Source organism: Dipteris shenzhenensis, chromosome 12, assembly GCF_047967505.1.
Source record: "Dipteris shenzhenensis isolate YYH24624 ecotype China chromosome 12, Dip_SZ_1.0, whole genome shotgun sequence".
Classification (NCBI taxonomy): Eukaryota; Viridiplantae; Streptophyta; class Polypodiopsida; order Gleicheniales; family Dipteridaceae; genus Dipteris; species Dipteris shenzhenensis.
Window position 1 is genome coordinate 53,111,627 of NC_141607.1, and position 72,089 is coordinate 53,183,715.

Genomic DNA, 72,089 nt, shown 5'->3' on the forward strand with positions numbered 1-72,089 from the left:
TAGGTTTGTGATTTATTTAGGTTAATAGTTTAACAATTTTTGTAGTATTTGAATGTGATTTATGTTGTTTATTTGTAATTTACAAAGTCAATTTTGCCTCTGAATTTGCTATATGCAAGTCTTTTTTTTAATTTTTTTGTGATACTAGTTTTTCTTTCTATCATTTTACTATGTACATGTGTTGATGTTATTGATACTCATAAATTTTTTAAAGCATGTTTGATATAGTTTGCTTTAAAATTTTATTTATTTTACATGCAATAGTCTAACAATATTTGTGATGATATTAAAATGTATTATGCATTGTTTCTATGGAATTTACTCCGTTAAGTCTTACTATATTTTTATGTAAGGTCATTTTATTTGTTATTTATGTGATTTGTGTATATGATATTAGTTTTGCATGTTGTCATTTTTTCATGTTATATGTGCTGATGTTATCAACATTTTTATTTTTATGTTAGCATGGTTGATTTGGGTAACCGTCATTTATTACTTGATGCTAAGTATATGTGTTTTTGGATTTATATATTTCAAATCATTATATTTTGCATGCAATAGGGATTCTTTTTTTGTTATGTTGTTTGCTGATATCAATATTATATTATGTTAGGTGTAAAGTGTATAAAACCATGGAGGCTCCCAGAAAAAAGAGAGGTGGATATCCATTTTTAAGTTGATGCAGAGAATGCACCATTTCTAAAGAGGAATGAATCCTCCTTAGTAAGTATTTTGTAGCTCTTTTAAATCAAGTAAAAACGCATATGGGTTTGTGGTTAGATGGGAAAGTATATGTAGTAGATCCACAAACTTGTCAAACTCCTCAATTCCATGCACTGACTAGATTAATGAACTTTCTGTGTAAGGGTGAGTATGGTTTGTTAGGATATTGTCAGAGGTTGATTGCTCATGGAGTAAGTATCCTTCACACCCGCACTACCAATGCTTGCTTAATGAAAGATACAAAAGGATTGTAATGTTAGAGTCACGACATCAACATTTGGTATCATCTATGCAAGCTACAAGTGTTCAGATGGCTATGAAGAAAAATGGTAGGATGGCATAGAAAGTAAAATTCAGGAATTATAGCTAAAGGTTCAAACATTAGATGCTTAGTTGGGAGTGCACACTGTAAATGCAATTCACTTACAGATGCGAAACACATATCTAAAAGATGAGATCAGGAAATTGGAAAAACCATTAGCATCCATGAAGGATACTCCTGTGGACCCAAGCCTTCATAAGAGAAAAACCCATGTCTATCCATGATAAACACTCTGGTGCTATGGACAAAGTGTTTATCAAAAGAATATTGGAGTCTACTATACATCCCAACATCAAAAGAATGTTGGAGTCTACTAAACAACATCCCAAATTCAAAAGTTAAAATCAGAGATAACCTCTGAGTCAATGAACAAAGTTTTAGAGCAATTCAATGAAACTAATGCACAGGGAGTCTATGATACTACAAGGATAAGTACAAGGGCATATCGGCTCATATTTAAGAGCTTAAAGAAAGCATGTATTTCTATAGGAACAAAAGTTAAAGCCCGCTTCCAAAACCAATGGAAAGTCATGATCTCAATTTGAGTGTACTTGATTTAGTCAACGAGCCTCAACATGAATGTAGTACACCAACTATGAAAGGGAAGGTTGGAGAGTCCAAAGAACTAGAACTCATAGTCAACAACTTTGTGATGGATATTTGAAGAGTTTTATAGGCCATGGTGAAATTTATGATAGGCCACAGTGTGGAAGAATGCAATGGTAAGGTAAAGATCATACTAAAGCTTGATGAAGTGAGGTGGTAAAATGTCAAAAACTTCAAGGTGAGTTTGACATTGATGAATAGAATAATAGACCTTTAAGTTGAGCTTGATGATATGAGACAATATAGCGTGCAATCAGAATAGGAGATTTGGTGGATGGGTGCATCTAAGGTACCATGAAAATTTGAAATTTGATTTGATAATGGAGAATTCTTACAATATTTTAAAATAAAATGTGAATTGGTTTTGCAAGTGCTAAAGGAGTCACATTCAATTTTGAAGTGGTTCTTTGACCAAATTGATATCCCAAGTGTGATTAGAGGTCATAACAATGGTGAGTTGCTTAACGTTGAGGGCTATGGCTCCTATCGTGTAAAATGAAATCTAGTTGCTGACCTCAAGACTATTAAATGTATGTTTAACGTGGTACATGGAGCAAATACAAGCCATACTTGTCCATTATGCATGCAAAAGAGAGTAGGTAAAAAGACACAAAAGCAATGGGCTTTTGAAATTGTTATTGATCAAACTAAGGCACTAGATTGCAATGTTCTAGGGACTGATCCATCATGAAGACCAATTCTTGCAATTCCTGTTGAGAAAGTACACATTTGTGCCCTTCATCCTATTGTCAGAATAATTGAAAAGCTGGTGCACCAGTCTACACTCTGGGCAAGTTAAGATAACAAAAGATGAGAAAAGATCTAGAAAAACAAGCAGTGTTCCTTATAAGCTTTAAAATTTCTTTCTGCAAAGAAAAAGAATGACATGCTCAAATGTACTAATGAGTTTGATGGATCGAGAAAGTTACATAATGCTCGGTCGACAGGTTAATGGAGATTAAAAAACCCCCCACGTTGAGGCAAGTGGTCTTTTGGCGACATGTCCAGTCCGAGAGGTCAGTTGGCTGCTTGACTACCCGTGAGTACCCTCTGATGCTATCGTGTGCACCCCTTACCACAATCTGTTTGTCGGTCATGTTGCGTGGCTAGTTGCCATGCCACCCAATCCACGTTAGATCGTCGTCTCGTCCTCTTATGGACTTCTGTGACATGCAACGTGGTGAGTCGCCAATGGTTGTTATGATGCATGCCAGGCCGTGTGCTTGTGCACTGCACATATGTCGATGTGGCTCCCTTTTGTGCATCTGCTACTTGGTTAGCTGACATGGCTGCATTCGCACGTGGTTACCGCTACCATCGTGTCGTCTGCGGGTACAACATTTTGTAATGGGATTGGATCCAAGGGCCACACACTACTCTTTAGTCCCTCATCAACGAGGTTCACCCCGTTACACAGCCCCCCCTAAAAAATCCAACCTCACCAAGGGGAAGGAGGTAATGGATCCAAAGCGTCGTCAATGAGCTATTGCATCTTTGTGACGAGTTGTGTTGAGGGGTCGTCACCTTCTTTGGCTTGCTCTTGGATGGCTTGTAGGTTTTGCTTCATGGGGCACTCCCGAGCAAAGTGCAACCCATTGCATATAAAAAATCCGCCACTCTTTGGCCTTGCGATGGTAAACTTATCGACAGCCTCGTATGCTTTTGCCACCGATTTCACCTTCTAATTCATTAACTTGTCCTGGGCCCATGGTCTTAGATGCGTAATGAAATAGTATAGTCGATCTGCCTCTGTCATTTCCTTAATCTAGAGCATAAGAGATGAGTGGGCCTTTATGAATTCACAGATGGTTCATGTGTGCTTCAGGCTGTTGAGCGCATCTATCGCTTTCCAATCAATGTGGGTTGGCAAGAATTGTCTGTGTAGCTACTGTTGAAGGTCCTCCCATTTGGAAACACGGAACGTGTTCCCGGCATTGTCAGCCAAATAAGTGGATGCATGAAGCACTTGTTCTTTTGGATCACTGATTTTCGCTAACACCAAGTATTGACGCATGTCATATATGTATTTTTCCAGTGTCTAACGTCTATGGCGCCGTTGTACGCCTCGAGTTCTTTTGGCTTCACGCGTACCTTGCTGGTGGATCCCTCCTCACGACCTTCTGTCAAACGTGTGAGCTAGATCCTAGCCTCGACCAATTGCTGTTGCAAATTCTCGTTCCCTTCACGCAACATCAACATTGCTTCTTCAAGTGCCAAAAGTCTAGCTTCATGAGCCCGCATCCTCAGCTTGGTGTGGCTTTGTTTCTTGAGCTTGGACCGAAACACCTTCATTATCATGAGCTTCACCTTCATGTGGATGTGCATCAAACTCCATCGACTCAACCATTGACGACCTATGTTGCTTTTCCTGCTCGAGTACCACCTGTTACGAGGGGCCGAGTTCACCTCACTTTTATTTTAAAAATCAATGGCCCCCCTCTTAGTCCCTATGGATCTCTTTCTCCTTCTCTAGATCGGTTCCGGTGTGTGGGTCAAGGCTGCCCTGGCTTCAAAGACTAAAGGATGGGCTTTGAATCTCTGCCATTAATTTGCTACTTCGCGCAAAAAAGGACTTTAAATTGTGACCATCTATCCTCATGATAGACAAACCACGCCGCAACCCGACCTTTTGCCTTTGGTTAGGCCATGGTAACTCTGCGATTTCTCAAGTGCTGCAACCTGGCCTTTTGCCTTTGGTTAGACCATGGTACCCCGCGACTTCTCAGGTGACATGTGGCACTCCATGATTGGATGTTGGCCCGCTACGCACTAAAAGCAGTCGATGAATATCTCCCCATCGTGTAGACTGCCAATCGCATTCGAACTTGTGACCACTTTTGTAGAGGGTCACTTGCACTACCAAGTTCCCTTTAGTCACAAACCTTGACTAAAGAAGCGGACTACTCATATACTTACCTTGGGTAGAGAATCCAAAATGCCACGTCTGCTAAACGGATCCTCTATGGCATATTCTACATCAATGACATCCTTTCATAATATTCTTTATTCAAGCGCAAAGGGACCTTCGAACCCTCGCTGTCCGATCCAAACCCTATGAACCAAACCATTGAGCCATTCCCTCGAACCTACTTAGTGAGAGGCACCACGCCGACTTATACTTATCTTTGGAGCTTGACCCACAAAATATTCAATCTCTTGCTAAAATTGAACACAGGCTCCCGTTGTGTAAATCCATTCGCCCAACCAAGTAGCCATTCGTCACAACCCTTGACAGAATAGTGACTCCATATGGTTTACCCCGAGCCACTGACTAGAAGTATTGATGAGGCCCCCTCCACCAGACTCTCCCAACCGTGTATTACTTCGTTCTAACACAATCGAGGGGACTTCGCCTCATCACGCCTGAATCGGACTCTCCCCAAAAGAACTAAATGATTATCTTTACCTACAACGAGCTCTCTACGCTTCGTGCATCGTCATTTTGTGTTGTTTATTGATCAATGCCTAACTTAGATCCTTTCCCTTACAAGTTATATTCAAACAAGCCCTCCTTTATAAAGATAGCGCCCAAATGACTTGTAGAACCACCGAGTACCCGACAAGTCATCGGCTCACGAGCGTTCTACAAACACTACTCTCACACATTCCCCACAAGACATGAACGCCGTTTGCATCTTTGACAAGAATAGCTCACTTCTCTATCTTTGGATCTTTGGCAAGAGCATTTCTAGTAGGAGCATTAAAGATAAGAGGAAGTCCAGCTCATGTAGATGCACTAGCATCATGATTATTCCCCACAAGACATGAAGTTAGTGGATCTTTGGCAAGAGCATTTCTAGTAGTAGGAGCGTTCAAGATAAGAGGAAGGCTAGCTCATGTAGATGCACTAGCATCATGATTATTCCCCACAAGACATTAAGTCAGTTTGCATCTTTGACAAGAATAGTTCACCTCTACATCTTTGATATAATTGTACTGACTCCACGATAGTCATCGCAAAGATGGAGAGTTTTTAGGACACATATATGTGTCCCCCTAGGTATTTTGAGTAGGGCACATGCATATAGCCAGCTTCTCATTGTGCCCACATAACCCATCTTTCTTTGCATCATTATATATGCCTTGCAAAACTAGGGCATACCCTACCTCTTGCATTTTCAAGAAAATGTCTTCTAGATCTTTGCTTGTCGGATACTTCGTATTCCCCACCACAAAGGTTCCCTGAACGTCAGTCCACCTCTGCCTAGGCTCCGCCTCAACGTCAGTCCGCCTCTGCCTAGGCTCCTTCGGCTCTCATTGCCTCATTCTTCTTCTTATCCTTGTAACATATATGTCTCACAATGCGTCCATAGACCGGTTGAAACCATCATGACAACTCATAGCATGCATGTGAGAGCATCTCTCCTCCCAGCCATACATGATTCTATCCCTACAAACTCACATACCTTGTGCATGAAATCTAAAACAACCCCTAGACCCTAGATACCACACTGGCATTTGGCCAGGTATTACCCCTGGCTACCACTTGCCCCTAGGCAATGACCATAAGATATCTTAAGGGCACATGTATGTACGCATGAAGTCTCGAGAATATCTAGTCCCCTCGTATCTCTCATCAAGAACCTTGACAAAGGAAGACTTTGGCCATTTTATTCAGCTGCAAATCCACAGCCATGTTATGGATTTATGTACATTGAAACATCTCATGGCCTCTCCAAGGACTTTAATTTATCCGAGGCCAATTTGGTAAAGAAATCCCCGAGTAGCCTCTAATAGAGTTGTTCCAGAAAACAGAGACGGAGGTTGCTTGTCGGAGCCAACACTCCCGTAGCGACGTTTCTTTTACTTGGTGTGCACATACGTGAATATAGATAGATGCAGAAAGTTAATGAACCATGCACATAAGAGTCGAGACAGTAAATATGTATTGCTCCAACGATGGACAAAACCTTGTCACAAAGGAGTGCCCGGTGTGCCACCATCTAAGGTACTGCGTAGATGTGGACCCCTGGCACCACAAAACTGTTCTCCTACCTCCTCCTGGCACCTTCAAAACTCTGTTAGCCCGTGTCCTCTGCAAGAGCTTCAGTGGGCTGAGTAGATGCCCTATAAACAAACCTCCTTGCTGCTTCTGTGCTGCAACCGATGCTGAGGTACTGTTGATGTCCTGATCCGTACCTCCCTGCTGCTTCCGTCTGCAGCCAATGGGGAGGCGCAAGGGGTCACTGTTTTCAGGCCTCCTTGCTGCTGGAACTGCAGCCAAACTGTGAGACACTGTAGACCTTCCTTCTGACTTTCCTGTTGCTTTGATGCACCACATAAACAAGGTACATAATAACCTCGAATTCCTGGCCTCTTTGCTGCTCTGACGGCAGCCTATCCCAAGGCTCTAAAAAGTGGATCTCTGGACCTCCCTGCTGCTGGAACTGCAGCCCAAATCTGAGGCACAAAAGACCTAACTCTGCAGTGTACTGCTCTTCACCCTGAAGGTGATCTACAGGCTGTACTGCTTGATTTGTGGCCTCCCCTGCTGCTCCAAATTGCAATTCATTCTGAGGACACACACTGAATGAGAACTGCCCCTCCAAGGGCCCTTTTCATAGGGCTGGAATGCCCTAGGAACTGGCCAACCAATCTGTCTGCAGTCCTACACTGAGGCTGACCACAGCTGACCTGCTATTAGGCCTATTTATGGCTCGGGCCAGGTGCCTACTGGCGCGCCCACCTCTACTTCCTTCTTGATCTGCTGCAGCAGTACCAGAGCAGTCTGCTGCTCTGACCCAACCGATGCAGGCTGGCCTATCCAATCTGTCAGTCCTGCTTACTGTACGACTGACCGTGCAGTCAGCTCTTGCCACCTGCCTGCGAACCTTTCCTGCTCCAGCCTCCTGTACCTGCTTGCAGCGACCTGCTGTTGTGTTTGCTGCAAGGGTCCTGCTTATCAATAGTCCCAATGCCAACCTGTACTTTCTGCACTTCCTGCTGCCTTGCAACAGTCCTTCCACATAGACATGTCTCCTGCTCACATGGCAGCCTGCATGCTGGCAGCCCTGCTGCTGCACTCCTCTGCCTGTGTGCATCCTTCCTCTCTGCCCACATGGCATCTCTGTCCCATAAGATGCTGCTGGTACACCTTGTCCATGTTCTCCTCATTTGGGGGCTCACAGGTGGGTAGGTGAGCTATATATTGCCAACAAGAAGTCCATGCCATGTAATCAACCCCATAGGTATCCTCTGGTTCCGACTAGCATCTCTCCCTGTCCAAGATTCTTGTTGATCTCCATTCTGCATCATCTCTATTTTCATGCAACCTTGGGGCTCTAGGCTACCTTGCCTATTCTTTTCAAAATTAGGGGCGACCCACAATCTCAAAGTGACTACTTAACACATTGTCCCATAGGTTCGCTGAATCAAAACCACCCCCAAGCTTAAGGTTTAGACCACATTGAAAACTAGAGCAATAGAACGTTAAGTCATGCATCCCATACCACATGTCCCTTTCTAAATTTAGTACTCACACACCAAGAAGTCCATGGCCCTAAGAAACACCTCAACATCCTGATAATTGAGTCCCTGCCTTGTATCTATAACCTTCACCATACTATCTTTAATCTAGCACTACTATCTTTAGAATCCAGCCCGAGCTTTTAGAATTCATGCCACAAACAGCACACTTTCCATGGCGCTAACCCCCACAAACCGAATACATTACTTATAAACAAGTCTACTACTTGTGGAACACTCACTAATTCTTTTGTGAGCCATCCTAGTAAGATGGTCAACAACCACAGGAATGGAATCATATCCCTCTTGTATCACAGCAGGTCACCTATGAAATCCATGGAAATGCTCTTCATCTAGTTGATCATATTTCCAATGCCTGTAAAAGGCTGAGTGCCAATTGTAGCCAGCTCCCCATTTAACGGAAGACAGACTTTGGTGTTCACACAATTGAAACAAATCTCACTCCTCTAGCAGTGTACACAAATAATTACTGTAGTAGATACAAGCATAGGTCTTGGGCAATGGACAACACCTGATATAAAGAGTTTGCTCAATGTGCCATCATCTAGCAGCCAATGCGCTGCCTAGATATGGGCCCCTGGCACCTCCAAAGCTCATTGTGGTCTTCTACGAGTGCTTGTGTATGACCTTCATTGGACTCTTGAAGCATCAATCGAGCTCTATTCTATTCCATCCTTAACACTTGTACTTGACCCCTCATTGCATGTCGCCCACTAGCACAGGCTGGCCCACACAACCTCTTGGCTGTCCTAGAACTCCACAAAGTTCTTTCCTGTCCACTCTTGGGCTTGCTACCAGCCTCTTGTGGCGCCTTTGCTACAGACCGCCCTTGCATGGGCTCAATTTTTGCTCGCATAAATGGAAGCTTGCTTTAGTCTCTTGATATTTTAATCCTACTTCAAGCATTTGGGTGAGAAACTGTACTTCTTAGCTGCTCGCAAATTGTTTTAGATGTTGCTAGGCTCTGCTAAAGCCTTTGCAAGCCCTTAACCTAGCTGTTGAGTCCTTTGTTGGGCTCACTAGCCTCCATGGATGCTCCGTTTTCTCCCCTCTTATCACACGAGGTCAACCAGATTATCCGTGAGGATCTACTACAGCTACACATATTTCGGACCTGGTTGGGACCGAGTGAACTCCCAATGAAGCTTAGCTTCTACAAAGATCACTTCTTACATATCACAGCAGAGGGTTTCATTGACCCACCAGGGTACATACAGATTCACCTACCCCACTCGCTGAGTATCTCTCTTGGGCAGTTCCAAGTCTCTTCACACAGACTTCGCATTGAGAGTGGCAGAGCAGAGCGACTACCCAGGGAGAGGCACATATGCACACTCTGTGACATGCAGGAGGTTGAGACAGAGGAGCACTTCATCTTCGGGTGTCCTGTGTACTATGAGATCCGAGGGCGTTTCCATTGCCTCTTCAGGGATAGTTATGGGATTTTGGCCTGTTTTCTCTCCTACCCAGACCAGCGGTGTTTGGCAGGTTTCATTCATGAGGCACTTAGACACCGTGAGAGGTTACTCCGAGCACGGAGACAGGAGCAGACTTCTTCCTCGGCTGATCCCTCTCAGAGTTCTATCACGGAGTTCTTTCAACTAGATCACATGGACTCCCACGAGACGAGGCCTCGACATGACCGTGACCCGGAGCCTGTGACCCGACAGCTCAAAGAGAGGGTCGACACACAAATCACACTTGGGGACATCCCCTCATTTAGAGTTGGAGCTTGATCGACGGGGGTCACAGTAGCCCTGGTCAGACGCAGAGCTACGACTAGGAGACGTGCCAGGACCGCACCTCTGAGTGGCCGACAACACTCTATTGCCGACTTCATGCCTCCACTGCCTCATCCATCTTGATATCTTGTTGCCGCCGATGATGATGATGATATTGATGACGATGCTGAGATTGATATATAGTCGACCATCGACATGACTATGTTGTACTTAGGACTTAGTACTGCCATTCTGCATTTTTGCATTTTACATTGGTATGGATGCTCGTTTAGTAGCTCTACTACCACAACTTGTTGTATCAGGATTTTCACAATCTCATAGACCCATCGGTCTTCCGAAGACTTTAATAAACTTTCTTTCTTTCTTTCTTTCTCTAATAAGCTCTTTAGGGTTGGATATGCATTACATTGCACTTGCTTGACCTTGCACACTTGCTCCTTTGAGCTCAGAGTTTGTTTAGCTCCCTTTACATGCTTGGAACTGTCCAGTTTTTTGTCCATCTTGGCTTGCATTGGTACAAGCAGCAATGCTTTTGTTTGAGACTTTCCCACCAGCATTGCTTCTTTTGAGCTTAAGCTTGTTTGAGATCTTACGAAGCAAGACTCACCTATAAGATCTTGCCAATTCGGCCTTTACAAGTGAGTGATGCATCACACTACACTTAGGTAGCATTAAGCCAGACTATTGGAAACTGTCCACTTGAGAGTGAACAATAGCTTGAAAGTGATAGGAGGTGCAGCCGCTGCTCTCGCTGCTGCCCCCCTCAGCCCTCTCTTCCTCCTCGTAGTTCCCCCTTGCCTCCCTCCCGCCATCTCCTCCCTGCCTCCTCTCCCGCCTTCGCTGCTCCTCTTCCCCCGCTTCTTTCCTTGCCATTGCTCCCTTTCACCCGCGCTCCTACCTTGCCTCCTCCACTTCTGCTGCCCCCCTCCGCCATCCGCGCCTCCTCCTGCCTCCTCCGCCGCCCTCGCTACCCTCGCCTCTGCCTCTGCTGCCCCCGCCGCCGTCACTACCACTCCTGCACCCCCCCCGCTGCTATCTCCGCCCCTGCCTCCCCCTGCTGCCCCCCCCACCTCTTCCCGCTTCTCTCCTGCCTCCCTTCTCCACCTCCTCCTCCCCGCCTTCTCCGCCCCCCCTCACCTCATCTCCTCCTTAGAAAGGTGCAAGTAGGATGCACGGGAGCAAGAGCTAGAGAACCAAAACGTCAAAGCTGCAATAGATAAGATAGTAAACATACAAGAGTGGAGGTGGTTTTGTCTAAGTGACAAAACCACACTAACCCACTAACTGTTGTTAGGGGAAAAAACCTCTAGTGAGAAAACAGTGCCCCTAACTCATTATGAATTGCATTGGTCACTACCTAGAATATGGCAATAATTCTAACACTCCCTTGTAGTGCCAATGTGATGATGTACAAGGAATTGATCAATCACCAAAAGGAGATAAGTTCAGGGCACTGCGAAATGCCTCAAACTTCTCACGTGGAAGTGCTTTGGTGAAGATGTCTTCAACATTGTCATGTGTTGACACATAGATTATCTGGATCTCCCCTGCATGCAAGTTCTCTCTGACATAATGATAATGAACCTCAATGTGCTTCGTGTTAGCATGAAACATACGATTCTTTGCCACTACTATAGCACTTTGACTATCAGTGAGAATCGGAGAAAGACCCTCCAATAAGAGATGAAGATCAGCAAACAAATGACGCAACCAAACACATTCAACTGTCTCGCTGTGAAAGTTGTCTTGTACTCAACTTCACATGAGGAAGTAGCCATAGTAGATTGTTTCTTGCTCATCCAAGAAATGCAAGCTTTGCCCAAAAAGAAACAATTACCACTTGTGGACTGCCTCGTGTCATAGTCTCCAGCCCAATCTGAGTCGCTGTAAGCATGCATATGGCTCAATCGAATGGGACTCCCCGAATGATTGTAGTCACTTCCCTGGGAAACATCAAGCCATAAGACTTTGTGCCTTGCACGTAACGGTGTTAGAAACATGGTGGTGAGAGAGAGAGAAGATTAGGGTGTGACGAAATGATGCTCAAATGAAGACATGAAGAAGGCTTTCATTAATTTCCATGATGACATGTGGCACTCACACAAGACACACACATAGACTACTACATACCAACACTTCACACCAACACATCACATCACCACTCTTTGGCTATGATATCTCCAACAAACGGAAGATGCGTTTTACAACCTGCCAATGGAGCTGTGTATATACCTGCTCACCTGAGATACTGCATACTGAATATCGGGCCATGTATTGCACAAATAAATGAGGCATCCAATAGCCTGGCTGTAAAGTGTGGCATCCATTGATTCACTTGCATCATACATAGTAAGCTTCAACCTTGGCTCCATGGGAGTGGCTGTAGGCTTACAATCTTGCATGTTGAATCTATCCAAGAGCTTTTGCACATACTTGGATTGAGACATAACAATGCCACGCTTGTCTTGTATGAACTGGATCCCCAAATAGAAATTTAACATGCCCAAATCTGTCATGTCAAATTCAGCTTTCAATTCAACCTTGAAATCTGCAATTATTTCCTCATCTGCCCCTGTGAGCAACATGTCATCTACATAAAGAATGATGACTAAAATATCCCCCCCATCCTTCTTGATGTAGAGGGTGCTTTTAGTGGGACTATTGTATAGCCCCTTGCTTGCCAAGAAAGCATCAATCTTAGCATACCATGCACGTGGGGCTTGTTTCAATCCATATAAAGCTTTATTTAGCTTGCAAACTTGAAGTGCATTGCCCGAAAGTTCAAAGCCAAGAGGTTGTTTGACATAAACCTCTTCCTGCAAGTCCCCATTAAGGAAAGCTTTTATGTCCAATTGATGGACATTCCAAACAAAAGTTATTGCCATGGCAATAACTGATCTGATAGTTGTCATCCAAGATGTAGAAGCAAAAGTCTCCTCATAATCTATGCCCTTTTTCTGGGCATATCCTTTCGCAACCAGCCGTGCCTTGTACCTATCAATGACCCATCTGGCTTCCTTTTCACTTTGAAAACCTATTTCGTACCAATGGGATGTTTTCCTGGTGGTAAATCCACAACATCCCAAGTCTGATTTTTCTCAATGGACTGCAATTCAGTGTGCATGGCATTCATCCAGTGCACATTATCCTTGGCTTCTTCAAAAGTGTCAAGTTCTTCTTCATCAAGAAAAGTACCTGCATAAGCTGATTCAATAGAAAGAGCCCCCCCCTGCGTGCCTTGCTGCACTGCGAGTCTTGCCAAGAAAAGGTGCTTCAAGTCTACTCTCCCTGAGAATCTGTAGCAACCAGTTCGGAACTGTTTTCGCTGCATGTATCTCTTGAATCTCTTGCCTGACAACATCAACCATTGCCTGTGGAGGAACAAAATCAGCATGTGGCTGAATCAGGGCATGTGGAGCAGGTGGAGGCTGCTGTAAATGCTGATTTTCAGCATGAGCATTAACCAAACGCAATAGGAAGCAACCCCTCAAAAACATCATCTGAGAAGAAGCTGGAATAGTGAATTCAGCATGTGTATGAGCTGAATTTTCTCAAAAAATTACATCTCTACTCACAAAAATCTTGTGTGTGGTTGGATTGTAGAGACGATAGCATTTGCTTTCTGCACTATACCCAACAAAGAGACATTTAAGTGCCTTATCTAACAACTTATGTCCAAACTCCACAGGCACGTGGACATATGCAACACATCCAAAAACACGATAATGATCCACTGAAGGCTTTCTCCCATGCCAAGCCTCGTAGGGAGTGATTGTCTTTAAAGCCTTAGTGGGAGCCTGATTCAAAACATAATTGGCACACATGAGCCCTTCGGGCCAAAAATCTGTGAGGCAACTTCTTGCTAATGAGCATGCATCTATCCATCTCCATGAGAGTTCTATTTTTCTGCTCAGCTTTGCCATTTTGCTAAGGGGTAAGCCTCACTGTAAGCTGATGTGTGATGCCTTTCTCCTTCAGAAATGCCTCAAATTCATGAGACATATACTTCCCCCCCTCTATCAATGTGAAGTGTCTGCACCTTGAGTCATGTCTCATTTTCAACCTTGGCCAGAAAGTGTTTGAAGTGCATAAACACATCTGATTTTTTCTTCAAGCCATAGACCGAAGTGTAATTTGTATAGTCCTCTATAAATGTGGCATGATATAGATAACCACCCAAAGCAGGTGTCCTCATAGGACCACAGACATCACTATGTATGAGCTGTAGTTTCCATACAGCTCGTCCTGCACCATCCTTTTTAAAGGAAATCTATGCATCTTACCGAGGATGCATCCTTCACAGGCATGAGGAGGAGGTGATTCAAAAGGAGGCAATGCATCAACCATAGCATGCTTCTGAAGTGTCATCAAGCTGCCATAGCTCATGTGTCCATATCTGGCATGCCATAACTCCGCATTCTACATGGTAGCAGTGGGAGTGTTTACTGCAAGTGCAAGATTGGATCTTTTCTCATAAACATCAAGTTGAAAAAGACCCTGATACAAAGTGCCAGACAACATCAAAGCATAATCATTTTCTTTGTCTCGGACTGCACACTTAGCATCATCAAAGATGACCTAAAATCCTCCTCAATTGAGTGAGGACACTGAAAGTAAATTCTTCTTGATACCAGGCACATAAAGGACATCAGAAATTCTGAAATCTATGCCATCTGTGGAGATAAGTATAATATCACCCACTCCATACACTGAAAAAGAAGAATTGTTAGCACAAGTCACCCTCTTTCCAGTGGGTGGTGCATGCAGAGATGCAAAAAGACTCTTCCTAGAAGTGATGTGCTTGGATGCACCACTATCAAAATACCATGCGTTCAATATCTCATTGACACTGAAAGTGCATGCATCCTTCGAAAGGTCATAGCTGCAAGTCAGGAAAGCATAAGAGTCATCCTCAAGAGTGGCTGTAGTATCTGGACCAGCCACTTGAAAATATGAAATGCAAGACAAAAAGGTACTCAAATCTACCCAAAAATCTTCTTAGCTAAACAATCACTCCCTGAAAAAGGTACCAGCAAAGAATCACCTACAAGAGAACATCAATGCACATGAAGGTTGAACAAGACAGCTGCACCGAGCTGCAGATTTGGCCGTATAGCTGTACAACGGCTATACCATAGTTGCCAAGAGTTTCTAAAACGGGAGGTTTCAAACGGGTTTCATACGTTTGAAACGGGTTTCGAAAAATGAATGAAACGGGTTTCATTCGGAATGTGAAAATATGTGCATTTATACCTAGGGTATGCATCATGCCATATACAAAAATGTGCAAATAAAGATTGTAAGTGACTCCATAGTGCAGACATGATACAAAAAACATACATATCAAGTATGAGCACCATACATACTAAATCATGATCATACAAAAAGCTAGAGGCATTAATGATCATGCATACTAGAGTACTCAATGATCATCATCACACGTACATGTTGAATGATCATACATACTGAATACTGATCATAAAAAAACCTAGAGTCATCAATGATCTTCCCAAGACCTCCATGGACCATAAAGGTAAAAAGGTCAAACTACAAATAAAAGATCTTGAATCCTCCTAGTACTATCTATCAATAATTGGGGCTGTATGAAATGGGTTTCATACGTATGAAACGTGTAAACGTTTCATACGGGTTTCATACTTGTATGAAACGCGTTTCATATGCAACTATGGAGTGGCCTCATATTTTCTATACTAGATGCACATGCCATTGCCTTGACCTCTTGTTTGAGGACATTGGGCAGCTTGCTTGGGTGAAGCCAGTGTTAACACATGCCAACATGATTGTCACGTTTGTTACTCGGAGGCACACTGTGTTAGCATTATATAGAACTTTCAGCAAGAAAGAATTAGTGAAACTTGCACAGACTCAGTTTGCTTACATGTTTATCGTGTTAGTAAACTTGTTGGATGAGAGAGTCTACAATGGATTGCGTCGTATAGTACTGCAGGAAGATATGTGCACCTATTCTAAAGATCCTTCATTTGGCTGATAGAGAAGGGGCTACCATGGGACTTGTATATGAACTCACTGATCGAATGGTGGAGAAGATACATGGCGTAGACTCCTCCAAGTTGGCTGATGTCAGAGCCTTGTGTGTTAATAGGTGGGATATGATGCACTCTCCTTTACATGCAGCAGCTTTTGTTCTCCATCCTATTTGGAGAGAGAGAAATCCAGATGGTGATAAGGAGGTGCATGATGGGTGGATGGATGTCATTAAGCGGTACACGAAGTAAGATGTTGAGAGGCAGGGCATCCTATTTGATGAGTTTAATGTTTACAAGTCCATGTCAGGCACATTTGCTTGGGCAATTGCGAAGGATGATAAGAGGATGCACCAAGGGGTGAAGTGGTGGGAGACATTTGGGGCTCACACTCCAAATTTGCAACAGTTGGCTATTCGAGTGCTCTTGCAAGGGACATGTGCTTCTCCTTGTGAGAGGAACTGGAGGACATTCTTTATACATACCAAAAGAAGGAATAGGCTTCTTCCAAAGAATACAGAACAATTAGTATACATCCATACTAATTTGCGACTGATCTCCAAAATCAAGGAAAGGGGATTTGAGAAGATAGAAGTGACCTTGGAAATGATCAACAAGGAGAAGGATGATGAAAGGCTGCTTGCTTTGCAAGAGACTACAGAGGGAGAAGAGATTTCAGCCCCTCTTGTTACAGGAAGGATGAATGTTGCTGTAGCTTCAAGCAGCTCCAGTATTTTGGAGTCCCATGGCGAGGCAGATGAGATTGACAGTGATGAGGATGAGGATGAGAAGTAGGAGGAGGAGGATGGCACTGATGCTGATGATGATGAGGATGAGGCACAGGATGAGGATGCACCTTGAGGCTTGAGCCTCATTAGTTGTGATGCATTTCAGTTTTGTTTCTTGGCTGTAGCCTGTGGCAGCTTGTAGGGCCCAGGCTGGCAGCCTTTTCAGTTTGTTATATGATGTTTTTTAGCTTGCCTTTGATGTAGTACTTGCAGCCTATAGGGCCCAGGATTCTTTCACTTTTCTAGTATCTACTACTTGCTACCTTTGATGATTGATCATGATGTTTTGGTGTCTATCACTATGTATCAGATGATAGATTCCAGTTCCTGGACTCTTCATGACTTTAAAATCAATAAAAGTTTGAAGTTGAAAGTTTTGTAGTTCTCTCTCAAGTAAATGTGTACAATCTATATTTTTCTGATTTTTTGGGGGTAAAATTAGGGTCACATATGATTCAGCCCCAGGGGCTGAACCATACTCCAATCATACTTCCGTACCCGTATGACGTATGCGTATGGTCACGTATGCTTGGAGGAGTCTATGCCATCTATAGTCTGTATCTTCTCCACCATTCGATCAGTGAGCTCATATACAAGTCCCATGGTAGCCCCTTCCCTATCAGCCAAACGAAGGATCTGCAGAATAGATGACATATCTTCACTGTGACTCTTGCTTCCTGCCAGAACGAGGGACCCAATACAATGGAAGACACCTGTTGTGCTTTCACAGTGCGTGATACTTTCTTCCTGTTGTACTCATCACTGACAACCATACGATGCAATCCATTGTAGACTCTCTCATCCAACAAGTTTGCTAACACGATAAACATGTAAGCAAACCGAGTCTGTGCAGGTTTCACTAATTCCTTCTTGCTGAAAGTTCTATATAATGCTAACACAGTGCTTCTGAGTAACAAAGGTGACAATCATGTTGGCATGTGTTAACACTGGCTTCACCCAAGCAAGCTACCCAATGTCCTCAAACAAGAGGTCAAGGCAATGGCATGTGCATCTAGTACAGAAAATATGAGGCCACTCCTCTACCAAATCTCCTACTCGCACATAGTTAGATGCATTATCCATGCACACCTACACCACATTATCTGGCCCAACATCAAGAATGGCATCTTTTAATATCCCAAAAATGTATTCCCTTGATTTATACTGCCCTCTAGTATCCCCAGACTTCAAGAAGACAGATCCAAAAATGCATGAGACCATAATATCAATGATAGGCCTATGCCGAGTGTCAAACCAGCCATCACACACTATGCTGCATCCATACTTTTTCCAATTCTCCCGAAACTGCAGCAACTCTTGATCTATGCATACCACCTCATTTTTCAGCTCCGAACTGCGCAAGGATTTATAAGATGGAGGCTTAAAGCTAGGCCCAACTTGGCCAATTGCACGAGCCATTTCCAAAAAATATGGACTCCTCACCTTGCAATGAGGAATGTCCTCTGCAAAGAAAAAGCACCGAAGAGCAATGTAGGCATCCTTCCGTGCCTAGGACTCCCATGCCTTGGCCAAGTTCGCAAGGCCATTGCGTCATAGGAACACGTTGCAGAAGCAGACGATAGTGGGACGCATAATCCTCCACATATTGATCTCCCTGATCCAACCGCCGGAGTCCTTTCCAAGTTTCATGTATCGTTTTCTCTTTACGAAACCGTCTTAAGAACACGGTGCGGGCGAGATCATATGTGGTGAAAAGGTCCAACGCATACTCTGCGAGTCACCTTGACGCCTTGCCCACCAAGGTTGATTCGAACAATGCCTCCTATTAGAGTGGCACCACGGGTGGCTGGTTGTTGACCGCATACACCTTCTCGAATTGCCTGACATGAGCATAGGGGTCATTGCTTTTTTTCCCCGAAAACTTGGTGTACTTAACTTGGGCCGCCATCCATCTCCTTCTTGTGGGTTGAACGACCAATCCGCCCACTATTGATGGCCCTTCTCTTCTGAATAGATTGCGTGGGGCTGTAACGGTTGTCGGAGAGGAGGATGCACTCACCACCATGTGTCCATCCAACAAGACCCGCACACGCGGACCTGAGCATGCACGAGGTAGTGAGTGAATGCGAGGGTGTCCCCTACATATGGTTGGACCTGCGAGAAGAACCAAGGGAGTGCTTGTCTTCATGACCGGGGTCCTCCTCTCACATATCCGTGTCGGTGTGAAGGGATCGGGAGGGCCTTGCGAACGTGCTCGCATGCATGCTTACTATGTGGACAGCAAGTACAGAATCCGCTCCCAAGACACCGAATGATGATGGTCACGGCAGTCTCCACTTTCACCTCACCGTAAGTAGGGTGTTGCGGACCACGGTTCCATACGCATCAGATGGAGCTCGTCTAGAAATTCACCAATGTGACGTCTCACTTTTGCAATCTCCTCTTGAACCTCTACATGAGTGCATGGCGATGCCCGCAACTGACCATGCGACGTTCGTCCACAATTGCAGTAGGGAGAGGACGACATGGGAATGGAAGCACCCTACCGAAGATGGGCCATTTGCCAGATCGCAACTTTCCTTGCGTGCGTAGTAAGAATGCACATCGTGAGCAAGGAGAGCATCTATGTGTTCAAGAAGACCACGTGCAATAGTGCCACTGAAAGCTTTAAGAGCAAATGTAAGAGCTGGTCAAGCACGGCCACAAAGAGGTTCAAGGGCTGCCAAGGCCAAGAGTTGAAGCCAAAGTAGCTAATATGGCAATCAGTCCATAGTAATATTGTGGAACCTTTAGTGGAGGAGGTGGAGCCTAAGAGGGCTCAGAGGCCAGCATAGAGGCGAATAATTTGCGTAACAAGGCTTAGAGGTGGCTCAAACCAAGAGCCATAGCAGTGTGAGGCAAACCCATAAAGGAACGTAGGCCATACTTGACAATATCTGGCAATAACTTGGAGTCCATAGCAAAACGAACAAAGACTAAATAGAGCTGCGATGTAGTGCAGCAATAGCAAGGTAAAAAGCATAAGCTAGCTCATAGAAGAGCTTAATGCTACCTTTTTTTTTGCAAAGAAGAACCATCTATTAATGCTTGAAAGACTTCATACAAAACAGCAGCCTCGAAGGTGCTTAGTATGAAAAAGACTAGAAAAGGGCTGAAAGAAAAAAAACCGGCCTGTTCTAGAGAAACCCAGCTCATTGCCTAGGAGATCTCTAGTACTGGGGCTAACAGCCAGGTGGGGGAACTATACAACCAGCAAATCCCTCGCGGAATGAAAATGTAGAAAACTCTTGCATGCGAAGCCTTGCAAAATCGAGCACGCCTTGCGATAGTCGCCCTAGAGCTTGGGGTCCCACGCTCCCACGTGGAGTGGAGGGTGCAGATGATATCCTGTCAAATGGCGACGGTGCAGATGATATCCTGTCAAATGGCAACCAAGGTAGCCAACGGTGGAACCGGATGCTCACCCATCACCAGACTACAGCGAGCAACCCAAATGTTCCACGTCATGATACTGACTACTACCTCCCATACGCTGTCCTCCTGAGAAGAATGAGAAACAAGGCTATCGGGAGGGACCGCCTCATAGAGCTCTATCCTTTGAATGCTCTAACCATGTAATCGGTAAGCTAGGGAGACCTCATCAATCTGGAACGCGTGTCCTCCCTTTGTCAACCAGGCCACCATCCCCCATGTGTAGTCCCTCTAAAGGCTCTGCATATGGGTCATAATCCTGAGGGCTCCCATCCAAATCCTCGTTGCGCTACGACAGCTCCAGTGGCAGTGAGGGATTGTCTTCAGAGAACCAGCAGAAAGAAAGAAAGAAAGTTTATTAAAGTCTTCGGGAGACCGTGAAGGTCTATGAGACTAAAGATAACTGATACAATGAGCATAACGGTGGCGGTCTCAAAACGGACCAGCCAACCGTTTCTATAAAAAAGAGGTTATGAAGGACGGTGTGCCTAGTCCTGATACAAAAAATATGTGTCAACCTCCAGATGATACAAAAAAGAAGGGGGGGGGCACCAAAAATGGGGCAAAGGGGGGAGATACAATATATATGTGCAGGTGGTGATTGTCAGAGACCAATCATAGAGGGGCCGTCAAATGAGAGGCCGGAAAAAACCCTGCGATAGATGATTGGCCTCTGACGTCACGCGGCCTAGTCGAGCTCGATCGTCGGGGGCGACGGGTAGCCTTGTGGATGAGGGCAACGGTAACCCCGGTGGGGCGGACAGAGAGCAGAGACGAGATGTCATGGACCCAGATGTGTGAGTTTGTCCGCTGGCGCAGCTGTCGTGGCTCTGGCTCTTGCTCACGTCCGCGTCGTCGGCTAGACTGAGGAGAGGTATCCTGTGACTGGAAGAAATCAGTGATGGGCCGCTGGGTGTCCTCACGCTGTGTGTGCTGCGCATGTCGCCGTGCTCGGAGAGAGGTATCTCGGTGGCGAGTCATCTCATGTAAGAAAGCGGCTAGGCATCGCTGATCCGGGAACTGCAGCATGTGTGGGAGGGGGCCGAATCCGTCGCGGAAGAGGCAGTGGTACCGGCCTCGAATGGCATAATAGATAGGACATCTGAAAGCAAAGTGCTCCTCCGACTCGATCTCCTGCAAGTCGCAAAGTGGGCAAAGGCGGCCCTCTCGTGGGATACCCTCTGCGCGTCCGCTCTTGATCCGTAATCAGTGTGATGAAACCATAAACTGACCGAGGGAGATCCGGAGCGCATGTGGTAGATGGAGCTGTGTGTAACCCGGAGGTGTGATGAAACCCTCCTGTGAGATCTGGAGGCAGTGTCGGCGGTAGAAGTCGAGCTTCACAAGAAGCTCGGAGTGAAGAAACCATGTCCGCCAGGTGTGGAGCTGGAGCAGATCCGCTCGAATGAGCCGGTTGACCTCCTGGTCAGTGGGAGACAGGGGAGATGGTGGAGCATCGAGACTGTACTGAGAAGGAGGCAACCGGTCTAAGTCGAGGCCCAGTCGGGTGAACCAACTGGAAAGACGACTATATTAGCATCGCTGGTCCCCATCAACGGATAAGCCCATAGAGGAGGATAGGGCTAGCCAAGGTAGGCGGAGGCGACCGTCGGCGGAGGAGCTGAAATCCCTGACTCTGTGGAGATAAATGATAGCCTGGAAAGCCGCATCAAGCTGTAGGGGTGAGGCGCCGAACTCTGCTAGAATGATCTGGTGTGATACCGATGGTTTGCTGCGGATCATCCGAGCAAACATCAGTATCTGCAGGCGCTCGACTCGAGCCCACTCTGTGTCTGAAAGGTCGGCTTCCCACCACGGGCTATCATACATGCATGCTGGGCGGACTAAAGAATAAAAAAGGAGAGACTTGGTCCGCGGGTCCTGGAAGTGGGAGTGGTAGCACTGTCGCTCCAGCTTGGCAAGAGCGGCGTAGCCCCGACTGAGATCTTGGCCTGCATGGCCAGGCACATCGTGAAGATCGGGCCTGAGAAGACAACGCCCAAGTATGTGTAAGAGTCAACTATCTCAACAGGGTCGCCGGCAAAGAGGAATTGCTCTCGGTGCATAGCGGATCTGGAAGTGTTGAAGATCATCACCTTGGTTTTCCTAAGGTTGACCTTCAAGTCATGTGTATCACAGAAGACCTGAAGTCCATCCAGGTGTCGCTGAAGACCAGTAGCAGAAGAGGATAGTAGTACTACATCGTCTGCGTATAGGAGAATCTGGATGACAGCCTCCGCAAGAGAGCAGCTTGCACCTCCGAGTGTCCTGATAGTGGTCTCGAGCTCGTCGATGTAGAGGCCAAATAGAGTCGGTGACAAGGGACATCCTTGTTTGACTCCCATAGTGCTCGTGATCTCTGGGGTCCAGCTGGTGCCAATCCTGACCTGGCCCGTCACCCGCTCATAGAGAGCTACTACTGCCCAGATAACCTCCAAGTCATAGCCTAACTCCTGCAGACGTCTAACGAGTAGGGCGCGGGGAACGGTGTCGAATGCCTTGCGAAAATCCACAAAGCAACAATATACTCTCTGTCTCCTGTATCTGGCCTCCTCAATGATTCCTCTAAGTGTAAAAATGTGATCGTAAGTCGAGTGATCCGCCCTGAAGCCGGCCTGTCCGGATGCCCTGAGCCCCTGTACCTTTGCGCGAGCACTGACCTCGCCATCTAACACTGATGCATAGATCTTGGACATAACATGTCCAATCATGATGGTCCTGTAATTCCCTGGATCCATGGGATCTCCTGCTTTGTAAATGGGTGTGATAGTGTTCAGGGTTTAGGCTCTGGGGAACCCGTGGCAGACAGCTTCATTGAACAGCGTTGCCAGGATGGGGGCTAGAGTTTTGATGCCATAGGCAACAAACTCTGTGCACAGGCCCTCATGATCCTTAGCTCGGTCGTTGTGAAGTTTAAGCGCTGCGTGGGTGACTCCCTGGGTTGTGAAGAGGGTGCAAGAAGTGGGGCGGGGGGTGGCTGAGAGGTCGGGAGGAGGCAAATCAGGGATATCATTGAGTGTACGTGCGTAGGAGTGCCAGAGGGAAGTGTCTGTGAGGGGGGAGGGGGATCAATGTTCTAGGAATTTCCTCCAGAAATCCTTGGAGTTGCTACTAAACAGAATGTTCAGTAGCGTATCCTCATTCTGGCGCAGGAAGGCTAGCTTCTTGCGACGGACTAGTCGACGATAATCCCTAGTGAGATGTGGGTAGGCCCTAGTGTTTCGCTGGGTTGCGTGTGGAGAGGCGTCGAAATCAGAGCCATAGGTAACGGGCATGGACATCCCGTCTAACCACGGATATCAAGCTCGTGAGCGCTGAACGAAGGAGTACTGCAACTCCGCCTGATCCTCGGACCCCCCCAGTATATCTGGTCTCCTCACGGAATACTGACTCCCAGGTATAGCCACTGACCGAGGGGAGAGGGCGCTCGAGACTCTGATGTGTCTCTGTATAGAAAACGATGTCGTGTCCAGTGTATGACTCTGAGAAGTTCCCAGGGTCAGACCATAGAGTACCATTACAGTTCCATATGGTGCATGCCAAGGGTACTGTGTGCTGAGTCTGAATCTCATAGACCATGTCTCCCTATTTGGGGGGGGAGTCTGCTACCGTGTCTGGAGTACCTGGTGGGGCTCGACGGCGGGGGCCAACTAATAGGCGGCCATCTCGGACGACAGCCCACTTTCCCTCCTGACGAGCTACATCTCGCTGCTGAAGCAGGGTGCGCCGCTCTTCCACCTGCATAGGTGTGAGATCCTCATCCATGAAGATAGTAGGGTGATCCCGTAGTGTAGCACGCTGTCTGAGTGTTGCAAGTCGAGCCTGAGTATCCCTGAATCAGATGATGAGTGACTGTGGGCGCGTGGGGTCCCATCTTGTGCGCCATGCATGCTCGATCCCATGCTCGGCGAGGCCGAGGGTAGAGGTCACGAAAGCAGTCGCATCCGCTAAGGAGGTGAGTGAATCTGCGCGGGGGATACCTCGTACTCGGATGTTGAGAGCCTTACTGGCCCTCTGTTTCTGCTCGGCGCACCCTGCTTCAGCAGCAACAATGACACTGCCCCTCCACCTGCATGTGCTCCAACCACGGGCCGATGGGCAAGCCTCTGTGGGCGGCCAGCCAAAAGAAGTAGGAGATCTTCCTCGGCTGCAAACTGGACCATAACTGCGTCCAAAACTTGGAATGGACCTCCTGGGGTATCTCTGGGCCACCCAATGCCTCTCCCTCGAAAGGGTCCAAGTCGAAGAGTCCATCTGAAGCCTCTTGCCAATCCGTGTGGTGTAGGAAAAGAAGGGCACCTCATCCACCTGCTCGGCAAGGCCGCCCCTAGAGGGCCAGAGCCACTATCTCGGATCCCACTGAACCTCCCTCAAGGGCCTACCCTCCCAAAGCCAGCTGCCAGAGGCACCATCTGGGGGCATCCTGCTCTCGATACTGGGAGGATCAATGTGCCACTCCTTCCCCAAACGTCCCACCACTCTGATCATCTGCCAATGAATCCCATCCAGACTCACATCCATCTCTGGGTCTCTCTCAATGAGTGCCTAGAGTAGGCCTCCAGGTCCTACACGGGAAAAAACTAGGCTGCGTGCTACCTCACTGCATCCTCCTCCTCAAGGGGACACCATTCCGAGAAAACTGACCCAACCATCTACTATCTATCCGCACGCGAAGTCCCTCCCATCAGGGATGGCTAGGTCAATCTCTCTCATCTGCTGCCCTGCTCCTCGCAAATGTGCTAAGGCGCCAAGCCTCGCCTCTGTCTCCATGGGTAATCTGCTCCATCTGCCAAAGGAGTCGGCTGGTCCATTGTCCCACTGTGCCCAACCAATGTGAGTCTGTTGCTCAAGCCCATCCTGATCCCTGATCTCTGGGTGCCAAACAAGGGACTGATGCTCGAACTCCTCTCTGTAAGCAGGGTCTATGAAAAGATCTATCTGTGTGAATGCTGCCACTGCCCCCGGTGCGTGGGGTATTCTTGAGAAGCCCTCGCTGTAAGAGGAGCTTCCAAGGCTCTGCACTTGGGGTGAGGCCGTGCACAACCAACTTGCCCAAGAGGGCTCTGCTCTGCATCTCAAGATCAATGATACCCAAGCCTCCCAATGCCTGCGGCATGATCGCCGTCTGCCAAGTGACTCGGGCTCTAGTATTCCTTGTGCCGTCCGATCCCAAAGGAAGTTTCGAACCAACCGTCGGAGCTGCCCAATGCACCCTTTGTGAAAACACTAGCAGGAGGCGATATACCAAGCTATGGCAAGAAGGATCTGATTTGTCACTAAGGCACGGTTGGTTAGGGAGAGTTTGGCCGAGCTCCAGTAGAGAAGCTTGTGCGGAACACTCTCGAGGACTAGGGCGATTTGCTGCTCTGCTGTAATATCGATACCCACCTGGCATCTGAGGTATCTCGTTGTCTGGCCCTGCGGTATCCAACGGAAGCATAGTCACATGAAAACGCGTTTCGTCCTGTTGAAACGCATGAAACATTTCGTCACGAAACATTTCGAAATAGGACGAAACGCTTTGCACGAAACGCTGTTTTGCCCAAATCCTGAAATATTTTTTAAAACAAAATTTTTCTATTTTTCCAATGATTCAATGTCCATATATCTAGATTCTAGAATACATATGCTTTTCAATCCTTGAAGATTGATTTATCTGAAGTTGAAACTTGAGAATCAAGATTGAAAGCTTAAAATAAATTTAAAGAATGTGTTGGTGTTTTATATATCCTTTTTGGGTTTCTTGACTTATATTCATCTTTATTAACTCTAAACTTGAGTATAACATATCTTAGTAGCCAATAGCCTTGAATATATATATTATCATTTAGAAACCTATCCGTTTCGTCTGACAACATGAAACGAAACGAAACGAAACCTGTCGAAACGACAAAACAGAGGAAACGTTTCTTGTGACTATGAGCGGAAGCCAAAGTTGCTCCCCCACTCTCGAATCTCTTGTATCTCCTCAGAGCCTGCGAAGAAACCTATGGATGTTGTCAAGTTGATCCACACACCCGAGGCCTCATAGTATATAAGCCAGGGCTCCCCTGACTCTCTCCAAGCTTGCTGTGGTGCTCTCTTTGTACAAGGCCGTGTCATCTGCAAACTCAGAGTTTAGCAGCTCCTCCTCTTGTCTGATTGGGAGTCTCAACCCCGTGAGGCCTGCCGCCTGTGATCTCAAGTAGTGGCCCAAAGCCTCCATCACAAACAGGAAGACGAAGGGAGTGAGGGGCCAGTCTTGGCGGTCCGAGTGAGAGAGAGAAAAGGCCTCGCCGGTGTGTCTACCAATAAGCATCTAGCTAGAGCTCCCCGCATAAAGCGCAGAAACTCCTTTGATCCATCTATCTGAGAAACCCAATCTCCACATAGTACCCTCCATGAAAGATCACTCCACCTTGTCGTAAGCCTTCTCAAAATCCAAGAGGATGGCCAATGGCTGTAACTCTTCCATGAACCAATCCACTGCCTCCGAGAACGTGAAGATGTTGTCCAAGATGCTGCGCTCCTGAACGAACCTGGTCTGTGTGTCGTGGATAATGTTAGTAAGATGGGGCTGTAACCGCAAACTCAAGATCTTGGCGAGGATCTTGTATGCAGTATCAAGCAAAGTGATTGTCTCCACTGCTGGATGGCTGCCCTATCTCCTCCTTTCGGGATCAAACAAATCCACCCCCTGCTCAGGGACTAAGGAAGGGAGCCCGTGTCGAAGATCTCTTGGCAGGCTAGGTGGAAAGGGGTGGAGAGGATCTCCCAAAAGTTCCGGAAGAAGGCTGGAGTCAAGCTTTCCTCGCCAGGACAATTCTGGGTCGGAAGAGCCTTGAGGGCTTCCTGTTAGAAACTCACTGTGCCCACCTGTGAGCCCCCGATTTGAGGGGACAAGGGGCAGTGAGAGGTAGCGGGGCTGGGAGAGAGTGACTCAGGCCAGAAACAGAGGCAGAAAGAGGCAACCAGCACACGGGCTGGTCGCTGCCTGCAACAGCAGGAATATAAGGGACCTTAGGCCTCACCTGGAGGCTTCTGCAGCTGCGCAGACTGGCTGCACAAGGCACCCTTAAATAGGGGCCTGTGGCAGGCCAAGTCAGCCCAACCAGGGCCACCGACCAGGGCCAACCCTGGTCGGTTTTCTAGGGCCCACCTGATTGGCCACCAGACAGGGTACCGACCCTGCTGGTCGGTCAACTCAAGGGGCCTGGGCAGTGCCTATAAAAGGCCCACTCCTTCATTGTTTCCAGCATCCAGTGCAAGATTGTTTCCAGCATCCAGTGCAAGACTGAAAGCCTCCTTCCAAGGCTGTGCTGTGCACTCAGTTCTGGAGCAGTTTGTGAGAGAGAGAGTCCTTCAATATTCTCCAGCACTTTGCTGTATTTTGTATTGCTCCCTGTGAGCTGTTTTTTCTGCCCACCATCCGGTGGATGAATATACTCTCTCTCTCTCTCTCCGTCCAAGTTATTTCTGAGTGAGTGTTTGTTGCATATGTGATCATCTATCTGAGTTGAGTGTGTGTAAGAGTTAGAGAGATCTTGGGTGGAGGTTTGAGTGATTCATTCCCTCCTATTCTCTAACGTGGTATTAGAGCCATAGGCTCTCAACTCTTCTTCATCAAAGCACTCTCTGAAGGAAGGAGTCCCTTGGCAGAAAGGCGATTCTGTTTTCAGCTTAGGCTAGCACGGGAGGTCAGTACATCTTTTTTGCTTCAGTTTTTCAGTTTGCTATTCACCGAGATGGATCAGCGTTCAGAAGCCTCTACACCCATTGCTCGTCCTTCCTCCTTCTCCAGTCATCTTCCTTCTTCATTTATTCCCAATTTTGGTGAAGCTGGAAAGCTCGATGGGACGAACTATCCAATCTGGAAAGTCAAGATCCGAAGCCATCTGTTGGCACGGAAGCTGCGGAAGATAGTGATTGGGACCGAGGAGAAGCCGGAGGACATTGTGGACAAAAGAGGTGAAGTTTTAGTTGAAACAGATGCAGATGAACTCAGTGCATGGGAGGAGAGGGATGCTCAAGCCTTAGCAATGCTTATTGGCATGACAGCAGATGCTGTGATTCCTCATATCCAGTTGGCAGAGACGTCTTCAGAGGCGTGGGCCATACTGAAGGAGCTGTATGAAACCGATAATACAGCCCGTATCATTACTCTTCAGCATCAGCTTTATAATCTTGATATGAATGAGGGTGATAGTGTGCATGACCATCTGACAAAGGTGAAAGTCGTGCGGGACCAGCTCGCAGCGGTTGGTCAGAAGGTGGATTCTAGTCAATTGGCGTTGCTCATACTCCACAAGTTGCCACGGAGTTTCAAAAGTTTTGTGACTACGGTCACTGCGGGTCAACGGACTAAGCCAATCACCTTTGAGGAGCTTGGCCCACTCTTGCTTCAGGAGGAGGCTAGAGAGAAACTCTTTATGCAAACCGACGAGAAGGCATTAGTGGCCAAAGACAAGCCTGGAAAAGGCAAGCCAAAGGAGTTCAAGAAGTCAGAGGACGTTGACCGAAAGAAGAAAATGAAGTGCTATTACTGTGAAAAGCTTGGCCACTCCGCCAAAGAATGCCGAAAGAAGAAGGCAGATCAGAAGCGGAAGAGAGAAGCCAAGAACAAAGAAGAGCCTAAGAATGATTCTGCCAATGTGACGACTGGACAGTTGTTTTTAATCAGTGAACATTGTTCAGCATATGTAGTCAGTGAAGGTAAAGAGGATTGGTATGTTGACAGCGGTGCTTCCAAGCACATGTCCAATAGAAGGACTTGGTTCTACACACCCGGATTCCAAAGTTTCTGTCGAGGATAACCGGACATGTCCTGTGAAGGGCATTGGTAGCATTCCTTTCATTACGACCGCAGGTGAGGAGAAGGATATCTCTGGAGTACTTCATGTACCCAACCTTTGCAAGAACTTACTGTCTGTAAGTCAGATGGACAAAAACAACATAGCAGTTCTCTTTCAAGATGGCAAGGTCACCGTGACATCCAAAGCCAATGGACAGATGGTGGCTCAAGGAGTTGAAGAGAACGGACTGTACCGCCTTAGTGCAATGTTGGTTCATGAAGACAACGGAAAGTCCAAACTTTGGCATGAGCACTTCGGACATGTCAGCTATGGAATCTTGGCTGAAATGTCAAAGTCGAAGATGGTGGATGGACTTCCACCAATTACACGCAAGGATGATGTCTGTAGGGCTTGTCTAGAAGGCAAGCAACACAGGGATAAGTTCCCACAAGAGGCCTCGTTTCAGGCCAGCAAACCACTTGAGTTGGTTCATGCTGACATTTGTGGCCCAATGTCTACAGCATCGTGGGCAAGATCCAGGTACTCACTTCTGTTTGTGGATGATTTCAGTAGAATGACCTGGGTATATTGTTTGGCTAAAATGTCACAGGCTTTCGAGAAGTTCAAGCACTGGAAGGCCAGAGTTGAAAAGGAGAAAGGGGAGGATGTCAAGACGTTCCGCACAAACAGGGGGGGAGAATTCACCTCAAATGAGTTCAACACATTTTGTCGCAAGCATGGGATCAAGCGACAACTCACCACATCACATACTTCTCAGCAAAACGAGGTAGCCGAGAGGAAGCATAGAACCACCACAGAGACAGGGCTTGCTATGCTCCGAGGGAGGAACCTTTCTAAAGCCTATTGGAGTGAAGCTATCAATACAACCGTACACATTCTCAATAGGATCAAGACGAAGGCCGTCAAGGACAAGACTCCATATGAGGCATTTTATGGTAAGAAGCCCTCTATCACTCATCTTCGCATTTTTGGTTCTAAGATGCATGTGCACAAGGAAGACAGGACCAAGCTTGATTCCCGGAGCAGAAAATGTATCTTTGTTGGGTATAGCGAAGAATCCAAGGCCTATCGATTCTTCGACCCAGTAAAGAAGCAGATCCTTATCAGTCGGGATGTTGTCTTCGAGCAAAAGGAACCTGAACCCCAGGAGGAGCCTCAGATTGAGGAGGAGGAGATTGTTCAACCCTCGAACCCACCCCGTCCCAGGTTGACCATCCAAAAGGTGGCGAAATCAGAAGCTGATGTTCCACAAGATACTGAGGAAGAGCAGGATGTTCCAGAAGCAGTTCTAGTTCCTCCTCCCACTGAGAAGAAAAGGTTGCCCCAATGGTACCTAACGACATTGGAAGAGTCTCGGGTCACTGAATTACCTGAGAGTAGCAGTTTCGGATTGCGTCGGTCCCAACGTCTTCAAAAGACCGCATCCGTGAATTTTACGTCGATGGCTCAACTTGATGAGCCAAGGACCTTCGAGAAGGTGAAGGACAATCCAGAATGGCATGCTGCCATGCAGGCAAAGATGGATGCTATCCTGAAGAACAATACCTGAGACTTAGTGGCCAAGCCCCCGCAACGGAAAGTCATCGGTACTAAGTGGGTATACAAACTTAAATACAAATCAGACGGCAGCTTGGATAAGTATAAAGCAAGGTTAGTGGTCAAAGGTTTTGCTCAAACTGAAGGCATGGATTTTGATGAAACTTTTGCTCCCACAGCTCGCATGGTTACTATTCGAACAGTGATTGCCCTTGCTGCCCAATTCGAGTGGCCCATTTTTCAAATGGACATGAAGTCCGCATTCCTTAATGGAACCTTGGAGGAGGAGGTATACGTGGAGCAGCCACCGGGCTTTCAAGATCCAGGGTCCCCATTACAAGTCTGCAGGTTGAAAAAGGCGTTATACGGGCTGAAACAGGCCCCCAGAGCTTGGTATCAAAGGATTGATGTATTCTTTCAGAAGATAGGGCTAAGTCGGAGTCCTTTTGAGGCAAACCTTTACTTGTTCATTGAGAAGGGATTGCGACTGGTACTCATCCTCTATGTTGATGATCTTATCTTGACAGGTGACCATGCCAAGAAGATTTCACAGGTCAAGGAGCTACTCATGTCTGAGTTTGAGATGACTGACCTTGGGTTATTACACTACTTCCTTGGGATAGAAGTAAAGCAGGCCAAAGACAGGATCTTCCTTTCACAGGAGAAATATTGCAAAGAACTTCTGAAGAGATTTCAGATGGAGGATTGCAGGACAGCAGTAACTCCCATGGAGGTCGGGCTCAAGCTAAGTGTTCACAATACATCTCAGCCGGTCGATACTCCTTTGTACCGACGATTGGTAGGAAGCTTGCTTTACCTTACCAATACTCGACCTGATATTTGTTATGCAGTTGGGCTATTATGCCAGTTCTTTGCTTCTCCCAGGAAGAGTCATTGGGATGCAGGTTTAGGGGTGCTGAGGTATCTAAAGGGTACTTGCACCTACGGGATCACCTACACCAAAGGCATCGAACTAGGCGGGTTCTGTGACAGTGATTGGGTGGGTGATGCTGACACCAGAAGATCGACAACAGGGTATTGTTTTTTACTTGCATCTGGTGCCATCTCTTGGCTGAGTAAGAAACAACCCACAGTGGCCCTTTCATCTACAGAGGCAGAGTACAGAGCTACCTGTACAACAGCCTGTGAGACACTGTGGTTGAGGTGGATTCTGGAGGACATGGACGTATGTCAGGAGGACGCAACAATGCTGATGTGCGACAATCAGAGTTGCATAGCCATTGCCAAGAATCCAGTGTACCATGCGCGGACCAAGCACATCGAAGTTCATTACCACTTTGTTCGAGAGCTCATCATCGACGACGTGATCGAGCTCATGTACTGCCCGACTGCCGATAACTTGTCCGACCTCTTCATGAAGGCACTCCCTCGAGAATAGATGGAGCACGTCTAAGGGCATGAGACTGCAACTCCTCACGGTTCCTCTGGATTGCGTCGGCCACCCACGAAGTCCTCGCAAGATACGGTCTGTGACTACTACCAAATCTCTGCCATGACCTGCTGAATCTCCCCGTCCTTCAGGAGGTCCTTTGGAATGTGGACCCCTTTTGGGGAAGACCTCGACGGGGCTGCTCTAAGTGGAGTACTGTTGGAGAGTGGTTTGACATCGTGGTGCCTGCCCGAATCTCGATAGAGCCGCCTCTGTGTAGTGCCTAGCCCCCAACGTAGAAGCGGTCTAGCCTCTAAAGCAGTCCATCATGTCTCCTCTGTCCGAAAGAGAAGAGGAGGCTTCCAAGTATCCTGCTGAACTCTGGCTCTCGCCACAGGTTTCTGCCACTGATCGTGAAGATGAACTGCTCTCAGGTTCTCCGCTCTACTGCTGGCATCTCAGAGAAGGAGGCACCGCCCTGCTTGTTCTCCCCAAACTCCAGGTTGTTGAAGTCCCCTCCAACAATCCAGTAGTCTACATCCGAAAGACACTCAGTCAGCCTTCTTCAAAAGGCCGGCCGGTGCTGTGGGTACGCTGGGGCATACACATTTAGGATCCCAATCCCGGACTCTCCCATCCTAACTCCCATCCAAACTGCCCATCTTGGGATAAGCTCGCCCTGATCATAAACCTGTGGAGCCATTGTCAGTGAGACCGAGATGCAGACCCCTCCGCTCCGTCCTACTACAGGGAACCACACCTCCGAGCCTCTTTCTGAGAGGTGGTGCCGCCATCTAATGTCTGATGCTAAGAACATATGCTCTTCAATCAAAAGGATGTCCACTGCACGCCCTACCACTGTCCTTTGTAGCTCTTGCCGAAGGATCAGGTACTGCGGTTGACGACAAGCACGGTTATGGAGTCCGTGCATGTTCCAACTCACTATGGTCCAACTCATGAGGACAGGGATCTAGAAAACAAGGCTCTCGTGTAAGTGGGTGCCTGTTCTAGAAAGACTTCCTTATGTGACTTTGTCGAGGGTTTGGAGGGTGCGTAGTCTATGTCTGTATGTCGGTGTACTAGGGTGGACACTAGCTCAATGCCAATCTTTCGTGCCCACTTCATCATGAAGGAGACTTTCACCCCAAATAACTCTGCACACTTCTGGAGTGGCCAGTAGTATGCCTGATCAACCTTTGCCTCAAGCGGCAATCTGATAACTCCTACCGCCAAACCACACATCGACTTCTCCCGTGTGAAGCACAATCTGAGAATTCACCTCAGCACAATGGGCGTGCCAAAGGTCTAGTCCCCGTGGCTCCATCCACTCCTCCATCATGCGTGAAATATGATCTCCCAGCATAGCATCAAGCACTACTAGGGACCACTTCTTCAACCCTGTGGAGGCGAACTAGAATCTCCAAACTCGGTGTGTCTGGGAGCCCACTACGCTGATGGAACCCCCTTTCCGGGGCTGCAAGGTCACAAGCATTACCTCAAGGGGTAGAGGGTAAGAGTCCAAAATCTCTAGATAGTTCTAGGGTCCCAATCTCCAAATTTCCCGCGGTAAGGGACGCCCAGGTTGGAAATTGGGAGCTGCTGACCGAGAGGACGAGCCCCTTCCCTCTTGATCCCCCCTTGAATGGAGAGAGGGGACCGGATGCTGCGATGAGGAAGCGAAAGGGGTGCTGTCTTACCCTTGCCTGTTGGCAGGGGAGTCGAGGTGGGGGAGGGGAGGGGAAGCCGAAGAACCTGCTAGGGACGTGGAGGGCGGGGCGGAGGGGAGGGGGCGGCGCTTTCGAGCTTGTTTGCTTGGTTTCTTTTTCTTTTTAACATGGGTCCAGTCCCCTTCTTAAGGGGTCACCCAGGGGGTCTTAGACTCTTGCTGCTCCTATCTGGGGGGGTTCTGGGCTCTGGCTTGCCGACTCTGCCTGTTTTGTAGGGGTGGGGGAGGAGGAGCTCGGCCTTGGCCACGGAGGCAATCTCTAGCTAGGTGACCAATCTATCTGCAACGAAGACACTGGCCTTGTAACCCATAAATCTCCACTCGCTCGCGAGTGTACCCCCTTCAAGGGTCTCTAGGAGGATCAACTCTGGGAGGGACTCTGGGCTCTCAACCACTAGTCTGATCCTGGGGACCCTGTCATCTGTTACCATTGATGCGGCCGAATCTGACGGAGACTCCAGCACAGTGCCAAATGCTGGACCAATGGAGGGGAGGATGCCTCTATATTCCTTTGGGAGCCTCGAGAAGTGGAGTATAATCAGAAAACAAGGAACATGGTGTGTGTGTCCATGTCCTCCACTGTAAAGCCATGGTACCAAGGGAAGAGAGATACCAAATGCGGGCCAAGGAGGATGGGACTCTGCTTCACAAGTGCCAAGGCGGTAGCAAGAGAGCTCAGCTGGATGAGGAAGACGCCTCTTTCGTAGATGGTAACCTCCTGAATGTGGTCGCCATCTAGTGCCAAGCTCACCTGCATCCACTCTCGCACTTGTCTCCTTGTGGGTGTGAGGCCCACAATTCTGCCCACGATTGCCTTGGCCTGGAGAGACTAAACTGCTTGCTGTACCTGTTGCTTGTCGATTGGAGAAAGAAGGACCTTAACTGCTATGGGATTTGAGGGTGTTGCCATAGAGCCTCTCTGGCTAGACCAAAGGTTATCACCAAGATTTTCCTCCTCCGAACAAACACAAATGCTCCCGTTGTAAAAGAAGAAGAGGGAGAACCAGAAGGAAGAAGGCGAAGACGGGAGTCAGGATGAAGCGGAGAGAAGTGTTAGAATTATTGCCATATTCTAGGCAGTGTGTGAGAGAGAGTAGAGTGAGAGAGTAAGAGAGCTGAACGTCAGATTGCAATAGATGAAGTGAAGTAGTACAACAAGAGGGAAAGGTTTTGTCTAAGTGACAAAACCTAGTGAACTAACTGTGGTTAGGGAAAAAATCTCAAATGAGGGAAAAGGGCCCTTAACCTACTTATTACATTACATTGGTCACTGCTAGAATATAATAATAATTCTAACACCCCCCTGCAGTGCCAATGTCATGTACAAGGAAATGATCAATCACCAAAAGGAAATAAGTTCAGGGCACTGCGAAATGCCTCAAACTTTTCACGTGGAAGTGCTTTGGTGAAGATGTCTGCAACATTGTCATGTGTTGATACATAGATCATACTGATCTCTCTTGCATGCAACTTCTCTTTCACATAGTGATAGTGAACCTCAATGTGCTTCGTGCGAGCATGAAACACAAGATTCTTTGCCACTACTATAGCACTCTGACTATCAGTGAGAATCGGAGAAGGACCCTCTAATAAAAGATGAAGATCAGCAAACAAACGACGCAGCCAAACACATTTAACTGTCGCTGTGAAAGCTGCTCTGTACTTAGCTTCACATGAGGAGGTAGCCACTGTAGATTGTTTCTTGCTCAACCAAGAGATGCAAGCATGTCCTAGAAAGAAACAATTCCCACTGGTGGACTGCCTAGTATCATAGTCTCCAGCCCAATCTGAGTCACTGTAAGCATGCATTTGCAAGTCACTCCCCCTGGGAACATCAAGCCAAAAGACTTTGTACCTTGCAAGTAACGGAAGATGCGTTTTACAGCGTGCCAATGCATAATCTTTGGGCTGTGCATATACATGCTCACTTGAGAAACTAAAAACTGAATATCAGGTCTTGTATTGCAGAGATAAATGAGGCATCCAACAGCCTGGCTATAGAGTGTGACATCAATTGATTCACCCGCATCATGCATTGTAAGCTTCAACCTCGGCTCCATGGGAGTGGACATAGGCTTGCAATCATGCATGTTGAATCTGTCCAAGAGCTTTTGAACATACTTAGACTGAGACATAACAATGCCATGTTTCTCTTGAATAAACTGGATCCCCAAAAAGAAATGTAACAAGCCCAAGTCTCTGACATATCAAATGTAGCTTTCAATTGGACTTTGAAATCTGCAATTACTTTGTCATTTGATCCGGTGAGCAGCATGTCATCTACATAAAGAATGATGACCAAAATATCCCCCCCATCCTTCTTGATGTAGAGGGTGCTCTCAGTTGGACTATTGTGCAACCCCTTGCTAGTTAGAAAGGCCTCAATTTTGACATACCATGCACGTGGAGCTTGTTTCAGCCCATATAAAGCTTTATTCAGCTTGCATACCTGATGTGGATTTCCTGAAATTTCAAAGCTCGGAGGTTGTTTGACATAAACCTCTTCCAACAAGTCTCCATTAAGGAAAGCTGTTTTAATGTCTAACTGATGAACATTCCATTCAAAATTTGCAGCCATTGCTATAACTGACCTGATGGTGGTCATTCTGAATGTAGGAGCAAAAGTCTCCTCATAATCTATGTCCTTTTTCTGAGCATATCCTTTTGCAACCAGCCTTGCCTTGAACCGATCAATGGACCCATCTGGCTTTCTTTTGACTTTGAAAACCCAACGTGTACCTATGGCATTCTTACCTGGTGGCAAATCCACGACTTCCCAAGTCTGATTTTTATGAATGGACTGCAATTCATCGTGCATGGCATTCATCCAATGCACATTATCCTTTGCTTCTTCAAATGTCTCAGGCTCCTCCTCATCAAGAAGAGTACCTGCATAAGCTGATTCAACTGAAAGAGCCCCCCCCATGTGCCTTACTGCACTACGAGAAGCAAGCAATGCGGGACTGTTTTGGCTGCATCTATCTCTTGAATTTCTTGCCTGACAACTTCATCCACACCCTGAGGTTGTACTAATTCAGCTGGGGGCTGAATCTGTACATGTGGATCTGGCGGAGGTTGCTGTAAATTCTGAGTTTCAGCGAGGGAACCAAATGCTATAGGAAGCATCCCCTCAAACACATCATCTGAAGAGGTTGAAATCTGAAATTCTGCATGTATATGTGCAGAATTTTCAGAGAATATAACATCTCTACTAACAAAAATCTTGCGTGTAGTAGGATTGTAGAGACGATAGCCTTTGCTTTGTGAACTATATCCCACAAAAATGCATTTGAGTGCCTTATCTGACAACTTGTGTCTGAACTCCACAGGCACGTGGGCATATGCAACACAACCAAAAACTCTGAAATGGTCCACTGAAGGCTTTCTCCCATGCCATGCCTCATAGGGAGTGATTGTCTTAAAAGCCCTTGTAGGAGCCCGATTTAAAAGATAGTTGGCACACATGAGACCTTCCAGCCAAAACCTGTGAGGCAACTTCTTACTTGTGAGCATGCATCTATCCATTTCCATGGTGGTGCGATTTCGCTCAGCTTTGCCATTTTGTTGAGGTGTAAGCCTCACTGTAAGCTGATGCATGATGCCTTTTTCTTTCAAAAATGTCTCAAATTCATGAGACATATACTCCCCCCCTCAATCTGTTCGAAGTGTCTGCACCTTGAGTCCTGTCTCATTTTCAACCATAGCCACAAAGTGTTTGAAATGCAAAAATACTTCTGATTTTGCCTTGAGACCATAGACCCAAGTGTAGTTGGTAAATTCATCTATGAATGTAACAAAATAGAGATAACCCCAAAAGTAGGTGTCCTCATGGGACCGCAGACATCACTGTGAATAAGCTGTAATTTTCGAGTAGCTTTCATTGCACCATCCTTTTTGAAGGGAAGTCTACGCATTTTGCCAAGAATGCAGCCTTTACATGCATGAGGAGGAGGAGACTCCAAAAGAGGCAATGCATCAACCATATCATGCCTCTGAAGTGTCATTAAGCTGCCATAGTCCATGTGCCCATACCTGGCATGCCATAACTCCACATTCTGCATCGCAACAGTGGGAGTGCTAACCGATAATGCAAGATGGGATCTTTTTTCATATAGATCAAGCTGAAAAAGACCCCGATACAAAGTGCTAGACAACATCAAAGCATAGTCATTTTCTTTATCTCTGACTGCACACTTGTCATCGTAAAAAACAACCTGAAATCCTCCTCTATTGAGTGAGGACACTGAAAGTAAACTCTTCTTTATCCCTGGCACATAGAGTACATCTGAGATTCTGAAATCTGTGCTATGATCTGTCACTGAATAAGAAGAATTATTCGCACAAGTTACCTTCTTCTTGGTGGGTGAAGAATGCAGAGTTACAAACAGACTCTTCTTGGAAGTGATGTGCTTTGAAGCACCACTGTCAAAATACCAAGTATGAAGTGTCTCATCAACACTAAAGGAGCATTCATCCTTTGAAGGATCATAGCTGCAAGTCAAGAAAGCATATGGGTCATCATCATGAGTGGCTGTAATATCAGAGCTACCCACTGAAAAATATGAAGTGCAAGACAAAAAGGCATAGTGCTCTTCAACCAAGTTGGCTGCAACTCCTCCATCATGAGAATGTGGAACTGATGCATTTGATACAGCCATACCGGAATTCCTTTTCTTCTCTTTGGCTATGCGCTTTTCGCACTCTCCAATATAATGACCTGGCTTTTTGCAATAGTGACAGATGCCCTTCTTTTTCTGCTTATTTGTATCACCCTTTGCCTTATAAGAAGGCTGTCCAGAATCAGCTTTATGCTGATGTGTGGGCTGATTGGCATGTGGCGTTTGCTGCCCTTTACCCTTGGGCTTGAACTTGGAGAGCATAGCATGCTCGCCAGCTCGAGTTGCCTTATTTCTACGAGTTTGTTCCTCCTGCAACAGAAGTCCTACCAACTCGTGAAAGGAGAGAGGATTGCTGCCCCCCCTCAATGACAAATTCAGCGAGGTGAAAACCGAGATAGGACTCATGAAGAGAGTTCAGAGTGGTGGTGATCATCTCTGAATCCGGAATGACTTCATCAATATTCAGCAATTGTTCCTTGAGGTCCTGAAGCTTTGTGAGGTGAGAATTCATGGAATCTCCCTCCTCCATATGTGTATGGGAAAGTTCTCGCTTCAGAAAGGAAACCCTGGCATCATTTCTTACTGCAAACATACTCTCTAGTATTGCCCAAGCTGCCATAGATGTCTTGCATGACCGAATATGAGGTATAATGAACCTCTTGACAGAAAGAGAAATTACTGAAAGAGCTTGTGCATCTCTAGAGTCCCATCTTTTCTGTTCTGCTGTGGGAGCTTTTGGAGCGGCTGCTCCAACCACCTGTGCTGCATTTATACCTCTACCCTTGCCTCCAACTATAGGAGTGACAGGTGTAGTAGCTGTATTCATCTCCATTGACATAATCCCAAAGATGTCTGCCAACCAAGATATTGCGAGCCATGAAACTCCACAAGGAGTAGTTGGTGCCATCCAACTTATCCTCCTGTGTGAGAACCCCGAACACCTCATTGGAGTTGTTCTAAGCCATTTATACCAGATAATATAAAAAAATACAGCAGACTGACCAAGTGAAATCCCTTCCTAGGATATAAAATGCACAAGTAAAATCTACAAAGAAAAATTTGCCCATAGTGACAAATACTGTCACAGCCTATGAAAGGCTCAGAATGCACTTTAATTTGTCCTGCAAATGCTCTCAAAAACTTGCAAAAAACACTGCAGAATTTGCCAATGTCTGCAATGTCACTCAAAATGAGTCCAAAATTGTCTGCAATAGTCCCAAAATGCTTTTACACTGCCAAATTGCATCCGAATGCCAAAAGCCCCAATTTCATCAGAAAAATTGCATCCAAAAGAGGGCAAATTGCCTGAAAGCCCCAAAAATGCACGAAATTGTTATGTAAAGCAAAAATCCCCAAATTTTTGCAAGAAATTGCAACTCAAAAGGGGCAAATTGACTGAAAGCCCCAATTTGCAATTTATCTACAAAAGGAGTAAATTCTACTGCCAATGTGCTCGAATGTGACTCAAATTGAGTCCAAAAAGCCTGCAAAGCTTCCAAATTGCTCTTCTTCTGCAAGATTATAATCCAATTGCAAAAGCCCCAATTTCTTGCAAAAAATTGCAACCAAAAGAGGGCAGATTGACTAAAAGCCCCAACTGTTGCAAAAATTGCAATGCAAGTCCAAAATCCCCAAACTCTTGACAAATCTGCAATCTGCCTACAATACTTATCCAAGAATGTACAGAAGCCCCAGATTTTTGTCCCAAAGACTGCAATGTGCCTGCAAAATATTACTTGCTGCAAAAATAGAAGTACCTACACCTTGTGTCTGCTGGTGGCTGTACGGACATCAGCGCAGTACGGAGGTACAGACTAACTGCCTGCAGTTGGAACGCAGTTGGAACGGGAGTGGCTTGCGTAACTTTGTACGGATGTACGGTCATCCTTCTTGCGTAGTACGGGCATGTACGGACGGTAGTACGTCAAACAGCTTTGAAGTCGTGTACTACCAAGCAACCAACAAGCTGTGTGTTCAGCCAAATGGCTCACAACACGGATGAGCAGTAGGTACGGACAATCGGCGCAGATCTGTACGGAGATACCTATACGGAGCAGGTGGTACGGTGTAGGTATGGTGAGTGTACGACGAATGTACGGCCATCAAACTCCAAATCCGTACATCGTATGGGCGTTGTACAGCTGTTCATGGGCGTTGTACGACAATCTCTTGCATGACTGTACGGATAGTCAACGCAAGTACGGATGGCAAGTACGGACTGGCGCAAGAGTACCGTACAAACTGTACGGACAATCAACGCAGGTACAGACTGCTGCTGTACGGAGGTACGGATGGCAGATTGGCGCTGGGTGTAACAAGCTGGGAGCTGGGAGCTAGGGGCTAGGCCGGAAGCTAGGAGCAGGGTCTTGCTGCTCTGATACCAAATGTGAGAGAGAGGAGAGAGAGAGCAAGAGAGCTGAACTTCAGATTGCAATAGATGAAGTGAAGTAGTACAACAAGAGGGAAAGGTTTTGTCTAAGTGACAAAACCTTATCCTTCACTAACCGTAGTTAGTGAACTAACTGTGGTTAGGGAAAAAAACCTCAAATGAGGGAAAAGTGCCCCTAACCTACTTATTACATTACATTGGTCACTGCTAGAATATAATAATAATTCTAACACAATGACCAATGTAATCCAAAAGTGAGTTAGGGGCACTTTTCCCTTAGAGGTTTTTCCCCCTAATCATAGTTAGTGGGTTAGTGTGGTTTTGTCACTTAGACAAAATCACCTTCACTCTTGTATGTTTACTATCTTATCTATTGCAGCTTTGACGTTTTGGTTCTCTAGCTCTTGCTCCCGTGCATCCTACTTGCACCTTTCTAACATTTGGTATCAGAGCCACAAGCTCTTGCTCCTGCCTACTGCTTGCTCACTCTCGGACTTCTGCTCATTGTACAATAGTACAGTCAGCCGTACATCTTTTGCGCTACCCATCTGTACGACAATACGGTCAGTCGTACTGTTTGCCGCCGTACGTTTTGTAAATCTCCAGTCCTACTCGTCCGTACAGCATGCACGTCGCCTGTACAACAGAGAGCTTCGTCCGTACAACAGACGCTACCTACCCCGTACAGCAGGTGTCATCGTACGGTCGACCAACAACTAGTACACGTTGTACAGTATTCTTGCGCCAGTCCGTACCTGCTTTGTCATACGTTCCGTATCTGCTCTGCCAAGTATCACCCAGGTTGTACTGCCTCACACGTGCGCTCCGTACTAGGCCGTACCAAGCAAGCCGTCGTACAAGATATCGTATGGCTGCCACTCCTCTACCAAATCTCTTGCTCGCACGCAGTTAGATGCATTATCCATGCACACCTGCACCACATTATCTGGCCCAACATCAAGAATGGCATCTTTTAATATCCCAAAAATATATTCCCTTGATTTATACTGCCTACTAGTATCCACAAACTTCAACTGGACAAATCCAAAAATGCATGAGACCATAATATTAATGATAGGCCTACGCCGAGTGTTAGACCAGCCATCACACACTATGCTGCATCCATACTTTTTCCATTTCTCCCGAGACTACAGCAATTCTTGATCTATGCATACCACCTCATTTTCAACTCCGAACTGCGCAAGGATTTATAAGATGGAGGCTTAAAGCTAGGCCCAACTTAGCCAATTGCACGGACCATTTTTAAAAAATATGGACTCCTCACCTTCCAATGAGAAATGTTCTCTGTAAAGAAAAAGCGCCGAAGAGCAATGTAGGCATCCTTTCGTGCCTGGGACTCCCATGCCTTGGCCAAGGCTCCCTTTGACACCTTTTGTTTCTTCTGTTTTGGTTCATGTGCAGATGCACTTGCACTTGCAACACCACTCTCCCAAGCATCTCCCAAATCAGCCACATCTGCATCAAGCTCTTCTGCAAATTTATTTTTACTTGCCTTTGCTTGCAATCTTCTGCAAGTGTCTTTCACATTTTCAGGGGGGGAGGTGCAAGGGTCAACCCCAAGGCTTGTCAGCCAAAAAAAGTGTGCTCTTATGCGGGTAGGTCCTCCATCCCATTTGTGAGGGCAGTACTTGCATTTACAAGTGAACTGCCCCATTCCCAAAAACTTCAGTGTCTCCACAAATTCCCATTCTTCTCCTTTCTTTCTTCCCATTTGCGAGAGAGAGAGAGAGAAAGAGAGAGAGATGAGAATCTGAATTTCGGAATGAAAAGAAACTTCAAGACCCAAGATTCAACAGATAACATGGAAGAGATAAGAGGGAGTCACCTCAATCCTCCTTCAATCAAATCCTGAAGGCTAAGGTCACAAGAGCTCAGAGAATCTCCTCTTGTTGAAGGCCAGGTACCTGAGACTCGAGAGCTCAAGGTGGACACTGGACAGTGGAAAGCTGCGTCAAGTTTCAACTTTCAACAGTTGGGTGCCTGGAGGGCTGGCTGTACGGCAAGATTTTGGACGTTGGTACAGCTGGCTGTATGGCTGGCAGGCTTTACGGATTTTGTACAGCTGGGCTCTAAGGCTGTAGGTACAGAAATGTGTACGGCCTGCATGGAGCTTGGAGAACTGCGCCTGCTACTGTGAATTGCAGCTGAATAGCTGTACGGGCGGCTTTAAGCATATTTTTTTGCCCCCCCAAAAAAAAAGCGTACGGAATTGTATTCCATACGCGTATGGAAATGACGTATGGAATCCGTACGGTACGGATGACCGTATGCGTACGGTTCCAACTATGCTCCCAACCAAACATGATTCTGTCCCCACACACTCACATATCTTGTGCACAAGGTCTACCCCCTAGGCCCTAGATACCCCGGGCTTGGCATCTTGCCAAGCGTCAGTCCCTTGTGCACTTACCCTACATGCCCATTAGGTCCTCTATGGACCCTCCATTTCACATTTGGCCACCACTTGGCCCTAGGCAATGATCACGACAAATAGTATGGGCACATGTATGCATATAGGAAGTCTTGGGAATATTTAGTCCCCTCATCCCTCATCAAGCACCTTGACAAAGTCTTTGGCTGTTTTATCTAGCAACAAACCCATAACACTAAACCAAACTTGGTTTCACACATGTTATTTACATTTATGTATGTTCAAACATCTCACGGCCTCTCTAAAGACTTCTGCCAACCAGGTGGTGTCACATTCTAACTGTAATGTAACGGTCCTCCTGCATGTGAGCATCTGTATAGATGTTCGACATCAAGACATAAGCTGCAGAGTCCTTTTCATCCAATCGCACTGCATGTTCAAAGGCATGTCTTCCAAGCTCCACATTACCCCACTTTTGACAAGCACCCAACACTGTATGCCAGACCAAAAGATTAGGTTGGAAAGGCATCTTTTCCACCATCGCAAGTGCCTCATCTAATTGGCCTGCCCGACCAACGAGATCGATGATGCAAGTGTGGTGCTCAATAGTAGGAGTGATGCCATAGTCTTTGCTCATGGCATCAAAGTATTTCTGGCCCTTGTCCACTAGACCTGCATGACTGCACACCGTAAGAAGACTATGAAATGTGACGCCATCTGGATTTATGCCTTCGCCTGTCATTCTTTCAAGCATCTGGAAAACAGTTTCACTCTCACCAAGTTGGGCATATCCTGCAATCACTGCATTCCATGAGACTACATTTGGAGACACACCCTCTAGTTGCATCTGTTGGAAACAGTTCAGGGCTTCGTCACCAAGCCCATGTTCAGAATATCCAGCAATTAGTGCCGTCCACGAGACTACATTTCGAACTGGAAGCTTGTCGAATACTTTCCGTGCTTCTGCAAGGAAGCCACATTTGGCATACATATCAACCAATGCAGTGCCAACAAAAGGATCTCTTTCCAAGCCCTTTTGGGCAATCTCAGCATGTATTTCACAGCCCTTGTCTATGGCTGCTATGCTGCCACAGGCTTTCAAGCTGCCAACAAGTGTGACAGGAGTCGGAGGCACACCCTCCAGTTGCATCTGTTCAAAACAGTGAAGTGCTTCCTCACCAAGCCCATGTTCAGCATAGCCTGCAACTAGTGCATTCCACGATACTACATTTCGAATCGGAAGCTTGTCCCACACTTCCCGTGCTTTTGCAAGCAAACTGCATTTGGCATACATATCAACCAAGGTGTTGCCAACACAAGGATCTCTTTCCAACCCCTTTCTGGTGATCTCAGCATGTATTTCGCAGCCCTTGTCTACGGCTCCGATGCTGCCACAAGCTTTCAAGCTGCAAACAAACGTGACAGCATCTGGAGAGATACCTTCCAGTTGCATTTGTCTGAAACAGTTCAGCGCTTCCTCACCAAGCCCACGTTCGGCATATCCTACAATCAGTGCAGTCCATGAGACTACATGTCGGACTGGAAGCTGATCAAACACTTCTTGTGCTTTTGCAAGTGATCCACATTTGGCATACATATCAACCAAGGTGCTGCCAAGAAGAGGATCTCTTTCCAATCCCTTTCTGGCAATCTCGGCCTGTATTTCTTGGCCCTTGACTATGGCTCCTATGCTGCCACAAGCTTTCAAGCTACTAACAAATGTGACAGCATTTGGAGAGACACTCTCTAGTCGCATCTGTTCACAACAATTCAGAGCTTCCTCACCAAGCCCGTTTATGGCATATCCTGTAATAAGAGCATTCCATGCAACCACATCTCGAACTCGAAGCTTGTCAAACAATTCCCGTGCTTGTGCAAGCAATCCACATTTTGCATACATACCCACCAAGGTGTTGCCAAGAAAGGGATCTCTTTCCAACCCATTGCTGGCAATCTCGGCATGTATTTCCTGGCCTCTTTCCACATCTTTCAGCCTAGCACACGCTTTAAGTAGGGCCAAAAACGTATACTTGTTAGGGCTTACACAATCATCTTGCATTTTCTCGTACAGGTTGAGGGCATTCTGTGATTCCCCACATTCAATATAACCTATGATGAGAGAAGTCCAAGAATATTGATTGGGAGCAACGAGCCTCTTAAAAACCTGCACAGCATCGCACAAGCTCCCACACTCCACCAACATTGGAACAAGGTAGTTCCCAAGAGATCTATGAGTCTCCAACCCACATTTGCACATGTAGCTATGCAAGCGCTTGGCACACGTTAGTTCTTTCTCTTTTCTGCAATTTTGCAAAATGCTTATAAAGTTCTCAACGGAAGGTAGGTTGGGCATCCGTTCCAAAGAAGTGAGTGCCTCCTCTAAGCTCAGCATCTCACAGGCACCGTTCTGTGGCAGTTCTAGTCCTCTAGATGTGTTCACCTGCACCCCGGACCTAACTCTGACCTTCCAATTGTTACTAGCTTCCTCAAAGCCAAGGTCTTCACAGTTTGACAGGGCCCCCTTACTTCCGAACTCTTTTTTCTCGAGCATGTCTTCAACCCAACCTGAATTGTACGCACCATCTACCCATAGCGCCTCCATGCTATGCTTAAAATCTAAGGCGCCAGGGCTTTCCTGTTAAAAATCACAACAGGCCTTCTTAGACTGGCGAAAATGGCACAAGCATACTACAGCCTATGAAAACCATCTGTCGCACGCTTACTTTTCTTCTTTCGGTTCTCCCACCACTGGAAGGGATCCATGGAGTACCCTTGCCACAAGCGCTGTGTCATTAACCTACCCGTGAAGCGTGACTACCATGAAAACCAAGATAGGACTGAAATTCGAGGTCTGACCGGGAGCACCTGAAGTCGAACATTTTGAGGTACTGAAATAGAGCGCTCCACCACCGGTTTGAAGATGGGAAAACTTGCGTCCTGGCGAACGATTGCTCCACTGCCCACCTGGCTGGAAGCGATCACAAGGGGGCGGGTCATCTTGCTTCAGTGGTGCTTTGCAATTGCAGATTTCGATTTGGAGTTGCGACTCAGTTCCCAGCTACGCCTGAACATGCTCTTAAAGCACATTCCCACATCAAGGATACCTACCACATAAGGTTCATGGACGGGCAAGATTGCCAGCTCATTGCCCGCGCCCAAGGTGGAGATGCATTGAATGAAGGTTGAGCAGGCTTGGGCGCCCATAGTGTGTAAACACTCTATGTTAAAAGCTCCATGATGCTCAGTACCACTCTTGAATAACCACATGCTTGGAGATCTTTTAGTCCTCAAATTAGAAGGTTGCAACACCCTTCAAAAGAGGTTTTCCCCCTTCTCAATAAGGGTAAAAGCTAACAAGGCATTCCAAAGAAATGTTTTCCATAGGACCACCCCCCTACTCAAGAAGCATAATATTTTTGAAGTTATTCAAATAAAGGGTTAGACATAAAATTAGCCTTCACCCATGGAAAGTGTATCCTTACGTGAAATTCTCAAAAGAAGGGTGCATATAATATTCACCTTTCAAAATGTAACATTTAAAAAAAATATATATATAAATTAATAATATATATTTTACAATTAACACTTAAATTTTAAAATATATTATATATTTTCCTAATTTCTAAATCTAGATTTGAATCCAAGGGAGTTCGTAAGTGGTGTTGAATGCAGACTGGCTCCAATTATGATCATAACCCCCTCCCACGTTGGCTCCAACGTCGGATCCCTTTCAGACTTCTTCTCACATTTCTGAGTTCTCTACCAACTCGTAAGCTCGAGTATCTCCTTGCTACCAGCTTCCCGCTAGCTTCCTTCAGTCTCTAGCAGTTAGCTTGCTGCTTCTGAAGGAAGGACTCAGCCTTCAAGAGTCTTGAGGGACGTGCTCACAAGTGGATTTGGTGTGAATCGGAAGTGGCCACAGCCCACAGGCCAGGACCCAGGATGCTGCTGTGAGATGGAGTTCGGACTCTAGTCACTCGTGCCTAGAACAGGTTTAATCTTTTCTAAGTTCTAACTTCTGTACTCGACCAGTTGCCTATTGATCGTGAACAGACTAACAGTGAACGTCAAACGATACGTTTCCTTCGAGCTGTACTAGTGTTACGTAATACCGTAAAACGTTTCACGGTTTAGTTGGCCGCTGTGTGGCCCTGTAGGAGAAGAGCCTAGAGGCTTGCCGCTTGCCCTGCACCCGCCCTAGATTGGAGACCGTGAGAGGTCAGGTTTGAAGCGGACGCGGCTTGCACTCACAGAAACAACCTTCGCAACAGCGTCCGAACACGGGCGTGGAAGGGATAGGAGCTGATTTGGACATAGCAACTGAGCGAGGAGGAGGACCGAGTCAGGACTTGGAGTCGTGAACTGCTCGCAAGCGATTCACGAAGACTAAGTTGCCAAGGAGAGTCGAGAGGTCGGCTCAGGGCTGTAGCTACTGGCAGATAAAGGAAGTCGGGAGTCGGGCCGTGCAGGACCAGTGCCGCTTGGTGGGCATGAAGGTGAAGACCTTACGTAATACGTGCCCAAAGGCCGATCCGCTCCTGCGTCCAAGCTTGAGCCTTGAAGTTGCAACCATATATGAAGTATTACGAAATACGAATGACTCAATATCTTTCTAATTGCTGCTTGCAGATAAGCGGGTGACGGGAGCAGCTCAAAACGTCCGTGAAAAACTCTGCTCGCATTCTTCTGTGACCTGTCTGCTGCCTGGAAATGTAAGTTCGACACTTTAGCTGCGTTTGCCGTTCAGCATGCTTAAGTTTCCACTTAGGAAATGGACCTTAGCGAGTCGCGACGCTGGAATGGTGGTGGACTGAGTCCCACGGGCCGTTTTAATGTGTTTTGTATTCCTTTTTCAGATCTTGGGCGACACCAGCCAAGCAGAATCCAGATTAGTCTTGCTTCATAACTTCGTTAGTTCAAGTGAAGGCCGATTGGAGCTGCTACACTGCAAGCCAGCCGATGATGCAGACCTGAGACAAATCAAGATATCTTGGCTCCCAACTTGCAAGGTTTAGGGTGCTCCACCTTCTTTTCTCCTCCCTCCTCCTGGCTTTCTTTTTCTACGTCATCGTTCTGTTTGGGAGGACATAACTCCCGTAGGGTGATGATCAGAAGCACATGGATTCTCCTTCTCAAATCGATGTCAAAGCTCTCATGCTTCCACTTCCGTATGGTTGGCCCGAGCACGTAAGGCCCCCCTCTGCAGCACGCTTTCTTCAAAGTCCTTAGGCTAATTTTTTCTCAAGGTTGCAGAGAAGTAGATGAAGCGTGCTAGAGGTGCTATGATTCTTATAGCATAGACGCATTGAAATAGTGGTTTTAGGATTGATGATGGGTCGAGTCTTTATTCAAATCTATTCTACGTATCCTCTTCGCAACTTTGCTCTCCTCGCCTCACATCACATCTAGAGCAAGTGGATGAAAGCGTCCATTCTACTCCATTCTTGTTTGTTAACATCACTTTACTTCAACTAGGCTCATTAATCATTGTTTGTTAACATTCAAAATTGTTCTCCTCATCTCTTTTTTGGGGTTTTTTCTCAAGGCTTGTATTTTTGTATCTTTTGGAGCCTTGCTTTGCTCCTCCTCGTTGATCTTCACAAAGAAAATGGGACGTCGTAAGAAAGACAAGTGCCAACGCTTATTGGAGCAATCTGGCATTTCATGTCAAGTTGAGCGTGATGCTGGTGATGAAGAAGATTTTGTTCCAACTACTCGAAAAAGAGTGTATGTTCGCAGCTATGTACCAGCTTGGAAATTGCTTTATCCTTGGTCGTATTCTATATTTGATGAGGAAGGCGAAGAGAGACTAAAGTGTTTAGTTTGCACAGAGCTGAAAATGTCCAATCCATTTGGGGGACTTGGGAGCACAACCATGCAAAAACAAGCTCTTGCCATTCACCATGCGTCGGAGTCTCATAAGCTAGCAGTCCAAAAAAAGAAACTAATGGTTGGAGAGAGTGTGAAACATATAGAAAAGCATGTGAAGCTTATGGTAGATAGTGCAAAGAGTAAATTGTTAGTGTTATGCAAATTATGTATCATGTGACTCAAAAGGATTTGGCCTTAGAAGTGTTTGAAGATGAATGCAAATTTCATATGTATATGAAGACTCCTAATATGCCTCTCTCTTGCAAGTACTCCTCTTTTATCAATCCTACCTGTGGCAAAGGTTTTCTTTCAGAAATGTACATGGTGTATTGGGAGAAGTTAAAAGAGGGAATTGTTAGCAGTCCATTCTACTCCATTCTTGTGGATGAAAGCACTGATTGCAGATTTGAAAAGCATCTCATCTTGTACATAACTTGAAAGATGGAGGCATTGGTCCGCGTGTAACTGTCTTTGTGAAGTTGCTCTCTATTGATGATGGAAAGGCGCAAATAATGTATGAGGCCATTAAAAAAGTGTTGCAAGAAATGGATCTTCCATTGTACAAAATGGTGGCAATGGGTTCAGATGGAGCTGCTGCTACGGTTGGAAGGAGTTCTGGATTGTATGCTAAGCTTTGTGCACATGTGCCACACTTAGTTGGAGTGCATTGCATCTAAGCTCTTGTGGTGAAAGATGCATGTGAATGCTTTACTGAAATGAAACATGTTGATAAATTTGCTAGTCAGGTGTATGAATGGATTGGGAATTCTAGTTTACGTAGGGCAGAATTAAGGAAACTCATGCTTTCATTTCTACCTAGAAGCTATGAGATCTTAAGGATTCATGGTGTAAGATGGCTCTCTCGTGGTAGGAGCGTGGTAGTGTCATGAAGAGGTGCTTTACTGTCTACTTTGAATCTGTAATTTTTTTGTGTTTTTCTTTTCAATTCTTTGGATAGATTATCATGCCATCTACTTTGAATTTGTAATTTTTTTTTGTTATTCATGTGGATTTTATTTTTAATTCTTTGGATAGATTATCAGGCTATCTACTTTTAAATATGTAATCTTTAGATGCCTTTTTAAAATATGTTTTACTTCAATTATTTGGATAGATTATCTTATTAGTATGCTATTTGATTCAGGTTAGTGAAGGTGCTTTCTATCTTGCTCACTTGTTGCTGGAAATCAAAGTATGCAGCAATGTATGTGAGTTGCAAATTTTTAACTATTGTTCCTTATCCATTTTATGGCATATGTTTTGAAGGAGACAAACTTGCTGAACATGAAGTTTCAAGCAAATGAAGTTGATATAACAATCATCGGAAGAGAGGTAGATGTATTGATCACTCTTTTGAAGGATAGGTATGTTAATGGAGTGTTTGCAAATGGCTCACGATGCTTAAGTGCTTTTATACGTGGAGTACAAAATGGAGTATTCTCTTTCAAGGACAAGGAATATGTAATGCATCATCATGTGGTGTTGCATTTCACATCATTGGTTGATATAAAACAAGGGATTAATCTTGATGATTGTGTGTGGTTATCTAAAGGGTTCATTCAAAGATTAATCTCTAACCTTGATGAAAGGTATTATGATCATCATTTGTTCAATGTTGCAAAATTGTTTTCTCCTAAAAACTACTCAAGGGATGCAAAAATTAGGGGTCAAATAGGACGTCAATATCTTACACAGCTTTGTGACAAATTTGGAAAGGTGAAAGCTCTTTGATTCAAACAATTTGTTGTGGAGGAGAGCTTCAAAGATTTGTATTGAATCTTTTTGAGTCTTATCCTTCAAAGGGATTGCTAGATGTGTGGGAGCAATGTGGTGTTGAAAAAGAATGGCAGCAAATGTTTCCAGATTTGTATAAGTTATGGCGAATTGTAGTTGTGTTGCCAGTAAGTTCAACTGCATGTGAAAGGGGTTTTTCCAAACAAAATCGTGCGAAGAGTGATGAAAGATCTTGCCTATGTTTGAGGACATTGGACATGCTTATGTTCATGTCTTTATAGGCACCGAAACACATGCATGATGTTGATTGGAATTTAATATTTGATGTTTGGAAGAATAACAAGGTGAGATGCTCTCAACCCCAATGAGTGGGACAGCATGAAAGTATGGAAAGTTATCTTGAGGAATTATATGTTACTATATATGAGAAGCTACAGTCATCTATCCATAATTCTTTTGAGACTCTTTTGTAAATGAAAAGTTATCTTGAGGAGTTATATGTTACTATATATGAGAAGTTAAAGCCATCTATTCATAATCCTTTTGAGACTCTTTTGTAAAAAAGAAAAATTTGAGACTCTTTTGTAAGAATAAAAATTGTTATTATAAGCAACCTTGGATCTGTTGTGTATTTCTCTTTTTATTATGAGCATTTCAAGCAAGTTGTTTAGCTTCATGTATCCTTTTTGGCCTTGATTAGTTTGTAGCAGTTATTTTATATACACTTTGAAGTATTCTCTTTTTTGTAAATTGTCTTGTCTTCATCAATCTAATAAACAATGTATTTTTTAGTTTTGCATATGTTATTGATTCAACATTATTATTCTATTTGAAATTGGGTGGCTATCAACTCTTATCAACTCTTATTAGTCGATCTCTTTACTTTTATAATTCTATGTGCACTTATTGTATTAATTAAAAAAATGAATTTTGGTGAAGTGGTGAATTATGTTCATCATGCATTTAGAATGACAGTAAATTTTAACCTTCTTCTTGTCCTTGTAAGTAAGCAATCCATTGTTTTATTTCATAAGGACATCCTATTTCTTAAACCTTCTAGAAAGAAGGTTTATCCTATTTTTGCCCTTCAAAAAGAAAAGATGAGATGCTCTTCTAATTTGAGGGCTGGCGAGATGCATCTCAAAGTTGCTATCGTCACACTAAAGGTTCGCTCTAGGCTCATGTGTATTGGAGAAAGGGCCCAAGGAGGACTTTCTGACCCTAGCCATATTCCAAGGACTTTCTTGGGAGGACAGTCCCTTTCTCGGACAGAGGGAGGGTTAAAAAGTTGACCAAAGGTAAGTTTTTTAGTCCTATTAATTGTGGGCATGTTACGTGGATGGCCCAAATTTAATCTGGGCCAACCTTGACCCGTTATGCAATCTGACCCGCTTGATCGAACCCTTCTAAAAGACAAAATTCGGCCTCCCAACTTCAATGCCACGATAGAAAAGATTCACACCATCCATGCCCTCCACGTGGGGAATAGCATAGTGCTCAAGCACTCCGAGCACGAAACTACCTGGAATCCATCTCTATGGAAAGAGTGGCCTTTACTATGGTAGAATGAACAATAGTGATGGCACTGTATGTTTGCATTCTAACCCAAGCTACTCCAATTGTGACGTACAAAACCAAAAGTGTTGGCCTTTTACCCTATCGAAAGAGCTTATGAGTGCTCAAGCTATAGCACCTCCCTGCAATCGCCCTATTCCTTCAGATTCTACGTCCACATATGATTTTCTTTAGGTCCCAAGTTGTCATACGATTCAAGAGCAATAGACTCTTCTCATATAAGACTTATCAAAATTGATTCAGCAGCTCCACTTAAGCAAACATATTGAGCAACAATCCCTTGACATAAATTCCCTCAAATCCTTTATATCAATTGAGCAGCCATAAATGATGCAAGGAACCAATCGAATGATGCAAGGACCAGTACCATAGGCAAGATGGGTCTATCAATTCATTCCAAAATCTCTATTTAGCCTCCAAGTAGATCCTTGATTTTAGCTCTCTTTTAGGACACTACAAGTATTTCAAGCCATAGTTTGTGTATAGTCTATTGCTAAAGTGGCTCTAGGCCTATGGTATTTGTGTACAGGAACAACACTCATGCCGAAATCCTTAGCATAGTAGTTCGAATAGGAGCATAACCAAGTTTACTAATCTCTCACTTATCCAGATCTTCCAACTTTACAAGGTGGCGAAGGCAAAAAGGAAGTTGCATATTACCTGGACAAAGAGCCCAATGAAAGCAATTCTCATGATCATCAAGAGGACAAAGGGGCAATGGGGTTTAGAGATCTCACAACCTCCTAAGAAGCTCCAATTCAATGGACTAGCATATGAGCACTCGAAGGTTAGGGATGGCCATGCTCTTGGCACCCATCACTTAGATAATGAGCCTTTGGTTGACCCAGCATCTAGGGGAAAGGAGAAGGACCTTATATTGTGAGATTGAAGAAGAAGGCTCACTCTAAAGGTGAAGGACTTTTGATAGACAAGGTGAGTTGGATGCAATGGTAGTTTGGAGCTATAAATTTGTGGTTTTCTTTGCCTTAATTGTCGTGTTTTCTACTCATAGATTGGGTTTTGGGAGAGAACACTACGAACGCAAGAGCTCAAGAAAATTTTCCTAAAGTGAGTGCAGCATTCACGTCTTGCAAATGATGATGATTGATTGTATCATGTTTTATGAACAATTAATGGGGCTAGTTTGTGGCACGATAATAATGTGCATAAGAGCCTCCCATGTGCAAATTTTATCACAGGTATTCTAAAGGAAAAGTATGTAATCCTAGTGTATTGGGTCAGTCGTTCAAAAGCAGTAGAGTGTAGCCTCTCTCTGTCATCTTTCGAGATTTAAAATGGAGACCTAAAATTGTACTGACAAACATACTGATTGATTTCCCAAACAAATTATCTAAAAGTGACTATTTTTGATTGATTATCCACTTTGACAAAATTGTATAATATTCGAGCTGTTTTTGGAATCAAAAGCTTCTTAGGAGTCTGTGAGATCATAAGAGCCTCCCATGATGTTCAAGGAACAACCCTGACCATAGGTTTGTGAGAGTAGTATTAAGACAACTGGTGAAGCTTAAAGCAGAGCACTGCCCACTCGCCAAGGTCACTGCATCATAATTTTATGGCCTACCAGCCATAGTTACTTATCCGTAGGGATCCTCTTGACTTTGGAGGGTGATGCTTTTGATCTTTGATTGGATAATCTTAACAACTCAATAAATGAGCTATAATGTTGTTGTTGTATTGTTTGAAATGTCCTTGATTCCAGTAATTTGAAACAATAAGACTCATTGTGCCTCACAAAGCATAGTTCTAGATCATGATTTTGGGTGATAGTGAATTCAGTTGTTCCACATTGCTTAATAGTCCTTAATTGTTTGTTGAAAGCAAGAGTGAACCTTGAAGCTGAGTAGAGTACAAGTGTGGTCACGTGCTCATCTTTTGATTTCATTAGTTGTTATGTTGCATTCCACGTTGTCCCTCTACTCTTTCTCCCTTTGATCTTATCCTTCTCAGATTTTGGGTGACAGTGAATTCGGTTGTTCCACATTGCTTAATAGTCCTTAATTGTTTGTTGAAAGAAAGAGTGAACCTTGAAGCTGACTGAGCTACTTACAAACGTGGTCATGTGCTCATCTTCTACTTACCTTATTTGTCGTGTCGCATTCCGCATTGCCCCTTTGCTCATGCTCCCTTTGATCTAAGATGTTGCCAGCTCTAACCGAGTCATGTCCCCTTACACAAAAACTCTCCACTAATGTGAATTTCAACAGTTTGTACTTGAAGCACCATCTTCAGTTATGGCCTCCACCCATGTATCAGCAGCAGACACATCAACCTCCATCATTCACAATCAAGAAACCCTCAGTGCTTTATCAATCATGGGTGACCAAGTGTTGTCGAAATGCTAATCGGTCCTCTACTATGCGAAAGATAGTTGGATGTATGATGCATTGATAATTGTAGGTCTCAACATGGAGCATTCAATATGCACACTGAAGGGGCAAAAAGACTACAAATGAGCTAAATGATTGTTAACGATGTGGCAACAAGGGTCAAAAGTGTGCAACCAATATGAGGTCATTGTGTGTGTGGGGTAGCGACAAAGTTTCTCTTGTAATATCTTGATTTGAAAGGTCAAAGCACAGTTTAGTGCAACCAATATGAGATCATTATGTGTGTGGGGTAGCAAAAAAGTTCCGCTTATAATATCTTTATTTGAAAGGTAGATTTGGTGGATGTAATAGGGTAAGGATAGCCAAAATTCTTTCTACAAAAGATTTGGTCATACTTGCAAAATCATGATCTAGAGAGAGAAATACTATCAACACCTTTGTGTAAGAGAGAAGTCCTTACAAGAGAGAGAAAGCACTTGAACTTTGTGTAAGGATGGAAACTATGGAAATGTATAAATATCTCTCAATGCAAGCAATCTCCGACACTGGAACTCTCTCTCAACCTTGAACTCTTTCTAAACTTTGGACCCCTAGTTAGCTTTCTCAACCCCACCCTCAATCTAAACCCTACAACCCTTTCCTAAACCCTTGATCTGCTCTAGATGTGACCAATCTTTGTGATCATTGCTTCTTTCTCATTTAAGCATGCACTAGAACTTCTTTCTATGCCTTAGCCTACAGCTTTCATGGGAATACAACCTAAGGACCTATGCTACATTTGTGAACACCTATGGTACAACGAGCAATGACATAACTGTAGGTGTCCAACACCCTCGGACCTAAGGAGAAAAAGTGACAACCTTGCAATGCCATTGTCGGGGAGGTAAGTGCCTAAAGAGAAAGCAGATTATGTGTTTGCTCATGTGGGAAATAATACCCTTTGAAAACTGTTAAATATACATCTTTCAAGGCACAGGGGTGCAAAGATGCTTCCATTTTTGCTAAATTATGAGATTTTCATCTTAAATACTGCTTACTTGCATAAGCACATTAACCCACTAATCACAAAAAATAACTCTCTCAAACCCCACATCCTATAAAAGCAACAAGCCCACCTCTCATTGCTTCCCTATTCATTGTTGCCGATCTCTTTTTGAATCTCCTCTCCACCTCCAAGTTTTGTGTGTCCCCCAATTTTGATCCCCCTCCACCACCATTTTTTCCATCAAACATTACCCCTCCACCATCCCTTTTTTTCGTTTATTCCCTCTCCTCCATCACCCCTTTTTTCCATTCGTCTCCTCTCCCCCACCACTTTATGTCCATTATCTCCTCCACCTTTTGTCCACCATCTCCACCCCCTCTACCACCATATTTTTCATTGACCTCCACCCCCTCCACTTTCCTGCATTCCATCATGCACTCAAGGTATACCCTCTTTCTCCTCTCTCTCCCATCACCCCCTCCACTTTCTTGCATTCCATCATGCACTCAAGGTATACTCTCTTTCTCCTCTCTCTCCCATCACCCCCACCTCTTTTCCATCCCCCCCTTTCCACCTTCCTCCCCATGCATTTTTCCATTTCCCCATTTTTCATCATGCCCCTTTCTCCTTAAATTTCCCCTTTTTGTATTTTTGTTAGTGTCGCACCCCCTTGTTTTCCATCCATCCCACTCCCTTTCTCCCTCCACACCTTCCATTATCTTTCTCCCTTCCACCACCCCCCTCTCCATTCTCTCACCCCTCCATCTTGAGTCCTCTCTATCATTATCTCATCTCCCCTCTCTACCATTCTATTCTTTCACCCCCCACTCCCCCCTTCCATTTCCCCTCCACCCCCTTCCATTCCCTTCCCCCTCTCTCTAACATTATCTCACATAGAGACATTCCATTTACGTTGTCCCCTCTTGAACCCCCCCCTCATGCATTGGTCCTCGTAGCCCCATTGGGCACAAAAACCAATCCCACCATGGCTCCACAAAACCGCTCTTCTTGTGCTGTGTTGTTGCCATCTCAACACGATGCACCCATTGCTGCACCATCCTACACACCATAATTCATGCCAGTAGAGGCACCATTGTTCATGTGCCACATCATTTTTTTGCACCACCAAGCATCGTCATCATGCATGGCACCATGCCAATCGACCTCAAAGATCTCACTCTTATCGCTTCTACAGCTTTATCCTCAAGCACCTCCCACCTTGAGAGATGTGGCATGATAGGTACTGGCACGACACCATATATTAGATGCCTTCTCCAATTGTGTTGTCACTTGCCCCACCACATAACCACTCCACCCACTCCCAAAGACCCCAACTGCTAGCATCATCTCCATGCAACCACCACCTTTGCATGTGGCACTGCCTCGCATGTCATGCCCCCTCATCGTCTGCATCCACTTTGCCTACCACATGGACATAACCCACAGTGTCGCCACGTATTCGCACTCACCCCACTGCCTCATCGGTGCCGATGTCAATGTGATATCAGCTTGCTATCGGCATCTACACCCATGCCAATGCATTGAAGCCCCGTCACATTCAAGGCCAACTATCATCATGCTAAGTCTCACTACCCACCACCCTTTCCCCCTCGACCTCCTCAGTTATCCCCCACCTATCCATCTAATTTCTCCTCCCTCCTTGGTTCCTAGTAGCTGAGGCGATTATTACGGCTCCTTGTGTTACTGCCTCAGCTACACAAAAGTCTACGTAGTCTGCAATGGTGCCTCGGGCACCATGCCAAGCACTACCTTTTGCTCACAAAAACTTGCTACCATGCGATGTTTCAAGCCCTCTCGACACTTCACATCTCTGCTGCATCCCTAATATTACACTTAACCTACTAACTACCGTAGGCCGAACTCAAGTTAACCAATGAATGTAATTAAGCTACTCACTAACCACCAGCTAGTTGCCAAATCACATGACGATTGAATCAACAAGAGCCACAATTATACTAACAAAACAATGGTTTACAAAATTACCCATCGCTAGTTTAATCCAACCAAATTAACCTTGTGTTAATATAGTACTAGACCTAGTTAGATGACTTGGAGGTCTCACCATCCATCTCCTCAAAATTTGTAACTTCTTTAAATCATAGAGATAGTGATTCCTTTGGGACAAAATTATCTTCTAGTACCATCAAATCATCATCATCAATACCAATGTCACAGCCTAGACTATAAGCTTGATGAATCAATGCAATTGCAAAATCCTGCCTCAAGTCAAAGAGGATGAGTATGTTGGATAATAGCTCTTGACCTTGAATAGTAAAGGACAAAAGCATAGGGACAGCAGGACTACAAGTCTCAATATCGAGTCCTTCAGTAGATACTTCTCCTCTTAGAGATTTGACTTTAGTGCAACAAGGTCCAGAGCTATAGCCTCTTTACTCTCCTACTCAAGATTTATATCCTCCTCTTCGAATTCCAATACTTTTTCAAGATTCTATCCCCTTCTTCAATCTTGGCTTCTTCTTTGAGATCTTCCTCAGCCTCTTCCCACATCTCTTCATGAGCACCATGAGAGAAATTTATGAACATAGCAAAATAAAGACTCTCCTCCAAGAGCCTGCATCTTTGGTGATGAGTAAAGCAATGTGCCTTGCATGATTGAGGTAAGCTATCAAACCTCGTGTTCACAGAAACTTGAGCTTATGATCTTTTATCAAATCCTTGACATGAATATAAGCCTTGTCAAATATGACTAGCTTACCCTTCTTTGTACACTTTTGGAATTCTCTAAGCTCCTCTGCTAAAAAATCCCTATGCTTATCCAATATGAAAGCATAGTTTAGGTCTTTGTTCCACATGTCATAGAAAAGGTAGACGTCATGTTGAGTATTGCATTTCTAAAGAAACTCAAAAAGCATCAGGTCAAATGGCTTCTGGTCTTCTTTTAGTGTCTTTCCCTTAAATTGGATTGGCTTTTTTATAACGGGCATGTCCTTGACACCAGCCTCCTTCAAATGTGTCCTCTTCCTCTTGCGTGTAGTTTCCTCTCTCAGATGGGCTATACTTGCGAAATTCAATCTCCTCTTTGATGGAATTTGGGCTTTTTTCCCTTCACCTTGCATCAAAAAATGAAATGATTCTCTGTGTGTGTGTGTGTAGTCTCGACGTTGACTCACGTGTCATGGGGATCTTGAAGGAATGCCGATGGAGCCTCCACTCTAAGCTACTCCTTGTGAGAGAAATGCAAGGCATGAGCCATCTGCATGTGTCACTCAAACGGATCTCGGATTGTTGCAATTGTGTTTCCACAAGAGAAAGAGGGAAGGGGGAGAAAGGAGAAGAGAGTGGAGAAGGGAGGAAGAAGGAGAACAAGAGAGTGAAGGGGGATGGAGTGGCAAACACAAAGGCACTACAAAGGAAACAAGGGAACACCCAAAGACACTCTTGAAGAGAAGAGGGAGCTTGTATTCCAAACTTGTGCATACAAGAATGAAGACCAAAGTCAACCATTTGGTCTTTTATACAAGTCACCCTTTAAAGGGAGGGCCAACCCTTTTCCTGTTAGCACTCTGTCTTTCTTTACATTTATAAGGCTCTTGGGCCCGTAGGGTGCCATCCTATTCTTTCCATCTCTCTTCTATTGTTCCACACGTGTGTCGAAAATAGCACTTGTGTTATAACCATTTAAGAGCGCCAAATAGCACTTGTGTTAGCCTCACGCCTCCGAGGCCTAAGCTATTTGGGGCTCAAATCCCCTCAGGCCTATACCCACTTGAGTTTTTTGCGGCAATTTGCGGCTTGAGCCTGTAATCGCTTGGGTTATTTGGGGCTCAAACCCCTTGAGGCTTGTAACCGCTTGAGTTATTTGCAGTTCAAACCTCGTGAAGCTTGCATTGTACTCCTTCCATGGCTACAGCCATTGAAGTAAATCATGAAGCCTAATCACCTCTAATCACTGATTACATTTTGTGACTGTACCCTCCTGTGGATGCTAACATGCCCCCCTTCCTGTTGCTGAGCCACCCTCGGATCAACCACGTTGGAGGAGGTGGGTGGAGAGGACCGTCTGGAGGATTGTGTAGTGGTCCAGTTGGCGGGGAGTGAGCCGACTCAAGTATGAGTGAAACTTCCATAAATGGGCGACGTGCATGTCCTTGTCCGTGCGGATGTGATGGCCATGGGGATTGCGAACGTGGGGTTCAAGGTGGAAGTCTTGAAATTGAGTGGGGCCGATGTCGAGGTTGAAGACAATCTGATTATTGAGATTGTGGAGCTTGTTGTCAATCGGCCGATTGTGGGCGGGGAGATCACAGAGGAGTAAGAGGAGAAGGTGGTTGAAATGGACCGTTGCAATGATGGCTAGATCGGGGATAGAGCTGTACGTGTCATTGAAGGACTGGAGGCGGAAGAAAAATCCCTCTTGTGTCATCTCTTTTGGGAAGTTGTACTTAGGAAAATAGTACAAAATGTTGGTGTCCCGTTGCTAGAGCTCACGAAATTTGGCCCAAGCCCATCGACGTTCCATGGACATGTACAAGGTGTGGATCTAGCGGTCAACGTGGGCACTACGGTAGTAACGCCAAAATTGCTTCTTTTTAAGGAAGGGGATGCCCCAGCGAGACTGGAGACTGCTGTACCGGCATCGTTAGCATCGATTAGGGGAATCGGAGCATCGGGGGCGAGGTGGTAACCTCCTCATGTGCGCTTTGGTGGTGGATGTGCACACTGCTAGTGCATGAGGCACTGTGTGGTAGTTCCTGGAATGATTGCAGGTTGGGTCTCCACTATACATCTTCTAGTGGCAGGGAGGAGGGAAGAGCTTGAGGAACCTCATCTCATCTTGCATCGGCATTGGTTCCTCCTTCGCTATCTTTGTGGGTGCCGTGTCAATGGGCGTATGTACAAAATCAGCCAACTTAAGCAGCGTATTGAGGGCCTCTTTTGGGAGGTCGATCGGGGCAGTACTCGTGCTATGCGATGTTGGTGTTAGAGGCATTAGACGAGTATTGATGAAGATTTGTGTGAGGAAGGGGGGGTGAGAGGGGTTGGGTGGCTTGTTGGGTGGGCTGGGCAGGATCAATGGGAGGTGGTTGTGGATGGAGAGACCCTCATAGCCATGTTTGATTGATTTTATGAGTTATAACTCTTAATAGGAATTTCACCAAAAAAACATTCCAAAGTTTCTAATTTAAAGAATCCATATAGTGATTCACCTTGGTAGAGTTCTTCTCGTTAGTTGGATGACCCTAGTTAGAGAGATTTCCCTAGCTATGATACCACTTAAGAAATGCATATGAGGTGAGAGTTAGGAATTATCTTTGGGTGTCACACCACTTGAGAGATGCATGTGATGCTAGAGCTACCTTGGCGAGGTAGGTGGTGTCTTTGAGGTTTTAATCATTCTCTTTCCTTCTAGATTGGACCCATTCTTTGTTTGTTATCTTACTTCTTATCAACTTCTATCATGAAAGTAAGCACTTGTTCTACTTGAAAGGGAAGTAATAACTTATTATGTTTGCAATTTGAACTTTAAGGACACAAGGATAGGTTTCATCAAAGCTTGGTGATGACTGATAGCTCAAGCTCCTCTACTTTTATGTGGTACTCCTCTTTTGTTAGGATCGAGGGCCGTTTGCCCTCTTGGGTGGTGACCATTAGGGTATGGCTGTAGTGCACGGAGAGCTGTGCCTAGAGGAGAGTTGAGAGGCCTATTCCTATCGTCTCTATAGAATTATTCGTGCCAATTGTGGGAGCTAGGCCATTGCCTCAAATAAATGTTGCTCCATTTGGTCAGCACAGGAGAGCTACTCTACCGTCATGTGGCTATAACCGCTTGGTGTGGGGCATACTACAAAACTGTAGGGCCTCTATGAGGCTTGCCCATGGAGAGGAGGAGGAGCTAGTGACAAAGGAGGTAGTCCCTTATGGGTGGGCTATGGCTAGACCTGGGGTGCAGCGGGGGTTGTTGGGATAGCTTGCACTCCTGGGTGGAGGCCAATGGTGACTGTCTCGTCACCCAAGAGGTCATCCACCGTGATGGGCTCCTGCTGTACACTTGCCCTTGGCGTGGGGATCTGAGTGCTTAAGGCAATACTGTCGACGTAGGAACTCTTGCAGTAGCTAGCGATCCTCATACTGGGTGAGCAATTGACTTTGGTCAGGTTGCGTGGGGCGGCTGGTTGGAGTGGACTATGGCACTGGGCTCTGCTGTTCATGCTCGCTTCGGTGCATGACCTCTGCTTCCTCTTGATCTACTAGTACCGGCCCTGTGGCTATCTTGTCATCCAACCCATAGCCGATAGGCAGTTTCTGCTGTAGCATATGATAAAGCATGGGCATGTACAACATGGGGTTGCCAATGACCTCACCATGTATTTTGAGGCCTTCCTGCATCTAATTACAAAAGTAATCAACCCAATTAGTGACCTGGGGTTCTACTAGCCTCAACAAGATGTTTGGCATTATGAAGTCCCTCAAGTACTCCTTGAAGATAGTGATCATCAACCGTTGGAAGGTGGCAGGTGCATTTGTCAACTCAAATATCATTACTCTAGCCGCATACACACCCCACTTGATTGTGAAGGTTGTTTTGTGTTGATCCTATGGAGTGATGGACACTTGCTTGTATCTAGAGAATCTATCTAGGAAGCTATAGGCTTCCTTTCCGACTACCCTTTCTAGGACATGTTTCGTGAATGGCAAGGAGTGGTGGTCATGCCTGGTGGCGACGTTAACTTTTTTCAAGTCCACACATACTCAAATCTTTCCATTCTTCTTCAAGGCTATCACAATGGGTGATACCCAGTCAATATGTTTGATCTCATAGATGAATCCCGCATCTATGAGTTTTTGGATTTCTTCCCTCACTATGTTCGCATATTTGGGATTCCTAGGGTGGGGACGTTGACAGCGTGGCATCATCAAGCATGGGTATCATGTGCTGCACAACTTCAGCAGGCACCCCTTTCATATCTATGTATTTGTAGGCCATATAGTCCTTGTATTCTCGTAGGAGAGATATTAGAGCATTATCCTCATTGGGGGAGAGATCATCGGTGATGGATACAGGTTGGGGGTCCTAACCTTCCAGAGCTAGGTTTACCTCCTTGACTAGGGACTGGGCCATCATATCCTTGGGAGCATCCATCTTCCCGAGTTTTTTGGCTTGTTGGTATAAGATCTTGTGATCCTCGATCATGTAGGCCTTGTAGTGGGCTAGTACCTATCGTAGAGCCTCCTTCTCTCCACTTTCCTCTTCTATTTCTTCAAGGGGACTGGTCCTCTTAGCCTTAGCCGAGCTTTTGGATAACATGAGTTTTGGACCTCAAGGGGGCTCTTTCATGGCACTTATAGAGCCAACTGGGGAGGTTACCTTGCTCACCTTGGCTCCCCAATTGCAAGAGAACTCATGATGGGTGGTAGTGGCACCAATGTATGCTAGCTAGTGGAGGTCTGATTTGATCCTTACTATCCCCTTACTCACCTTGTAGGGTTTGAGCATGTTAAACATCCTAAGGGGAACCATCGGGGTCATTTTCTTGAGTTCAGGGGTTGTAACTTGGAATCCTTTTCTCTGTGGAACATCAATGTTGGCCAGGATGTGCATCCAGTTCTAAGAAAATTATGGCTCAAGGAGAGGTGCATACCAAAAGTCATCAGACTCTCTTTCATCCTCTTCCCTCTCACAGGGTTGGAACAACTTTAGGGATGTTGTACGGATGGTTGTCTGATTTTGCGATGAAGAGTTGTCCTGACAATGGGTGGGCCTTGTAGGTGCACAAATCCACTCACATGATTTGTTCCTCATGCTGAGATAGATGTTGTCAGTACGACAGTCATGTATAAGCCCATACATTCACAAGAAGGGCCTGCCTAGGATGGCTTCATATCCCGGTTGCTGTGGGTAAAGTCCATGACTACAAAATTGATGAGGTACGTGAACTCGAATACTTTGATATACCGATGAGGACTCGCAAGGGTTCTATAGTTCCGCCACCATCAGCTAACTTCACCACTAGATGGGTTTGCTCAAGTGCCAAATTTTCCCACTTCACCCAGCATTCCTTGGTACAGACACTCACTCCCACTCGCCCATCCAAGATGGCATCAACCTTTTGGTGCTGATAGGTTATGGGGATAGCTGCATTCATGTCATCACCTTCAAAGTATTGGCGTAACTTATTGATGGGAACCTTGGGCAAGTTCTACCCCTCCTTTAGAGATCGATCGGCCTTAGGGCTAGTAGGTCTTGGGGGCAGGGATTGTCCGTTCATCCAGTTGGATAGGTCTCACCAAAGGATATGATTCCCTCTCAACAAGGAGGCGATTGGCATTTTTACCTCAATCAAGAGCAAGGAATCCAACTCAGTGCTATCGCAGGGTTCTTGTGAGGTCTCCCTTCCTATTGATAGTAGATCCTTAAAACCATAAAGGTCTCCTTCCTCCTGTAGGTTTTGCAATACTGGGTCCTCTTGGAACATTCACTGCATCAAATCTGGAGCCTCTGACTTACCGAAGTTGAAACATTCCTCTTCTTCTACCCTCTCTAGCACCCTGAGCACCTTTGCCCCTTAGTGGTTAGTCAGGTGGGCTGGGTGGATGCTATGTAACCCTCTGCCTTGAGTCTATGCTCAAACTTCTCTTGGCAGTCCCATACCAGGTTCTGAGCCTCTATTACATATTGTTTTTCTAGGACTGGTTAGGATAGGCTTCCATATATGGAGGTGAAGGTGCGAGGCCTTGGGCCTGCACTGGCTTGTTTACATCTGGTCATGGAGGTACACTCGGGTCACCCTAGGTGGAAGTATGTTTAGAGGCAAAGGAGGTGGTTGTCTCCTCATCAGAACCATCTTGAATGAGCACCTGGTTGACCCCATCACCTACCTGTATGGCTTTCTTGGACCAAGTTTGTGGGGGTTGAGAAACCTCACCGCTTTGTGGTAGGGGCAATTTATCCTTCCTTCCCTGTTTCTTCATTGCCCTACCTATGGCTTTGGCCTACATCCTTGTGATGACCTTCAAGGGTACTGCAGCTGCCTGGCCTTGTTCGTACTGAGCAAGTTAAGGCTAGTGCTCTTAGGTGGCTGGGGTTGCTGGTGTTCTCAAGGGACAATCTTTGAATAGATGCTCGATTCTGCACCCCACACACAAGGGTGTAGGGCCTATCATGGGGGGAGCAGCTAGGGTAAGATCCCTATAGGGGAAGTCCTTTAAGAAACGTGGCCCCCTGACACTTGAAGCATGACACTAGAGGGTTTGAAGTACCCTTGTAGGGGCACTCACTTGCTTTGTGCGGGCCCTAGTAGCAGGTATAGCATTGGATAGGGGGCCTTTGAGCAAAAAGGTTTATGTCTCTAGCCCATGCAATCTATTAAATTACACGGTGTAGTGAAACAAAAACTGAACAAAAAATAGAGAGCACACATCAAACTGGAGAGGAACAAAATTTTCCCTCAATACTGATGTAGTACAAATGATGGCTTCGTCCATCTGTGCGCTCCCACAGTGGAGCTTAGATGGCGATCTAGACAGATACTAGGTGAAGAGTTACCAACTGGAAGATCTGATATGATCTGAACTGATCTGATACAATGGACTAGGGAGGTCGCCTCTTCAAAGCTATGAGGGTGGTAATCGGATCAACGTAGTCGATGGAACCGACTAGTCAACCTAGTCAGTGGAGCCGACTAGTCAACCTAGTTGGTGGAACCGACTAATCGTTCATGGAATATTTAGGGAATATTCCCTATACCATTGCCTCGGGGGCTCTTGCCCTTGAACCCCCACCAGAAGGCTGTTGGCCCGCTGGTCTCACACATGGCTTCTCCTCATATGGGGGCCTTGCAACTTGAGCACCTTGGACCACTACTGGTTACTAAGAGGGTGGGGCATTGAGCATATCTAACACCCCCCCTCAATGTCCACCCGTAGGTGAACTACCTTCTCGGCCCAATGCCGAGTCTCTGAAGATGACCCTGAAGCTGATCCTTCTTGAGTGCCTTGGTGAAGATATCTGCTCCATTTTGCTCTGTTGGATAGTAGACCAATTCCACTATCCCATCCTCGATCAAATCATGCACATAGTGATACTGAATCTCTATATGTTTTGTGCACGCATGAAACACTGGATTTTTAGTAATGGCCATGCAACTTTGATTGTTGCACCTCAGCACAGTTGCCTCATCCTCTTGCACTCCCATGTGCCATAAGGTCCTCCTTAACCACACTGCTTCACAAGTGGCAAAACATGCTGCCTTGTACTCAACCTCAGTAGAAGACAATGCCACTTTTGGTTGTTTCTTACTGATCCAAGAGAAGATACCTGAACCTAAAGAGAAACAATATCCAGAAATTGATTTCTTGGAATCAACATCTCCAGCCCAATCTGAGTCACAATGACTAGCCAAGGAAGTGCCCGTATCATAGGTGATGCCATAATCAAGAGTGCCCTTCACATACCTGAGCACTCACATCCCTGCATTCTAATGATTCTCTCGGGGCTTATTGGAGAACCTGCTCAAAACGGCAACACCAAAACTGATGTCCGGTCTGGTGTTGCATAGATAAATGAGACTGTCGACCAACTTCCTGTACCTCCCGATGTCTGCTGGTGGTGAGGCATCCTCCATAGACAACCTCGCATTTACCTCCATAGGTGTAGCTATCTCCTTGCACTCGGACATACCAGATGCCTTCAAGATCTCCCTTGCACATTTCTGTTGAGAGATGAAGATCTTGCTTGGCTCTTGCTAGACTTCAATCCCCAAACAATAGTGCATCAAAAGTCTGGTCATCTCAAACTCAGTGCTCAACGCCTTTCTTGTCTATTGGATCATGTCTTCATAGTCACCTGTAATAGGGAGATCATCCACATATAGAACAATAATAGAAGATTTTCCACCTTTCCTGTACACATACAAGTTGGCATCTAAGGCACATCTTTTGAAGCTTAATTTATGAAAAAATTTGTCTATCCATTGGTACCATGCTCTTGGGGCCTATTTTAGCCCTTACAAAGCCTTCTTGAGCTTACATACCTTGTTCTCAGAATGCGAGGCCTCAAACCCTGGTGGTTGAGCCACGTACACCTCCTCCTTGAGGTCACCATTCAAGAATGCTGATTTAACATCCATTTGATAAACTGGCCACTTTTTATGAGCAGCCACTAATAGTACTGAGTGAATAGTGGTCATTCTGGCAGTCGGAGTGAAATATTTATGAAAATTAAATCCTTCAACCTGCGAAAATCCTTGTGCAACCAATCTGCCTTTGTACTTTTCCAAAGTCCCATCGGCCTTGTACTTTACCTTCCAAACCCACTTGGTGCCAATAACCTTTTTGTTAGGTGGTCGATCTACCAGCTCCCAAGTTTCATTCTTCATGATGCTGTCATATTCTACTTGCATAGCGTTTTTCCAATCTCGGTCTGCAAGTACTTCCTCCAAACTCATAGGCTCCTTTACTTCTGCAATAATCTCAGCCATCAAGGCCATATTGACTATGAGAACAAAAGCCCTCCTTTGCTCCTCGATTCTCTGAGACCGCCTTGGTCCATCTGCATGCTGCTCAATAGACATAGGCATCTGGTTATCATGGTTGTAGAGCTGCCTTACCCATCGTGACAATGGCTTTTCTGGTGGTGTAACAACAGGTTGGTGACTTATACCTTCATCATTTGATATTTCCTCCTCCTTTATAGCTCCTGGGATAAGTCCATAGTGAATTACCTCTTCGCTTGATGATAAAGTGGAAGAGCTCTTCTCTGCCTCCACTGCATGTGGCTGCTCCCTGAACACCACATCGTGGCTCGCTATGATCTTCTTTGCCTCTCGGTTATACAACTTATAGGCTTTCTTCTCATCACAATAGCCTAAGAAGATACATTTGATGCTTTTTTGTTGTAGCTTGTTTCTCTCTTTGTCTAGTACATGCACATAGCATTCACACCCAAACGTTCTGAAATGGGAGACAGATTATTCCTCCTTACTCCTATGCCAGAACAAGATTGCCAGCACTATCCATAATTTTTGCTCCTGTCTTGTTGAACCTCACCTCATGGTCAAGGTCAGCAGTTATGGAAGCAACTGATAGAAAATTTCTCTTGATTTGTGGAACATACATCACATTAGATAGTTTCTCAACATCTCCATTTACAAAAACAAATGAAACCGTACTTGTACCCTCAACATGGCATTTTGCGTTATTTCCAATCGTCATGATGATGGGTTCTTGTAGAGGCTACATGGAACAATATAGACCCTTCTTGTAGGTCATGTGATGGGAGGCACCACTATCCAACACCCATGAATCAGTGGTTGACGCTTCCTGAACTGAGAAACATTTTTCCTCAATGGCTAGAAATAGATCCAACTCTGCTTCCGCTGTGTTAGCTGTGTCTTTCCCCTTATCTGTCTTCTTCAGGGTACCATTTTTTTTCATTTGCTTTCTTGACCCGGCAATCTGCAATCACATGGCCCTTCTTCTTACAGTAGAAGCATTCTCCCTGAAATTTCTTATTGCCGCCCTTCTTCTTTTTGTCACCACTAGTAGAGCACTCACCTTTGGTGGAGGAACCACCTTTGCCTTTTGCAGTGGCAGAGAACGCAGCATCCCCATTGCCGCCTCCATCTCGAGGTTTAAGCCTCAATTTCTCCTCCATAAGTAAAGCACAGAACTCCTCAAATGACAATGGTTGGGGCCTCACCTGAGTGTTAAGTTTGTTACTAATCCATCAGACCTTGGCGGACATATCCGGAGACACCGCCGAGCTACCTCTTCGCTAGTATTTTGTATCCCAGCACCAGCCATATGGTCATGTAGATGTTTGATTCGGGTTATGAGCACCTCCGCTGTCTCTCCTTCATTAAACTTCTCATAGCTCTGCGAGCTAATTCTCCAAGTTCTAGATCCTTGTCTGATTCCGTGTCTCATATTGACTCTTCATTATGTTCCAGGCCACAGTTGCCTTAGATGTATGCTGAATCAAGGTCAAAACACTATCAGTAGTACTTGTAACCAGGGCACATAGAGCATCTGCATTCCTGTGTTTTGAAGCTCATAGAAGATCGGCATTAGGAGGTATCATACTCCCCGGATTTCCTATATCGGGGGTTCCTTGTGGTTCTGGGTCAGTCCCCAGTACTGTCTCCAGAAGCTCATATGAATCTATTAAGAAAAACAAGAAGAGAGATATAGGAAGCAACCAGGAGGGAGCAACATTCTCCTCCACAATCAGCTCATATTCACCCCACACAATACAATTGAACACTTCTAAGGTCACACCCATACATAGTAGATAAGAACTAACTATGGTTGAGTCAGTGTGACTCACCTTATTCACCTACTCACACAACAGGAACAATAACCGAGAGCTTGATTCCCAACACTCCCTATCAAGCTCAAGTAGGAAGCATAACACCAAGTAGCTCTCTAAAGCATGTAAACTTATCTCTACCCAATGACTTGGTAAAGATATATGCAACTGATCTTCAGTCTTCACATGTATGAGATCAATCTTCTTTGATAACACCATCTCTCTTATGAAATGGTAGTGTACCTTAATATGCTTAGTTCTAGCATGATAAACCGGATTACTTGCCAATTGCACACTACTCATGTTATCACAATAAAGTCTGGCTGGTTTTTCCACATGCAGTCCCAAATCCTGCAAAAGCTTGTGAAGCCAAGCAATCTCACATGCAGCCAATGCTGCACCTCTGTACTCTGCTTCTATACTAGACAATGCCACTGTGGGTTGCTTTTTACTACTCCAACTCACTACTGCACTACCAAGGCTGAATGCATAACCACTGGTGGATCTCTTGTCATAGGCACATCTTGCCTAATCTGCATCTGTGTATCCAACCAGTTCTATATCCTTTCCATACTCATAAAAGAGACCATACTGATATGTTGCCTTGACATAGCACATAATCCTCCTCACTACATCCAAGTGAGGCTTCCGTGGCTTCTGCATAAACTGACTAATGAGTCCCATAGCATATGCCAAATCAAGCCTAGTGATTGTCAAATATATCAAGCTACCAACCATCTATCTATACATGGTAATGTCCTCAATCTTAGCTCCAGAATTAGCCATAATCTTCAAGTTTTGATCCAAGGGGATATCCATTGTTTTGCAATCCTTCATGCCAAACTTCTCCAGCATATTTAAGGCATATTGCCTCTACATAAGCCAAATGCCATTTGGTGTTCTCAACACCTCTATGCCAAGAAAGAACTTCAAGTCCCCTAGATCCTTCATATCAAACTCCATTTTCAGCTTGCTCTTAATTTCAGAAATGCCATCATCATCACTTCAGTCAGAATCGGATCATCAACATAAATCACAATCACAACATGATAGCAATTGTCTTCTTTATGAATAGTGAATGATCTGCCTTCCCAACTGCAAAAAACATAGTTGGGATAGTCAGGGTGCACATAAACCTCAGGTTGAACCATATAGACTTCCTCTAACAAGTCACCATTTAGGAAAGCATTCTTGACATCCATTTGTTAGATATCAATGCTCCACCCTCGTGTAACTATGCGGGAACCAGCTAACTCTACTTGTAAGCCCCCCATATGAGGAGAAGGCATTTGAGTAGCTCGGTTATCCGGTAGGTCCTGGTTTGGACACCAAATGGGAGCCATGTGTGGCCTAATGGCTGGACGGCTTCAGATAGAGTTGGCACACCGCCAACTAGGCTACATGCAAGTGCGGGAAGGCATCCCTTGACTGACCGCACTGAGGGTAGAGAGAGCATTTCCTGGGGCAGCCCACTCTCGGGTTGCGGGGCCCATTTGGAGCCTCAGATGATCTCGAATGGCTCTGGGCCGAACAGAGTTCGTAGGTTAGTTGTTCTCTTTTGCGCACTGGTTCTATCGTATGGTCAGTGGCCTATTTCGAGACTGCCCCCAGTCAACCATTTTGGGCGGACTGGGTCGGTCACCCAATTGAGCCTAACCGACTACAATTGGTGGCTATATAAGAGCAAGCCCGTGAAGCCCATTTTATCACTGGCTACAGCAACATTGATTCCTTAGCATCCAGCCTCCGTCTTCTACTATTTCCAGCACGCCATCGAAGCTTCTTTCACAGGAGCGCATGGTCGGGAGGCAGCGCTATCTATTTTATTAGTTCTACAGTAATCAAATTTTTGATTCTCCATACTATCTTGTTTTCTCTCTTGCATACGAGATCCTGTTATCTGTTGAGCACAGACGTATTATTTTCTTACATGGTATCAGAGCCTGGACTCTAGCAAGAAGATTTGGTAGTGTGTTTCTGTTTGCGAGCAGATTGTAAGAGATGGCCCAGCCCACAAGACTGCAAATCCCACCGTTCGGCGAAAGCGAAAAGTTGGACAGCTCTAACTATCCACTCTGGAAGTTCAAGATGAAGACCATCCTAAGTGCATATGAGCTTTGGGACACTGCTACTGGGGTGGACATGAGGCTAGTTGCGAGATCGGATCTAGCCAATGCAGGACAACACATAGTATCAACTGTGGATGAGATTCTCGCGTGGACAAGAAGAAATGCAGATGCGTTGTGTTCTATTGTCTGCAGTGTTAGTGATTCCATCATGGCGTGGAGGAGGGATGCATCAAAAGACGAGGACTAGAGAAGATTTAGCTTTTTGGACCAGATCAAAGAAAGGTAAGGGTAAGGACTCTTGTAACCCATCTTCTTCTAATGATAAAAAGAGAAAGAAGAAGATCAAGTGCTTCTATTGCAACAAGGCAAGGCACAAGTAGAATGAATGCCGAAAGAAGATTGTAGATGAGAAGAACAGAGTAAAGAAAGAGTTCAGCAACAGCGTGCAGGCAGTACCAATAGAGCTGTTCATCACAATTGAGGAGATTTGCATGGAGGTAGTTCATGTACCTGCGGATGAACCGTGGATCATTAACAGTGGTGCATCGTGCCACATGACCAGTCCGAAGGATTGGTATACAATGACCTTCCCTTGAAGATCCAGAATCTATGCACCATTCTTATCAAATTGAACTTTGAGGTCCCGATCCGTGATCGCAGAAATGGACAACAAGTTCCTCTTGATATCTGGCACATAAAGAACATCGAACAACTGTTTTACAACTCCATCTGACTTGAGAGCAATCGTACCTTTTCCTTTACGAACTCTCAGCTTTCAGTGCTCGAGTGGATGTGAAGAACACTAAGCTGTGGCATGAGAGGTTTGGTCATCTAAACCTTAGTTCTTTGAAGGAGATGCATAAAAGTGGAATGATTGTAGACCTACCAGAAATTTTAGATTTGCCCGATGTATGTGAAGCTTGCATGATGGGCAAGCAGCATTGGCATCCCTTTCCTAAAGAGGCTATTAGGGCAAAGGCTCCTCTAGAGCTCGTACACACGGACCTTTGCGAAAAGATGGAGACGGAAGCTTTGGGTGGTTCCTACTACTTCATGATGCTAATCGACGACTACAATAGAAGGATATGGATATACTTCCTGAAGACTAAAGACGAGGCTTTTAGTAGGTTCAAGGAATGGCATGTAATGGTCGAGAAAGAAATGGGGAGGAAGGTGAAGAAGTTGAGATTAGACAGAGGTGGAGAGTTCACATCAACTGAATTCGAAAGTTACTGCAAAAGTCATGGAATCAAGAGGCAGAAACCCCC

The 72,089-nt window shown here is 45.5% G+C and overlaps 2 protein-coding genes and 1 pseudogene across 3 annotated transcripts; 1 reads left to right on the plus strand and 2 right to left on the minus strand.

Moving 5' to 3' along the window:
• The first annotated feature begins 16,010 nt into the window (after positions 1–16,010).
• Positions 16,011–16,745, plus strand: LOC147896387 (uncharacterized; annotated as a pseudogene).
• Positions 16,746–17,761: 1,016 nt separating this feature from the next.
• Positions 17,762–42,288, minus strand: LOC147896388 (uncharacterized). The gene is made up of 3 exons (XM_087382278.1): positions 41,842–42,288; positions 41,398–41,590; positions 17,762–18,135 (listed from the first exon to the last, which is right to left on the minus strand). Exons 1-3 carry the CDS (start codon positions 42,286–42,288, stop codon positions 17,762–17,764), a joined length of 1,014 nt encoding a protein of 337 aa, XP_087238404.1.
• Positions 42,289–42,797: 509 nt separating this feature from the next.
• On the minus strand, positions 42,798–46,152 carry LOC147896389 (pentatricopeptide repeat-containing protein At1g06140, mitochondrial-like). 2 transcript variants are annotated; one of them, XM_087383213.1, is made up of 2 exons: positions 45,814–46,152; positions 42,798–45,583 (listed from the first exon to the last, which is right to left on the minus strand). In XM_087383213.1, exons 1-2 carry the CDS (start codon positions 45,943–45,945, stop codon positions 43,277–43,279), a joined length of 2,439 nt encoding a protein of 812 aa, XP_087239339.1. In that variant the 5' UTR covers positions 45,946–46,152; the 3' UTR covers positions 42,798–43,276. The 2 variants fall into 2 exon arrangements, with proteins under 2 accessions (XP_087239339.1, XP_087239338.1); XM_087383212.1 differs by having other exon boundaries at positions 45,805–46,152.
• Between the last annotated feature and the right edge of the window lie 25,937 nt (positions 46,153–72,089).

Excerpts from the sequence above, each read along its gene's own strand:
- LOC147896389 (XM_087383212.1), bottom strand. The coding sequence starts at position 45,945 with ATGACCCGCCCCCTTGTGATCGCTTCCAGCCAGGTGGGCAGTGGAGCA. Across the intron at positions 45,584-45,804 it reads TTCGACTTCAGGTGCTCCCG|GAAAGCCCTGGCGCCTTAGA; the intron begins GTCAGACCTCGA and ends GATTTTTAACAG.
- LOC147896388 (XM_087382278.1), bottom strand. The coding sequence starts at position 42,288 with ATGGGAAGAAAGAAAGGAGAAGAATGGGAATTTGTGGAGACACTGAAG. Across the intron at positions 41,591-41,841 it reads AGAACATTTCTCATTGGAAG|TTGAAGTTTGTGGATACTAG; the intron begins GTGAGGAGTCCA and ends GGATTTGTCCAG. Across the intron at positions 18,136-41,397 it reads CTTGTACGACGGCTTGCTTG|AGGACATTCCTCATTGCAAG; the intron begins GTACGGCCTAGT and ends TTTTCTTTGCAG.